This window comes from Procambarus clarkii, chromosome 66 (genome assembly GCF_040958095.1).
Source record: "Procambarus clarkii isolate CNS0578487 chromosome 66, FALCON_Pclarkii_2.0, whole genome shotgun sequence".
Classification (NCBI taxonomy): Eukaryota; Metazoa; Arthropoda; class Malacostraca; order Decapoda; family Cambaridae; genus Procambarus; species Procambarus clarkii.
The window spans coordinates 25,865,669-25,931,770 of record NC_091215.1 but is presented as its reverse complement, the minus strand read 5'-3'; the positions used below and the strand labels follow the sequence as shown (position 1 = coordinate 25,931,770).

Sequence of the window (66,102 nt, the reverse complement as noted above, 5' to 3'; positions counted from 1 at the left end):
GTAATTACAGTCTTGTAAAGCCACTAGTACGCGCAGCGTTTCGGGCAGGTCCTTAATCTAAGAAAATTTTAAGTATTTTAAGTTTATAATTGACATTCATAAGTTGGACACTGCCCCTACACAGCTCACTAATCATCCTGTAGAACCTCTATCTATTCCACTGTTAAATAGAGTGGAAGCTACTGTCTTCATATCACTATGCACAGCGTGTTATCGTTCCTACGAATGTGACCCTCACAGTTTGTTACATTCTAAACCTTGCATTCTCCATAACAATGGGAAAGCCATGTGAGCATCTGTTCCCAAACATTTTCTGAACATCCTCGACCTGAAATTAATTGCCCATCATCAGCAATACAATAGTCAAATGTAAGACCCTATTTTTGTTAAAACTTAGTTAAACTACAGTATGCCAATAGATCCAGATTTTATAGATTATGAATATGGTTAGCCCCAGGAGCTACATGCTTTTTCCAGCATACAATATTTGGATATTTTACTCTTAGGTTTTTAACTATATAATTATCTTTATATACTGTATACTACAGTACTGTATGTCTCATTCAGGGTAAACTTGTTACATGTTTTCAACAGATCTGTGGCTATATCTTCTCTATCCAATAATTGGAATTGTTCTCCTTTTCAGGACAACCCCTTTAATTCAGCAGGATGTTACTTTTCATTCCTTTAATTTCCTGATCATTCCCCGATCTTACACTTTTTAGACATTTTACCTGAACCACAAATACCTTCTGTTGATTTTGATTGTAGACATATTTTAAAGGGAGATACACCTTGTAGCACTAGCAGTCATCTCTTAGAACCTTTTATTATTTTATTATCTTTATTGGCCTTAATAAAAATGATTTCGCTTCATGCAGGTCGGCGTTCAATCCCCTGACCGTCCAAGTGGTTGAGCACCATTCCTTACCCCTGTCCCATGCCAAATAGTTATCCTGTCCCCTTACAAGTGCTAAATGCCCGAAACGCTGCGCGTGCTAGTGGCTTTACAAGACTGTAATTACCATATTTGTATCCTCACATTCCTTATGTACATTCTTGTATATGCATAAATAAATAAATAAATAGTCATAATGTCTTGGCACTTTCTCCTGATAGTTCTCTCCCTCCCATATCCCAGATGGCGTTTTAATAGAATTATTTTCAGCTTTGGTCATTATTGACTGTGATACACTAGTTTCCATTCTCAAGTCCTTATTGGTCTTAAAAATGAATGACCTTTTACTGCCATCTCCATACTTTGCTATGTCTCTCATAATTTGAAAAGTGTTGTATGGTTAAATACCAATTGTGCCATGCTATCTGCTGTAAGTGTCCATCTTAGAAGAAATACAAATGAAACAGTATAGAGTCATTTACAATATTCTGTTCAAGAAAACCAGTGTTATTTCTCGCATATTAATTCATTGTGCTACACGATGAATTAATATGTTGGAGGTTGTGTATATACACAGTTTTTATTAGTATTAATATTCTGCTCCTTGTGTATGAAAGTAACCATGCAGGTGAATTTTATTATGAAATAGCTTTTAATGCTCTGTACTCTTGAATCCATGATCATTGACCCATTATTGATTGCAGACAATATCGGTTTTTACTGTTCATCTCTAGTATTGTACTGTATTAGAACTGGTACTGTACTCATCTCCCAGAATACCGTGTTTTAAAGTCGCTACAGTATTTGAGTTCTGTCTTTTCAATTTGACTACACTGTCTGCTACTTGTATACTGTACTGTATAGCGATTCCATTCACCTTTCTGAACTCTGGTCTACTCTGCTCCTTTATCACTCCACATCAGGACGCCTGAATTGGATATACAGTACTATGAAATGATCCACTATCCACTGAAACTAAACATTACAGTATTTATTTCATATTAAAAGTCTTACATATGAACATTATATAGGTACTACCCATTCATCCTCTCCCCTTAAGAAACCTGGAACTGTTAAAGGTATTGTACTTCATCTGTGGATTTTAGACCCATTGCCTTCAATGGATGAGTCTGCAAACTATACAGTTTACAAGTTGGGTTTACAGGAACACCAGCATATTAGTAAAAATTAAAGAAATTTAAAACACTAATATTTGTCAGCTTTAGAGGGCCATTAGCAACCTGGTTTAAACGTGCTTTATAAGATATATCATTACAGCGATACGAAATTCGATGAAAATTAATTACATTTAGCAATAGCAATGAAAGACACGTCAGAGAAACATTAAAGTATGAAGCTGTCATATCCCGCCATTTAAACTGAGCGCGTAATTATGACGTCAATAGTGTTTCCATGACAACTATGCATGACCTCTCAATTTATGCTAACCCCTGGAATAACACACACACACACATATATACACACACAGTGTATAAATGTTTTATTTTATAGATAAACGATTATTTCAAATTAAAAAAATCGCCTAGTTTGTATTCATCCAAGGTAGCTATTATTAGCGTATTTGAGCACACTCATAAATTTATAAGTCTTCTAAAATATATTTATATATCCCCTAGAAAATGATGACAGCAATGGAAAATTATATCAACGAGCAGTAGAGAAATACAGCATGAAAACATGCCGGATATACAGGTATGAGAAGGCCTACACGAGCAAGAATATGTGAAGAAGTGACGTGAGAGGCCGAGCCCGGCGAGCGGCCCTACTAGTCCCCTAGCTGGGTTGAGCCGAGTCTAAGTTACCCTCCTCTCTGTGTTCTCCTGCTAAATTGTCGTGTTATTTGTGATTATACGCTCAGTTTGACGCCCTCTACGGGTTGTAAGTACTCCCGCCACTTCCTCGAGGGGCTCGGCAGGTGAGTGTAACCTGGTTTTGTATATCGTTTGCTGATATATAGGGAGTTGTGCCTCTGGTGTCTGAAAACAGCTGACATATATATACGCCCAGTCTCGACTATCATCTATTTTGTCTTATTCTCGTCTCCTATCTCTTCTTCCCTTCCTTTATCTCATTTTCTGACCTCTATACTTGCTTTCCCACTCTCCCTTACTACTACTATTCCTTCCCTCCCTTTCCCCTCCCTTTTTCCCTCTCGTAAAACTGAAAAGGCTGAACGATGTTCCTGAGATTAGTGTTGTGGGTGGTGTGTTGACCTGTGGTGGTGTGTTGACCTGTGGGTGGTGTGTTGACCTGTGGTGGTGTGTTGACCTGTGGGTGGTGTGTTGACCTGTGGTGGTGTGTTGACCTGTGGTGGTGTGTTGACCTGTGGTGGTGTGTTGACCTGTGGTGGTGTGTTGACCTGTGGGTGGTGTGTTGACCTGTGGTGGTGTGTTGACCTGTGGTGGTGTGTTGACCTGTGGATGGTGTGTTGACCTGTGGGTGGTGTGTTGACCTGTGGGTGGTGTGTTGACCTGTGGGTGGTGTGTTGACCTGTGGGTGGTGTGTTGACCTGTGGGTGGTGTGTTGACCTGTGGTGGTGTGTTGACCTGTGGTGGTGTGTTGACCTGTGGTGGTGTGTTGACCTGTGGGTGGTGTGTTGACCTGTGGGTGGTGTGTTGACCTGTGGTGGTGTGTTGACCTGTGGGTGGTGTGTTGACCTGTGGTGGTGTGTTGACCTGTGGTGGTGTGTTGACCTGTGGTGGTGTGTTGACCTGTGGGTGGTGTGTTGACCTGTGGGTGGTGTGTTGACCTGTGGGTGGTGTGTTGACCTGTGGGTGGTGTGTTGACCTGTGGTTGTGTGTTGACCTGTGGTTGTGTGTTGACCTGTGGTGGTGTGTTGACCTGTGGGTGGTGTGTTGACCTGTGGTGGTGTGTTGACCTGTGGTGGTGTGTTGACCTGTGGTGGTGTGTTGACCCGTGGGTGGTGTGTTGACCTGTGGTGGTGTGTTGACCTGTGGTGGTGTGTTGACCTGTGGTGGTGTGTTGACCTGTGGGTGGTGTGTTGACCTGTGGGTGGTGTGTTGACCTGTGGTGGTGTGTTGACCTGTGGGTGGTGTGTTGACCTGTGGTGGTGTGTTGACCTGTGGTGGTGTGTTGACCTGTGGGTGGTGTGTTGACCTGTGGTGGTGTGTTGACCTGTGGTGGTGTGTTGACCTGTGGGTGGTGTGTTGACCTGTGGTGGTGTGTTGACCTGTGGTGGTGTGTTGACCCGTGGGTGGTGTGTTGACCTGTGGTGGTGTGTTGACCTGTGGGTGGTGTGTTGACCTGTGGGTGGTGTGTTGACCTGTGGGTGGTGTGTTGACCTGTGGGTGGTGTGTTGACCTGTGGGTGGTGTGTTGACCTGTGGTTGTGTGTTGACCTGTGGTGGTGGTGTGTTGACCTGTGGTGGTGGTGTGTTGACCTGTGGTGGTGGTGTGTTGACCTGTGGTGGTGGTGTGTTGACCTGTGGTGGTGGTGTGTTGACCTGTGGTGGTGTGATGGTGGGTTGACCTGTGGTGGTGTGTTGACCTGTGGTGGTGGGTGGCGTGTTGACCTGTGGTGGTGGGTGGCGTGTAGACCTGTGGTGGCGTGTTGACCTGTGGTGGCGTGTTGACCTGTGGTAGTGTAATTACCTAAGTGTAATTACCTAAGTGTAGTTACAGGATGAGAGCTACGCTCGTGGTGTCCCGTCTTCCCAGCACTCTTTGTCATATAACGCTTTGAAACTACTGACGGTCTTGGCCTCCACCACCTTCTCACTTAACTTGTTCCAACCGTCTACCACTCTATTTGCGAAGGTGAATTTTCTTATATTTCTTCGGCATCTGTGTTTAGCTAGTTTAAATCTATGACCTCTTGTTCTTGAAGTTCCAGGTCTCAGGAAGTCTTCCCTGTCGATTTTGTCAATTCCTGTTACTATTTTGTATGTAGTGATCATATCACCTCTTTTTCTTCTGTCTTCTAGTTTTGGCATATTTAATGCTTCTAACCTCTCCTCGTAGCTCTTGCCCTTCAGTTCTGGGAGCCACTTAGTAGCATGTCTTTGCACCTTTTCCAGTTTGTTGATGTGCTTCTTAAGATATGGGCACCACACAACAGCTGCATATTCTAGCTTTGGCCTAACAAAAGTCATGAACAATTTCTTTAGTATATCGCCATCCATGTATTTAAATGCAATTCTGAAGTTAGAAAGCATAGCATAGGCTCCTTGCACAATATTCTTTATGTGGTCCTCAGGTGATAGTTTTCTATCTAGAACCACTCCTAGATCTCTTTCTTTATCAGAATTCTTTAAAGATTTCTCACATAATATATAGGTTGTGTGGGGTCTATGTTCTCCTATTCCACATTCCATAACATGACATTTATTAACATTAAATTCCATTTGCCAAGTGGTGCTCCATATACTTATTTTGTCCAGGTCTTTTTGAAGGGCATGACAGTCATCTAAATTTCTTATCCTTCCTATTATCTTAGCATCATCAGCAAACATGTTCATATAATTCTGTATACCAACTGGTAGATCATTTATGTACACAATAAACATCACTGGTGCAAGAACTGAACCCTGTGGTACTCCACTTGTGACATTTCTCCATTCTGATACATTGCCTCTGATTACTGCCCTCATTTTTCTATCAGTCAGAAAATTTTTCATCCATGATAGAAGCTTACCTGTCACCCCTCCAATATTTTCCAGTTTCCAGAACAACCTCTTATGTGGAACTCTGTCGAAAGCCTTTTTTAGGTCCAGATAGATGCAGTCAACCCAACCATCTCTTTCCTGTAATATCTCTGTGGCTCGATCATAGAAACTGAGTAAATTCGATACACAGGATCTTCCAGATCGAAAACCATACTGTCTGTCTGATATTATATCATTTCTCTCTAGGTGTTCTACCCATTTAGTTTTGATTAGTTTTTCCAATACTTTCACTATTACACTTGTTAATGATACAGGTCTATAATTGAGGGGGTCTTCCCTGCTGCCACTTTTGTAGATTGGAACTATGTTAGCCTGTTTCCACCCGTCTGCTACGATTCCTGTACACAGGGATGCCTGAAAGATCAGGTGAAGTGGAATGCTGAGCTCAGATGCACATTCTCTCAGAACCCATGGTGAAACGCCATCTGGGCCAGCTGCTTTGTTCTTACCGAGCTCCTTGAGCATTTTTTCCACTTCGTCTCTAGACACCTCTATGTGTTCTATGTTGTTCTCTGGAATTCTTATTGTATCTGGTTCCCTAAAGATTTCATTTTGTACAAACACACTTTGGAACTTTTCGTTTAGTGTTTCACACATTTCCTTTTCATCTTCCGTGAATCTATTTCCCATTTTCAACCTCTGAATATTATCCTTTACCTGCAATTTGTTGTTTATGAATTTATAGAATAGACCTGGTTCTGTTTTACATTTGTCCGCAATCCCTTTTTCAAAATTTCTTTCTGCCTCTCTCCTCACTGCCGTGTAGTTGTTTCTCGCATCTTTGTATCGCTGGTATGTTTGGGGGTTCGGCCTCTTCCTGTATTGATTCCATTTTTGTGTCTTTCGGTCTCTAGCCCTCTCGCAATTTCTATTGAACCAATCCTGTTTCCTAGTTCTGCATCTCTGTTTTGGTATAAATTTTTTTGTGCCTTTATCATATATTTCACAAAACTTGCCATACATCTCATTCACTTCCTTGCCTAGCATCAAGTCTGTCCAATTATACTCACTAAAAAAATTTCTAAGGTCACCATAATGTCCTCTCCTGAAGTCTGGTTTTTCAACTGCTTCAACCTCCTTATTTTCTTCCAGCTTATAACGCATTGCATACTTTATTCCCAAAAAGACATGGTCACTTTTACCCAAGGGAGGAAGGTACTGAATGTCAAATATCTCTTCCTCCTTCCTGGTAAATATCAAATCTAGCATGGAGGGAACGTCCCCTTCCCTCATCCTCGTAGCTTGTTTAACATGTTGATACAAGAATGTTTCCAGGATGAGGTCTACAAATTTACAGGTCCAAAAATCTTCTGTTTTAGCTTCATATGCTTCCCAGTCTATGGATTTCAAGTTGAAGTCACCGACTATCAACAGTCGTGATCTATCGTTATCCGCTCTCGCTATAATCTCTCTCATTATTGTTATAAGACCTTCACGTTTACTATCTAGCTCCTCCTTTGACCATGTGCTGCTTGGCGGTGGACTATATGCATTTATCATCATTAGTTTATCATCCTCATAGCAGATCTCTAGTGCTATTATGTCAACTTCTTGTGGATTGGCAGTCATTATTTCCTTCACCTTTAGGTGTTCTTTTACCAGCACAGCAACGCCACCGCCTTTCCTAATTTTTCTGTCCCGTCTCCAAATTGAGTAGCCCCTTGGGAATATGACCTCATTTAAAATTACATCTTCAAGTTTTGTCTCCGTGAGTGCAACAATGTCTGGTGTCTGCAGCTGTATTACATCACTTAACTCCAGTATCTTCGATCTCACTCCATCTATGTTGGTGTATGCAATCTTCAGGAACTTGTTCCCCCTCTCCTTATTCTTCACTCCCCCTCTCTCTATTGATTTTGTTTGTTTGCCTTTATGTACCACTTTACTGGTTTGCCTACCCCTATCACTTTGTAGAAAAAAGAATTTATTTCTTCTTCATTCCTGCTCTCATTTAAATGTTTTGCCTCGGCGAGGTTCAGTTTCAGCTTCTCTCTATCTTCTTTTGAAAGATCTCGTCTTAATGACCACGAGATCTTTCAAAAGAAGATAGAGAGAAGCTGAAACTGAACCTCGCCGAGGCAAAACATTTAAATGAGAGCAGGAATGAAGAAGAAATAAATTCTTTTTTCTACAAAGTGATAGGGGTAGGCAAACCAGTAAAGTGGTACATAAAGGCAAACAAACAAAATCAATAGAGAGAGGGGGAGTGAAGAATAAGTGAAAGAATAAGAATAGTGTGTTGACCTGTGGTGGCGTGTTGACTTGTGGTGGTGCCTGGTGTGTTGACCCGTGGGTGGTGTGTTGACCCGTGGGTGGTGTGTTGACCCGTGGGTGGTGTGTTGACCCGTGGGTGGTGTGTTGACCCGTGGGTGGTGGGTTGACCCGTGGGTGGTGGGTTGACCCGTGGGTGGTGGGTTGACCCGTGGGTGGTGGGTTGACCCGTGGGTGGTGTGTTGACCCGTGGTGGTGTGTTGACCCGTGGTGGTGTGTTGATCTGTGGTGGCGGCGTGTTGACCTGTGGTGGCATGTTGACCTGTGGTGGTGGGTGGTGTGTTGACCTGTGGTGGTGGGTGGTGTGTTGACCTGTGGTGGTGGCGGGTTGACCTGTGGAGGTGGCGTGTTGACCTGTGGAGGTGGCGTGTTGACCTGTGGTGGTGGTGGGTTGACCTGTGGTGGTGTGTTGACCCATGGTGGTGGGTGGTGTGTTGACCTGTGGTGGTGATGTGTTGACCTGTGGTGGTGTGTTGACCTCTGAAAGTGCGTTGACTGACTGGATTGGAGCCTCGGCTGATTATACAGTATAAATTGAATATCACCAAGGGACAAATGGGCAACAATCTCTGCAACTTGCCTCTGAAGTTGACCAGAGGCCCGGATGAAACTGAATGTGTGGGGAGTGTTGCACAACGATAATCTTCTGAGACAGCCCCATGAAGGAGAATGGGAACTGTGTTGAAAAAAAAGACAGAAGATGAAGTAGGGGCAGCACAGAAAGTGAACTACAGTATATGGAAGTAGTGAAGAAGCACAGTTTGAAATTTCTGACCAAAGAGTGGTATAGTATAAGAAGGGGTTCGTGAGAGAAGATGAAGTGGTGCTGATTTTGAGTCTATATGCCAAAACACAGCTGCATTTTAAGATCCAGTTATATTAAATTATTAGGACAAAGGGGGGGGGGATCTATGACAATCTTCTGGCATCCTGTCCTCGTTGAGACACTAGTGTCAGTGAGTGTCCCTCTGGTGAATTCAGGACTTGTGTAGGGTTGTAACAAGCCAGAGGTTAAGAGGTGCCTCCAGGTAGTAAACGTAATGCAAACTCTACTAACTAGACCAGTTGGTACTCTGGCTATTTAAATAAGAAGGTCCATATAATTATATTAAAGATCACCAGTCATAATTTACCACAATTTTTGCTTTATTTTAGGTACTGTACTATCTTTACAGTGTTTAACATATTCTATAGTACTTTAGGGGTATTTAATAGGAATACATCAATATATATGTAGGAAACCAATTAATATCTGATTATATTATATGATGTAAATACATGTTTTACACTGCCAAATTACACCAAAACTAAAGGAATTATAGGGATTAACTCGTTACCTCAAGCCCATCATCACCCAGGAAAAATCTGCTATCAGAACAATAATAAACTGTCTTCAGACAACACACACTTGCTCTGTTCAAATCCCAAAACATTTTAAACATACTGTACACTCACTCCACACATTCTCTTGTATCTCTATTTACATGTACAAAACCTTGTTCCTAAATGCTAATCCTGATCTGAAAATCTTACTTGATGGGTGTAATAGAACCCATGAACACCACACCAGAAATAAATATATCTTTGATATCCACAGAATCAAACTAAATCTGTGTAAACACTGATGCAAATAAAGAGACCCAGTCTATGGAACTCATTCTTTAACAAATTAAAAAAAGCTGTCCAACCTATGTCTTATTCAAAAGTGACACAAAAAAGTGTCCAATTTCATCCTCATAGTTTCATCCTTAAACTGTACCTTGTGCTTCAAACTCACAATATATCTTGGGCTGCACACTCCCCCAATATTATTTCCCAAGACATGCAACTTCACCAGTGTAATTATTTCCTTCAATTGATATCGTAGTTATTATGTTGAACTCAAATTTTGCTATAATATACCTATTAATAATTATATTAGATTAAGGACGTACCAGAAATGCTGTGTGTGTTAGTGGCTTTGTAAGAATGTAAAAATATCAATGAATTAACTACACAAGCTTCAATTTATAGAGGTGGTGATGCAGACATTGATAAGTCTAGATAATGGGAGAATCAATAAAATGTGGCTCCAGATAATGGAAGGGTGGGGGTATTCCTCTCTATTGTAATATCTCCACCTCCAGAGTAATAAGATCGAGGGAAAAGCACCAAACCTTGCAGAAAGATAAGACAAAGTAAACTGCTGCCAACATTGACAGAAGATAGATGGTGGGTAAACTTCTCGTCTGTGCTGTGAAGACTCGTATACAAAGCAGCATGGCACTTCTGAAATTGGTGGTACACATCATAATCCATCACCAACTTCTGACAAAGCACTACCAGAAATGCAATAGAATTGTACGCTAGACACTTGTTGAGGGTCATTGGAATTGATGTGGAAACCGATGACCAGATTGGTATCAAGTCACGACCTTTAAGTTTTCTTGTATGCCTGTGCTTGAGATGTGAACTCCATGTTGATGTAACATACAGTACTGAAATAATGTATTGGTTTCACGTACAGTATATTGTATTTTGAATGTCTTGAGATTCCTGAAGACTGTCCTTATGTTAGAGAATGTGGCTTATATTGTTGATGTTACCTGTTTATAGGGAATTCTGGTAATAGATTTAGTGTAATGTTTATCCTTGGATCCTTTTCTTTCTTTGGTTATGAAAGTTTATGAAACACCTAGCCTTCTTTTACCTTTTCCCATTTGTATTCTGCATTTATTGACATAGTATTCTAGATTAGAATACCCATTAGCCAAACCATTATTGTACTATACCCATATCCTTCATCTTTTTTGCAATCCTTTGTTTCAATTCTTCTTAAAAGAAAATTTCATCTGTAAAGACTGACATGAATTAATGACTCTCTTCAGGTTGGTCTTTCACATAAGAACAGTGCAGGTCCTAGCACTGACATCTGTGGCCAGATTCACGAAGCAGTTACGCAAGTACTTTCGAACGTGTACATCTTTCCTCAATCTTTGACGGTTTTGGTTACATTTATTAAACAGTTTACAAGCATGAAAACCTGCCAATCAACTGTTGTTATTGTTATAAACAGCCTCCTGGTGCTTTGGAGCTCATTAACTGTTTAATAATTGGAAACAAAGCTGCCAAAGATTGAGAAAAGATGTACAGGTTGGCGAGTGCTTGTATAACTGTGAATCTGGTCCCTGGGGAGATTCCAGTTTATTATTTCTCCCCCAGCCTAATTTTTTTTCCTTAGTATTAGACCTAAGCTTATTTTTGTCTCTTCAGTTGTAAAATGCTTTTTTTCTTCTTTAGAGTACCCTTCCAGACATTCCAACATACTTTACCATTTTGTAATTGCCTAAGTGTAATTATCCAAGTGTAGTTACAGGAAGAGAGCTACCCTTGTAGTGTCCCGTCTTCCCAGCACTCTTGTCATGTAATAATAATAATAATAATTTTTATTTAGGCAAAGGTACATACATAAAGAGATTTTACAAAGTTTGTTGGCTTTATAGATAGGAGCTAGTACATACAATGCCTAAAGCCACTATTACGCAAAGCGTTTCGGGCATGTAACGCTTTGCAACTACTGTACTGATGGTTTTTGGCTTCCACCACCCACACAACGTGTTCCAAACATCTACTACTCTGTGAAAGGGAATTTTCCTATATTTCTTCAGCAGCTTTGTTTAGTTAGCTTAAATATCTGTCTTCTTATTTTTGAAGTTCCAGGTCTGAAAAATTTTCCTTATGAATTTTGTTGATTCCCATTACTGTTTTGTATGTCGTCTTCTGTGAGACAGTGTATCAAAGACCTTTTGAAACTATCCATATACATGTACTTCTTGTGATATGCGCTATCACAAGAAGTGCATATACAAATGTTCATGTATTACATCATAATCCCCCTAAAATATAATGTAATACTGTTATTTCCTTGAAGCCATCCTACTTTAACACACAAATTGAATGTTTTTCTTTATTATGCACCCCATACCCATCCCGTGGGCGGTGGAAAGGGTTACAGAGTCATAATGGGTTCAGGAACTGATCCCCATTGTTCGTTTAGTTAAGCAAGTGACAATCTTTTGAAGCTAGTTACACAATTGTTTGTTACATACACCTGTACATATATATACATCCTTGTACACAATTATATACTGTATACATATCAATAATCGTTTTATATCACAAGTGATTCAACAAGAGGCTCAAAATAGTCACTATACAAGGCACTTTACATCTATGGTAAGGCACACAGCTGCTAATCTTGATCTACACCCACCCAACTGGGTGGCAGCTTTACAGTCATGTGCATGTATTACCTACAGTAAGCATTTTGGATACTTTGCTAAGGTTCCTGGCAGTACATCATTATGAATGAAGTACAGTACCAGTACTTACACATTTCTTGGACACCATTGATGTTGTTTATCACTGAATTCCTCGATTTTTTCACATTCCATTATATAATGACGCAATGGGAATAGTTCTGCTGACAGAGTTTACAGAGCCTCTCTAAAAGCTATGAAACATTAGAAATTAGACTTTCCAATTAGACATGATACCCAGAGTGCCAAACCTACCAATAGGAATGACCTACATCAGAAAATGCAAGATTCAGATTGGTTCATGGTAAGCCTGCATTAAGTGCTCATAGAATAAATTGAGCATCTGCTCAGCAGTTGAGAAAGAAGGTATTCTAATGATAGCACTTGGCAGAGGAGACTAGTGCTGTTACCCCAAGGCAAAAGATCATTGTCATACCATTCTCTTCATTTGTCAATTTACCGAATAGTGATACTTTAGAAGAAACCAGCAGTAAAAAAATTTATTTGCTACACAGTACTGTACTTTTACTATACTGCTACATTGCCTTTGCAGAGTAAGGGGGGGGGGGGGTCATATATGAATTGTTGAAATGGATTAGAGGATTCATTGAGGGCTGTATAAATAGGATTTTAAAAATATATCCTCGGGTTGGAACTTGAAAACAATAAATTTAAATGTTTTAAGTTTAAATTGGAAATGCCCAAAATGCTTTGCATAATACAGTACTTTCTTTATTAGTTTGTGTAACTCCTGTCCCCACATTTGTACATTACTTCTATGTTCCTTATGCACATATTCTTTTGAATCAATTTTGTTGTATATTATACAATACTGTATATATATATATATAATATATATATATATATATATATATATATATATATATATATATATATATATATAATATATATAATATATATAATATATATATATATATATATATATATATATATATATATATATATATATATATATATATATATATATATATATATATACACACAGTATAAAGAGTTTGAAGTGAGCAAACAGATTCTGAAATTGGGCTGTTAATCTGCAGAACAAAAATTTTACAAGCAAACTCGCTAGAATTTTTCCAGCATAAGTTGGCAGTACATTACCGAGAGTGGTTTAATATGGTGAAAATAGAAACTGCCTTGTATTGGCTGATAGACATTCTACATAACATATTTTTACTTTTTTATTCAGGCATATCCTTTGATGTTCGGTATAAATGAGCCCTCTACCCCACCCTCCTCATCTTCTTAGAAATACAGTACAGAGTGCTGCCTTTTTGTGAAGGAAAGGATTGGGAGCTCCACTGACCGGGAGGGCAGTGAGTAAAGCCCATTTCCTGGTCAAAGTAGAATAAGAATGTTCTATCCTCTCGTCTAGGGAATAGCCCTGTGATTCTGTTATGCCGTAGATTCGTTCTTCTCCAGTTTGACTTTTCATGACAGTTAAGCTGAGATTGTAAACCTAGCCCATAGGCTAGATAAATACTGTGCTGTACAGTATGTTATAAAGTACCAAGAGAATGATGCCAGAGAAATTATATATCAGTGATATAAACGATTAGATGCTACCTCAGGTTTTGGGTATTATTTATGAACCGTCAGGCAGGTCATTTAGTAAATGTATAGTAGCGAGTAGCCATGTCCAACAGCCTGGTTAATTAACCAGTCCAGTGACCAGGAGGCCTGGTCAGAGACCGGGGCTACTGGGACATTGATCCCCAAAATCATCGCAAGGTAACCACAAGGTATGATTGTACTGTATATCATAATTCCCAACAGCAATGACTTGGCTGTTGGGCATTATGTAGCTGTGGTGCAACTTATTACATTTACTTTAGGTTATGTGATAATGTTAGACCATGTTAAATTAAAGAAATATAAATCATCGTCTAAATCAAGAGTTAGACATTAAGATGCAAGTCTTGTCCTAACCACATATTCAGACCTTGATAAAGCACTCAGGAGAGTGCGAAAGATTCGGTGTAATTTCTTTACACAAATCTCACAAATACACAAGTGCAGGTTTTGTCCTATGTTATGTCTGAGTAGACATTACCATTACTTAATACAGTATTGGTTATGTTAGGTTTATTGCAAAAGCTACTAAATTGCAAAATTTATGGCATGAATAGAAAGAGGAAATGTTCCATAAATTATACTAGAATGGATGCTGTATATTACCCACTGAAATATGAAAAAAAAACTGATTCATAAGAGATTTGTCATGATGCCTTGTTTTTAGACACCCTAGTGCCAGTCTCCAGATAACATATCACCCATTTGTAAGGAAATGTTGCCATTATAACCATTTGCAGTACAGTGTACTGTATATTATAAATTACAGTATAATAGATTATAACTGCCTTCATTTCCAAACTATTAAACAACACCTAAAACAACAGACCAGGTTCCTGGATGTTCAGAGACTAGTACTGTACTTGGTGTCTGAAATAGGTGACAACTATCTCGATATTTGCCACCTTATTTCTCAGGAAACACTGAACATTAAGTTTGATATTATTGGACGTAGTTGTGATGTATGGTGGAACACTCTAGTGCTGTTTTCATATATTTTTTTATTATTTTGCTTTCCATGCCTCTGGAGACTGGCAAACTCAACATCCCTGTTTGGCAACTCATTTATTGGGCATCACAAGCCATTAAGGTCTCATGTTAATATACAAGGAAGTAAGGTGTATTTGGTATGCATTGGCTACAGTTTTCATTTGATTTTGAGATACTGTATTGTCTTCATTGTCTGGAGAATGGCAATGGGGATTGATCCCAAGACAGGTCTCCAGACCCCCTTTCATTACTCTTGATGTTCCATTCTTGTGTCTACCCCATTGTCATCCTGCTGCCTAAGGACACCCCAAGGTAAACAAAGCAATCATTACTGCTACCTACCTGCCCTACCTCTTGTTGGTTCTGTGGAGCAATGTCCTCTCGGCCTGGTCTCCTACCAGTCACCCTGGTTGGTGGTCTGGTCATCCAGGCTGTTGGCTGCAGCAGCTTGCAGCCTGACATATGAATCACAGCCTGGTTGATCAAGTATTCTTTGGAGGTGTTTTATCAAGTTGTTTCTTGAACACAGCGAGAGGTTAGCCAGTTATGCCACTTATGTGTAGAGAAAGTGTTGAAAGTCTTGGACCCTTACACATCCTGCCATGCCAGCTGATTTTGAGTGGAGTTATTTCCATGTACAGATTTGGAACCATTCCCCGAAGTATTTTCCAAGCGTAAATTATGTCTTGCTAACGCTCTAAAGAATACAGGTTTACAATGTTTAAACAGTCCCAATTATTTATGTGTTTTATTGAGGGGATTCAGACGGTAAAAGATCTTTGCACGTTCTCTAGATAACAAATTTCTTCAGCTTTGAATGGGGCTATTAGTGAGCAAAATATTCCACCCTAGAGAGCACTGATGTCTTAAAAAGTATCATCATGGGTATGCATTCTCTGGTCTAAAAGAATCTTGTTATCCAACCTGTCTTTTTCTTCAGTTGTAGCAGCTTCTTTAAAGGTAAGCTCTTCCATCATGATTGCTCTCAAATCTTGTATATGGCTCACAAGAGAGAAATTTGGACATGGTAATGATGTGTTGCATAAGTGAAGGTCGGGCTTATAGACAGGATAGTATCTTCGTAGGAAAGTGTCTACAGGGTACTGTCCTCACGAGGAACAGCTTATCAATATGGCAGTGTCTTGGTGTAATATAGGATCACAGGGAGTAGTTTATAGGGTGATGACCAGACCACACACTAGAAATTGAAGAGACGACGACGTTTCGGTCCGTCCTGGACCATTCTCAAGTCGATTGTGAGAATGGTCCAGGACGGACCGAAACGTCGTCGTCTCTTCAATTTCTAGTGTGTGGTCTGGTCATCATACTTCAGCCACGTTATTGTGACTCATCGCCTGCATAGTTTATAGGGTCTTCATAGGGAAGGATCCATAATAAGGGTGTTTAGTCAGGCGGTGGTCTCGTGGGTTCCCATAGTCAAGGTGTTGCCTTTCTGGGGCAAAGGGCAAGGTTTCCATTGTTGGGGACAGAAAGCCTGATTGACAGAGTGAAGTCCCCTTAGGCAAATGATTGACCTTTGCCTGGTTGCCACGCAGATTGTTGCCTTGCTCCCAGGCATCTATTTATTGCTAGATAAACAGAACATCAGCTCTAAGAAACTTAAATTACTTTTTTAGTTAGAGAATCGAACTCTAGTTCAATCAGTTGTAAGTCAAGGGCAGAGTCTTTGTGGGTATGGAACCATGATGAGGGCAGTCTTCGTAGGTAGAGAACCATCGTCACGACATTTCCTTTTGGGATAGTTTAAGGAGCCACAGTAAAGTGCTTCTTAGTGCACAATGAAATCGTGTTATCAATGAGAAAATTGGAAGTGCAACCTGGGATTCAGTTGAATCACAGGATGACCTGCTTTTGACCATGTCGTGTAGTCTCTAGGACGTTTGCTTGGGAGTACCAAGTGTCCGAGTTCGAATCCTCCTCATGGCACCTACTGATCTTCTCGTGGGTAAGGTGCCATATTGAGAAGTTGGTAACAGCTGGCGTCCACACTGGTTAAACTCACTCGTCAGTTTCACCTGGTGCCCGTGTGTCTGGAAATGTAAACAACAGACTGGTTATTCTTATACATAGTGAAGCAGAGAGAGAGAGAGAGAGAGAGGATATATTATCAGTGACAAAAGACTTTTGTATGTCTCAGTTACAGGTGTCGTCTAATGAATAACGAACGGGACCATCCATAGCTTATAAAACTTGAGTGGCAGCCATATCGTGCATCCTACTTTAATTACAAGAATTCTACCCATTACAAATATTATCTGCACCAGATATGCAGGGATACCACGAAATGTTGATAACATCTAAGAGGCACCAGGCGAGTTTTCCATCAACCAATTTACGAGCAATTCAGGTCTAAAACATAGGTGGACGGAACTATAAGGCCGCCATAATCACAGCTTCGGCAGTCACGCACCAGGTAGCAGCAGCAGCCAGCAGCAGCAGCACTACGGACTTGTCATGAACCACAGTGTTCCAAACATCACCATCAGCATCTTCGTACCATTCGAACATCAACCACTGTAAAGTGCATCAAATACAATGGGCAGAGTTTCACCCTATGCCCCTGTTACCTAGCAGTAAAATAGGTACCTGGGTGTTAGTCAGCTGTCACGGGCTGCTTCCTGGGGACGGAGGCCTGGTCGAGGACCGGGCCGCGGGGACACCAAAGTCCCGAAATCATCTCAAGATAGCCTCAAGATCTCAAGATATCCACCAATCTCCTCACTGTATGGGGTTAGTCAGCATACTATCAAGCTTTACACATGTAACGTGAATGGTCCAGGACGGACCGAAACGTCGTCGTCCCTTCACCTTCTAGTGTGTGGTCTGGTCAGCATACTTTAGCCATGTTATTGTGACTCATCGCCTGCTTGCACATGTAATATACGAGCTGACAGCTTCCAGGTCAATGAAGGTTCATCGTCCGTATTCACCTGAACCTGGATTCATCAAGCACTTACACTCGAGAACCAGGGGCCAGATTCACGAAAGCACTTACGAACGTGTACATCTTTCCTCAATCTTTGACGGCTTTGGTTACATTTATTAAACAGTTTACAAGTATGAAAACTTGCTAATCAACTGTTGTTATTGTTATAAACAGCCTCCTGGTGCTTCGGAGCTCATTAACTGTTTAACAATTGTAACCAAAGCCGCCAAAGATTGAGAAAAGATGTACAGGTTCGTAAGTGCTTGCGTAACTGCTTCGTGAATCTGACCCCAGGATTTAACAAGTATTTACGCGTCTACTTATGAACCTGTACATCAATTCTCAATATTTGGGGGGCTATGTTTTCATTTATTAAACAGTGTACGACGAGCTTAACACTTTCCAATTAAATGTTAGCTATAAATAGCTTCCTACTGTTTCACAGATCTTAAACTGTTTAATAAATGTAAACAAAAATACTAAAGACTGATAAATAATGTACAGGTTGGTAAAAAAAAATATCAAGGGAAGCGCGAAGCCATTACGACTATATAGCACTGGGATAAGGGCTATATAGTCGTAATAAGGGCTATAAGGGTCAGGATAAGGATTTGGGATGGGACGGCGGGAGAAGGATGGGCACTATTCGATCGACGAATACGTACGGTACGGAATTGGACGGTCAGGGATTGAACGCCGACCTGATGAAGCAGACCGTCGCTCTACCGTCCAAAGTGGCTGGACTACAGGTTGGTAAGTAGATGCTTAAGTGCTTGATGAATGCAGGTGTGGAGGCATCAGTGGGCAGAGGGTGTAGATTGATGATTGATGAAGATTAAGCCATCCAAGAGGTGGCACGGGCATGAATAGCCCGTAAGTGGTGGCCCTTTTGAGCCATTACCAGCATCAAAAGATGATACTGGAGATCTGTGGAGGCGCAACTGCACCCTGCGTGACGGGAGATGTCTCCCGGACCAAATGGTGACCAAATGGTGACCAAATGGTGAGAGGGTGTAGTGTAGTGTAGAGACGAGGGTCGGGACTGAGGCTGGTCTGATGGTGTAAGTCCAAGTACTGACGTGAACCGTATTCAGATAGGGATGTGGTAGCCATATGACGCAACACGTACGCGACGTCCTTATTTCAGCATGTATGTGTATGTGTGTGTGTGTGGACTTGAAAGCACTGCACGCTGAAAGATTTCTTACCATCGTGCATATAAATTTCTCATTAATTAAAAAAAAACATCACAAAACTTATTACAAAAAACAAGACTTTTGAGTCTTGCATGTAAAGTAAGTAAATGAACGTATTAAAGAAATGGTTTCTAGAAATGTGACGTGCACCACCCAAGACATTAAGGCTTAGGCTTCAGAAGAGATTACAAGAAGCCAACTATCCCGCCTTCAAAGCACCAATGAACTTACTGCTGTACATCCAATACACACAGAAATCACAATTGCATGATGCATCAAATGAACAAATCCACAAGGGTCGTGACGAGGAGATTCGAACTCCTTTTAACCATGTAGCTCAGTCGATTAAGGCAGCGTCTGGGATGCTCTCGGACGCAGATTCGAATCCTCGTCACGGCCCTTGTGGATTTGTACTGTACATCCAATTCTGAAGGTTGCAAACTTTAATGGAACATGAGATACGTTGGTCAATAAACACTATCACTTTACCGATGCTCATGCAGTTACAAAGAGGTCCATATAAAAGGTCTTGTTGTATAGTCCTCTGCGCAACCGGGGATCCCGGGTTCAATTCCTGGGTGTGATAGACTGTTGGGTATGTTTCCTTTCACCTGGTGCTACTGTTCACCGACAGTAAATAGGCGCCAGAGAGGTAATTGTTGTGGGTGGAATCCTAGGGAATAGCAGTAGTTAAAAAGGTGATATTAGTGTGTTACTAGTAGTTAAAGAGTTTTCCATAGCATGAAGACTGGCGGGTACACAAAGACTCTACTCACTATTTACAGCTTGGTATCCCTCGCTGTAAATAGTGAAGCTAGTGATGAACTTGTTCCAGCATGGGTGTCAGCAGTGAGGGGAGGTAAGGAGGTTTTATATCTTACAACACTTACAAGTTAGGCTTCGTTACTCCCGTAATAATGATTCCTGGCACTGTAGGCTCGCTTTATCAACGTGGTATAATGTGAATATCTCTCTCTCTCTCTCTCTCTCTCTCTCTCTCGTTCGTTCGTTCGTATATATAAAATATCTTGCTATGAAGTTTACAATATTAACACATTTTGAGACTCTTATACTTTGAGCTTCGTGAAGCGGAGCTCATACATGAAATCCAAGGAGCATTTCTACAATTTTCTAGTTGTGAACACAATTTGAGCCGTGCCTGGTGTGGCTGTCTGACTGGTGGTTGATGAATTACCAGGGCCGTGGCCTCAGGGCCTGGAGGCCAGCGATGCCTCTGGTGCTCCCACTGGTCATACCTCACTGCTGGTGTAGATCGTCAGGGCAAGACTGTTGGTTTGATTTCCACGTTCCTCATATCCTTCAACTCCAGTTTCTACTCTCTTGAATCATCATTTTCCTCACGCCCTCCCTCCCATCTTTCCCTACCAAGCGCAACATATCTGCAACATTTGTCGCCGGCACGTTCGTGTTCCCTCTTTGCAATATGTTACCCAACACCCACTTCCCCTCCCCGCACCCCCCTCTCCTCCTCCGCACCCCCTCCCCCCTCTCCTTGATGTTCCTTCCTTGCAATATTTTACCCAGCGCCTCCACCTCCCTCCCACCGCTGCCCCCTCTCGCTCATGTCCCCTCCTTCCTGTATGTTCTCCATCTTCCTTCTTTGCAAATGTTCTCTCTTCATTTGTATATTTAGTTTACATATATATATATATATATATATATATATATATATATATATATATATATATATATATATATATATATATATGTGTGTGTGTGTGTGTATATCACGAAAATAAACACGTGATTAAGAATGTGACAATGTCAGACCACGGAGGAAAAATGAAACAGGAAATTTCCTTAAGTACTTATGTATATTAAATACATCTTCAGAAGGTGAAGATGTATTTAATATACGAAAGTACTTAAGGAAATTTCCTGTTTCATTTTTCCTCCGTGGTCTGACATTGTCACATTCTTAATCACGTGTTTATTTTCGTGATATACACACACACATATATATATATATATATATAATATATATATATATATATATTATTATTATTATTATTATTAAATATGACCGAAAAAGTAAGATCAATAATTCTAACACGAATCTTCTCAATCTTTCGTACAATCTTTCGTACAATCTAACTATGCCTTCAAATGCCCTCTTGGGGACTGTAAGCTCCAAAAAACCCAGTATATAGGCAAGACAACAACATCTCTTTCTAGGCGTTTAACGATGCATAAGCAACAGGGCTCCATTAAGGAACATATCTCTTCCCACAACCAAACCATCGCCAGAGAAATCCTAGTAAACAACACAGAAATCATCGATAGATACAGCGATAGCAGACGGCTTGACGTTTGCGAGGCACTACACATTAAGAAGTCAACACCAGCAATCAACAGCCAATTAATGCACAACTATATTCTACCCACCTCAAGACTCCGCTCCAATATAGAAGCATCAAGAAATATGGACCAATAGGCTTTCTACAATCACTTCCATTCAATACCCATTGTTTCGTGTTCTGTCTTGTGTTGATGAATTTAATACCCTATTAATACCACCTCACCCCATCTACCTCACTCAAATGTAGATATAAACAAATCGGAGATGTGTAAGTTCTATTCAGTTGTGTATGTGTAAACTAAAGTCTTTGAAAATGTAATAAGTTTTACGAAACGCGCTCAAGTGTCGCGTCAGACTAGAAATAAAAATGAATTTTGGAGAATTGATTTTTGAATTACCACCAGCAGTGAAAAGAAATGTACGAAAGATTGAGAAAATTCGTGTTAGAATTATTAATCTTACTTTTCGGTCATATTTAATAATATATGTCTACAGGAAAGACTGCTACCAAAATATACTAATATATATATATATATATATATATATATATATATATATATAAATATATTATACCTCACCTTGAACACTTTGTTTACTTCGTCAGTTTAACCTTATAATGTTGTATATTGTTGTAATTTCCTTTTGTGTTCATTGTTATATTTGCTCAGCAGCAGCACCCGGTGTGGTGAGACCTCGTGCTATCAGTCTTAACTCGTAGCTCAGTCCTCGCACCTCATGAACGAGCTCTCTTTCATATATTTGGTTCTCTTCTATATATTTTTTGCATCGTTTTGTTTTGCGTTGGCGTAGAGAGTGCCGGAGCAGCATACTCGCAGTGGAGCTCGGGTAGGTTGTGTATAGCATTTGGGTTATATCTCTTTACACATTTTTCCTTTTCTGATTCTGAATCTGTTCCTTCCCCCTCCTTCACTCTGTCCTGCTTTTATGATTTCACTGTTGTTGCTATCCTCAAAACTTTACATTTATCTGGGGGGGGGGGGGGGGGGCAATAGGTTGGGTTTGGAAAAGTTGTTCAATGTCAACCAATAGTTTTTGACTATTACTATTATTATGACGTTCATTAGCTTTTGACATTTTTCGGACCACCTGGTGTGTGTGTGTGTGTGTGTGTGTGTGTGTGTGTGTGTGTGTGTGTGTGTGTGTGTGTGTGTAGTTCATTTTGATATTGTTATAGTCCTCAGGTTTTATTCTTCTCATTAGCAGCCTATTGCCTATGTTAGGTTATAGATATATATTATGAACAGGATGGTCCCTGGTACCGTCCTTGTAGTACTCCACTCTGATATTTCCCCTCTCACTGTGACCCTCTTAGTCTCCTTCATAAGAGGTATTTCCTTACCCAGCTTGGAACTCTTTCTTGATACACCAGCCATACTCTAGCTTGAGTAGTCTTGCGAGAGACAGTGTCAACAGGAAGATGTGTTTTGTCAAACCATTTTTTCTTCATTTCTTCTTATGTATCGTAGAAATCTAGTAAGTTTGTCTAGCGGAATTTCCTTTAGCTAAATCCGTGTTCATGTTTGGTAACGAAACTACACTCTTCTAAGTGCTCCGAGCTTCCTTCAGCTCAGTCACTCGTGCCTCAGAGATGCTTATTAATACTGGTCTGTTGTTGAGTCACTCCTTGATGTGGAGGCACCACGTTATCATTTTCCAAACTTGTGATAGTTCTCCTCTTTCTAGTGAGAAGTTGAATGCTATAGAAAGGGCTCTACTAAGTGCTGCAGCTGCCTCTTTTAGTATCCATGGTGAGATCTTGTCTGACCTTGTGATTCATCATGTTCAGCTTCTCTAATTCCCTTACTTTTGGTGTCGCTGCTTTTTTGATCAGCCTCTGGGAGTGCCTGTTATCGTTGACATCTTAAATCTACAAGCAGTCAAGGTTGTAGTTCGAAAACGCCCTGAAAATTTTATTTCACACATTTCCTTATCATTCTCTGCATATGTGCTCCCTGGCGTGTGTGTTGCCTGATCATTTTTGTACCGCTTTTCTGCTGCTTGCCTAGCTCCTATGTACTCGTTCTTTACTTATATGTAACTCCCTTCTGTACTTCATTTGTCTTTCATGATCTTGCCTCAGCTTGGCCTCCAAACACTTGTGAAATAAACTGTTTATCTCTTAAGCTCGAGTACTCGCCCAGGACTAAAGTCTCCCTCAGAGTTGATACCCTGGTTGATGGGGTTCTGGGAGTTCTTCTACTCCCCCAAGCCCGGCCCGAGGCCAGGCTCGACTTGTGAGAGTTTGATCCACCAGGTTCCCATGTCACCCATGGGAGCCTGGGTGGCGTGAGCCTGGGACGTAAGACACCCATGTCTTACGTCGAGTCATCGTTGAGAAACATCTTCACAACCTTACGTAGCCATACAAAACATGGCGGAAAACGTGCGGACGCTTAATGTCCTTTACAACAAGGCTGCCAGTGACGTCACTAGCCCAGTATTGGCTCACCCCATCCCCCCCCCCCCCGACACTAACCACAACCCATTAAAAGCAAGGAAATGTAGCTGTTTATCTCTCGGAATGTTTGGTAATATGGTTATTGTTTGTGATGTGTGTATATGTATGTATTAACACGATGTACTGAACGGGGTGAGAATAGCTTGAGCTACCTCATCCCTTTGTGTGTATTTTACCTCAATAAACTTATTTCAGTTTCATTAAAACCATACCCATACCATGCGGCTGCAACTGGCGCTCACGCACACACCAGTCCCGCACTCGTGTGCAATAAATTAAGAGTGGTAAGCCAGCAGAATGAACTGGGAACTGTAGAAGTGGAGGCCACTTCCATCTACAGCTTTAAGAGCAGATATGACAAGGCGAGGAAAAGTCTGCGGGAACTGTTACACCAGTTACCTGATAGCCAGGAGGCGAGGCCCATTACCTGCTCGTTATCACTATATTCCTCTACGTCTATACACACACACTCCCATTAGGATACCATTTATGATATCACTGAATGCTATCCCACCAGTGCATCTTGGCCAGACATGTGCAGGTCTATGGTGTTGCATGGGGTGATCAGTAATGAATTTCCTTCCCGTTGGTACACGATGTAACAGCTAGTGTCGCCCTGCTTTTTCATCCACCTGGACCACTGTTCAGCGCCACCATCCACCTGGACCACTGTTCAGCGCCACCATCCACCTGGACCACTGTTCAGCGCCCCCATCCACCTGGACCACTGTTCACCGCCACCATCCACCTGGATCACTGTTCACCGCCACCATCCACCTGGACCACTGTTCAGCGCCACCATCCACCTGGACCACTGTTCAGCGCCACCATCCACCTGGACCACTGTTCAGCGCCACCATCCACCTGGACCACTGTTCACCGCCACCATCCACCTGGATCACTGTTCACCGCCACCATCCACCTGGATCACTGTTCAGCGCCACCATCCACCTGGACCACTGTTCAGCGCCACCATCCACCTGGACCACTGTTCAGCGCCACCATCCACCTGGACCACTGTTCACCACCACCATCCACCTGGACCACTGTTCAGCGCCACCATCCACCTGGACCACTGTTCACCGCCACCATCCACCTGGATCACTGTTCACCGCCACCATCCACCTGGACCACTGTTCAGCGCCACCATCCACCTGGACCACTGTTCACCGCCACCATCCACCTGGACCACTGTTCACCGCCACCATCCACCTGGAATACTGTTCAGCACCACCATCCACCTGGACCACTGTTCAGCGCCACCATCCACCTGGACCACTGTTCACCACCACCATCCACCTGGATCACTGTTCAGCGCCACCATCCACCTGGACCACTGTTCAGCGCCACCATCCACCTGGACCACTGTTCACCACCACCATCCACCTGGATCACTGTTCAGCGCCACCATCCACCTGGACCACTGTTCAGCGCCACCATCCACCTGGATCACTGTTCACCGCCACCATCCACCTGGATCACTGTTCAGCGCCACCATCCACCTGGACCACTGTTCACCACCACCATCCACCTGGATCACTGTTCAGCGCCACCATCCACCTGGACCACTGTTCAGCGCCACCATCCACCTGGACCACTGTTCAGCGCCACCATCCACCTGGACCACTGTTCACCACCACCATCCACCTGGATCACTGTTCAGCGCCACCATCCACCTGGACCACTGTTCAGCGCCACCATCCACCTGGACCACTGTTCACCACCACCATCCACCTGGACCACTGTTCACCACCACCATCCACCTGGACCACTGTTCACCACCACCATCCACCTGGACCACTGTTCACCACCACCATCCACCTGGACCACTGTTCACCACCACCATCCACCTGGACCACTGTTCACCACCACCATCCACCTGGACCACTGTTCAGCGCCACCATCCACCTGGACCACTGTTCACCACCACCATCCACCTGGATCACTGTTCACCACCACCATCCACCTGGATCACTGTTCACCACCACCATCCACCTGGACCACTGTTCAGCGCCACCATCCACCTGGACCACTGTTCAGCGCCACCATCCACCTGGACCACTGTTCAGCGCCACCATCCACCTGGACCACTGTTCAGCGCCACCATCCACCTGGACCACTGTTCACCGCCACCATCCACCTGGACCACTGTTCACCGCCACCATCCACCTGGACCACTGTTCACCGCCACCATCCACCTGGACCACTGTTCACCGCCACCATCCACCTGGACCACTGTTCAGCGCCACCATCCACCTGGACCACTGTTCAGCGCCACCATCCACCTGGACCACTGTTCAGCGCCACCATCCACCTGGACCACTGTTCACCGCCACCATCCACCTGGACCACTGTTCAGCGCCACCATCCACCTGGACCACTGTTCACCGCCACCCATCCCGCGAGTATTCCAAATTTGAACACACGATTCTTACAGTGAAATACAAAGATAACGTCTCATTCCAAGATTCAGGACAAAATGTAATCAACAAAGCCAATATTTCATAATTATCTATTCCCTCAACTTTCACCTTTTTTTACACTACGAACCTTGACAAAACAAATAATGAAGAACCAGTATGTAGTCCGAAGAACCATCAGTATGTAGTCCCAAGAACCATCAGTATGTAGTCCCAAGAACCATCAGTATGTAGTCCCAAGAACCATCAGTATGTAGTCCCCAAAAGCACAGTTCCTACTGAAGCTACTGTGATAACGCTTTTCAACTTGCCACTAATTAAGCCGGGTAATATGAAGCTAATAGCAGAAATAGTCAAGTATATTAACTTCGAATTTAATCTGATCTTGTTGCGAGGATCAATGTCCCCGAGGACTGATCTTCGACCCAGCCTCCAGGTTGATGGGGGTAATCAACTGTTGGACGCCGACGCGCGCAGTTATAACCCTGGGAATCAACGCGGTTGATCAGGTGTACTTTCGAGGATATTACAAAAGATAATAAAGATAATAAAGGTGGTGGTACTATCTTTTGGATGTGGAGAGGCCGGCTGGTTGTCAGTAGCAGCAGTAGCAGTAGCAGCCGTCACTCCGACCGTTGTCCTCATACCCGTTGTCACACTCCTTACTTTTACAGTGTTGCTGCTGTCTGCTGCTGTGTTACTGTTGCTGCTGTCTGCCGCCGCTGCTGTGTTACTGTTGCTGCTGTCTGCTGCTGTGTTACTGTTGCTGCTGTCTGCTGCTGTGTTACTGTTGCTGCTGTCTGCTGCTGTGTTACTGTTGCTGCTGTCTGCTGCTGTGTTACTGTTGTTGCCGTCTGCCGCTGCTGCTGTGTTACTGTTGCTGCTGTCTGCCGCTGCTGCTGTGTTACTGTTGCTGCCGTCTGCTGTCGTGTTACTGTTGCTGCCGTGTTACTGTTGTTGCCGTCTGCCGCTGCTGCTGTGTTACTGTTGCTGCTGTCTGCCGCTGCTGCTGTGTTACTGTTGCTGCCGTCTGCAGTCGTGTTACTGTTGTTGCCGTCTGCCGCTGCTGCTGTGTTACTGTTGCTGCTGTCTGCCGCTGCTGCTGTGTTATTGTTGCTGCTGTCTGCCGCTGCTGCTGTGTTACTGTTGCTGCTGTCTGCCGCTGCTGCTGTGTTACTGTTGTTGCCGTCTGCCGCTGCTGCTGTGTTACTGTTGTTGCTGTCTGCCGCTGCTGCTGTGTTACTGTTGCTGCTGTCTGCCGCTGCTGCTGTGTTACTGTTGCTGCTGTCTGCCGCTGCTGCTGTGTTACTGTTGTTGCCGTCTGCCGCTGCTGTCGTGTTACTGTTGCTGCTGTCTGCCGCTGCTGCTGTGTTACTGTTGTTGCCGTCTGCCGCTGCTGTCGTGTTACTGTTGCTGCTGTCTGCCGCTGCTGCTGTGTTACTGTTGTTGCCGTCTGCCGCTGCTGTCGTGTTACTGTTGCTGCTGTCTGCCGCTGCTGCTGTGTTACTGTTGCTGCTGTCTGCCGCTGCTGCTGTGTTATTGTTGCTGCTGTCTGCCGCTGCTGCTGTGTTATTGTTGTTGCCGTCTGCCGCTGCTGCTGTGTTACTGTTGCTGCCGTCTGCCGCTGCTGCTGTGTTACTGTTGCTGCCGTCTGCCGCTGCTGCTGTGTTACTGTTGTTGCCGTCTGCCGCTGCTGCTGTGTTACTGTTGCTGCCGTCTGCCGCTGCTGCTGTGTTACTGTTGCTGCTGTCTGCCGCTGCTGCTGTGTTACTGTTGCTGCCGTCTGCTGTCGTGTTACTGTTGCTGCCGTGTTACTGTTGTTGCCGTCTGCCGCTGCTGCTGTGTTACTGTTGTTGCCGTCTGCCGCTGCGTTACTGTTGCTGCCGTCTGCCGCTGCTGCTGTGTTACTGTTGCTGCTGTCTGCCGCTGCTGCTGTGTTACTGTTGCTGCCGTCTGCCGCTGCTGCTGTGTTATTGTTGATGCTGTCTGCCGCCGCTGCTGTGTTACTGTTGCTGCCGTCTGCTGTCGTGTTACTGTTGCTGCCGTGTTACTGTTGTTGCCGTCTGCCGCTGCTGCTGTGTTACTGTTGCTGCCGTCTGCCGCCGCTGCTGTGTTACTGTTGCTGCCGCCGCTGCTGTCTGCTGTCTGCTGCAGCTTCAGCTACTGGGGTACCAACAATGAGACAAGTGCCATTGTGCTTCGACAACTTTTAATTATGAATGCAATAGTTAATTATGAAATGTCAAATATCAATGGAGAAATGTATAAAGAATTAAAAAAACGAGAAGTCGGCTGCTGTTGTTTCCATCTAAAAAAGAGGGCGAATTTACAATGAATAATTCGTTTTTTTAATTGCGTGTGGTGTAGAATTCATGTGGTTATGCTTTTATTTTTTTGTACCCCCTTTATTGGTGATGGAAAGGGCAGTAGGTGTGTGTGTTTTACTGTAGGTGACGTAACTGATGCTATTGTGTGTGGACTGATGCGTCCTCGGGTAATGACACCATTGGAATTGTCAACACCAGTGGTCCCAGTGGTGCTGGTCCCGACCACCAGCCGCACCAGTGGTCCCGACCACTACCACTAGCCGCACCAGTGGTGCTGGTCCCGACCACCAGCAGAATACAATTCCTGGCGACATACAATCGTTCCAAGGTATGGTTGCTGGTACAGCAATTGCCTATTGGTTGGCGCAGTGGTTGTCGTTACGCGGGTCTGTTATGTTGAAGGTAATGCTGGAGGGGTGACCGCGCGGACAGCCTTGTTCTTGGGGATAGTAACGAGCTTTCTGTTCCCCCTCTTGTCCCCAGATATGGTGTGCCATCCGTCTCCTGAGTCAGGGAGGTGGAGGGCACAGGTGAGGGAGGGGGAGAGGATTGGAGGTATATCGTAGATAATCTGGCGCTATAAGCGAATCACATTTGGACAAGGAGCAACTTTTTAGCTTGAGTCTTTTGTAGTTTTGTGAGAGGGGAGCCGTCCCCTCTTCTCCAGCCTCGTCCGGCTCTTGGAGTTAAAAGCCCGGCCAGCCCGCCCTCTTACCTCCAACCACTCCACCTTAATATTTGTGCACGCGCCTCTCGCTACAATTTCTTAAATAAAATTTAATTTATATAAAGACGGCATACTGTGTTCATAGCAACCGAGGCCTGGCAAGTTTACCTTTTTTCAATTTCGAGAGTTGTTTTTCTTTGCAGCCTGACTGTCTTTGCCAATCCCCTGAAGGGCTTCACTATGCCGTGGTGAGGGGGGCTCACATATGATGCCCTGGGGCCGGTAGGGGTCACGGGAGACATCTCCCGTCACGCAGGGTGCAGTCGCACCTCCACAGATCTCCAGTATCATCTATTGATACTGGTGATGGCTCAAAAAAGCCACCACTTACGGGCTATTCATGCCCGTACCACCTTTTGGGTGGCTTAAACTTCACCGGTAAGGGTTGCCTCACCCCCTCCCTTTCCGTTCCCGGCGCTGTACATGCCAAGAGACAACGTAAGGTACCTGTTGGGGTCATTGAACCAGGCGCCAGCGGGGTAATCGGGCGAGCGGCCGCGCTCTGCGGTAGGTTTGGGTGTCCGGCAGGAGTACGGGGCAGAGCGACCTTTGCACTGGTGTTAGGGAGTGTTCCATGGACCGCTCTGTTGAAGAGGGAGCACTGTTTCACACGCCGCATTCTTTCATGAACTTGCCCGGCGGCATTCGCAAGTTGGGGTTCTCAGCCAGGCTGTAGGCATAGAGCCTGGCTAAGCATGCATACAGGCTGTACGTTGTGATGTATTGGCATTCCGAGTGGTATTTGGCGCCTTTTTTCGCCTTTCCTCCGCAACACAGATTGATCTACATAGTCTGCCCAGATTGGCACCTTTTGCCAATCAGTTCTTTTATGTTGTTCCTGATCGGCAGCAGCCGGCAGACCTAGGTAGCCATTACAATCTGGCTGATCAGGTACATCCTGTAGTAATTGGTCTAGATTTCTCTCATGACCTCAACCATTGTTTCAGCGATATTTCTCACATTTACTCGTAGAAGGTTGAACTGTGTTGTTGGTGTGTGACGCTGACAGTTACACTCCTCACTGGGATTATCCTGAGCTCCCTACCGTCTCTCTCACTCTCCAAGACTCCAAGAAGTTATTTTGTTTTACACACGAGGGAGAGGCATCTTAGAGGCGTCCATTCTCTCTCTCTCTCTCTCTCTCTCTCTCTCTCTCTCTCTCTCTCTCTCTCTCTCTCTCTCTCTCTCTCTCTCTCTAATGGTTATTAACATTTCATGGGGTATTGACCGTCACAGATGTGGTGATCAGCTTGTCACTATAATCCTCTCACCACCACTACTGCCACAGTACTCCAGTACGCCAGACTGGATCACTCGGACCAGCAAGTACAATGTGAGGACCATGCATAGACGCGAAGGTTGGTGTGGAGTTGAGAGGTTGCGGGCCACTTATCTCTTCCGCAGGGAGTGCGTAGCGTATTTCTAACGGGGATGACCTCGTATCACACCTTTTCCGGAGGGAGTGCGTAGACAGCATATCTGTGTGTGGTTGTTGAGCACAGGAAACACATGTGTGGAGGGAGGAGGGGTGCAGGTAGCCAGCCCATCCTCCTGACCATAGTATATATATATATATATATATATATATATATATATATATATATATATATATATATATATATATATATATATATATAATATTATATTATATATATACCGACGTGGAACGAAATTAGAAAGTCGAAATCTGAAGTGTTGAGGTGGGCAAACCGGGAAACAATTTTTTACTTGTGTTGCTTTGACAAACTAAATCTAACCTAACCTTCCTAGTTTCGCTCCCATCACAGTCGACGTGATAATAGTCCAGGATGGGCCGAAACATCGTCGTCTCCTCATTTTCTGGTGTGTGGTTTAGTCTTCCTAGGTCTAATACTGCCCGAAACGCTGCGCGTACTAGTGGCTTTACAAGAATGTAATTACTATGCTATGTATCCTCACAATCCCAATGTACCTTCTTATATATATATATATATATATATATATATATATATATATATATATATATATATATATCATGGTTACAATTAATGTTTTAATGTATGGATATGTGAAAACAACTTGCGAGTTGTTTGTGATGTGTGTATATGTATGTATTAACACGCTGTACTGAACGGGGTGAGAATAGCTTGAGCTACCTCATCCCTTTGTGTGTATTTTACCTCAATAAACTTATTTCAATTTCAACTTGCTAGCGACGTGTAAGGGCGGCGAGGAAGAGAGCCGGGAGTGTGTGTCGTCCGTCGCCTCTTGCTTCATGCTTAATGGTTTATTTGAAAGACCATTTGCGGGATGATACAACTTCATGCACTTTGCTTTAGAGTGTGTTGTACCTAGTTTTACTTACGGAGGAAGTCAAACTCTGTTGGGTTCTGTCCTATCATACCACTGGTGAGTTATTCGAGGAGCTGTGAACCCTAAGTGGTATATCGTACCTTCAGGCAAAGCACCATGAGAATGGCACCCAATCTGGCACTTGGCGCAACGGAAAGGGCTCCAGTAATGAGAAATTTTAACGCTTATTGAGACATAGTAGCAGGAGACATGACGTTGGTGACAGGAAGGCAGAAAGATAGCGAGTCAAGGATAGAGAAGTAAGGAGGGAGAGGGGGGGGTACTAGTCTTAATCAGTCCCTGAAACGCTATATTTATAGAAAGCGTTGTACGTTGTGATGCCAGTTAAGACTGCGGCGTGTTGTGTATTTATGTTAGGTGTGTGGCGGAGGGAGAGCCGACGGCCACGCGCTCACGCACCAGTTTTCCCGCCAACAGTCGGCAAGTGCGTGTCTCCCTGTGCTCGCGTAATGCTTGCCGGGTCACCCTCTAGGTGATGAACGGGAGACATCTCCCGTCACGCAGGGTGCAGTTGCACCTCCACAGATCTCCAGTATCAGCTCTTGATACTGGCAATGGGTCCAAAGGGCCACCACTTACGGGCTATTCATGCCCGTGCCACCTTTTGGGTGGCTTAATCTTCATCAAATCAATCTAGTGGATGAGTACCACTTGTTTCTTGTGTCCCCTTTGTATATTGTTTATTGTGATAGCTTATTCTCTGTAACAAGGCCATTGCCTCCAAAGGATACCTGATCAACCAGGCTGTGACTCATACGTCAGGCTGCGAGCAGCCGCGTCTAACAGCCTGGTTGATCAGTCCAGCAACCAGGAGGCCTGGTCGACGACCGGGCCGCGGGGACACTAAGCCCCGGAAGCACCTCAAGGTAGCCTCAAGGTAGGTTGCCTCAGGACCCTAAACAATATTCTCACCACTCTATGACTCGTCTATTCTTCTAGCCGGTATCTATCCATGTCTCCTTCAAGTTCAAGTAAGTTTATCGAGACAAAAAAAAAATACATCTCAAAGGGATAGAGTAGCTTAGTCTATTTCTACCCCCCCCCCATGTCTCCTAATATTCATGAAACCGATCACGCCTTGTATATTGACTTCTATTCCCCGCGCCTGACAGCTGGGTGGACAGCGCTTCGGATTCATTGTCGAGAGGTTCCGGGTTCGATGCCAGGTGGAGGCGGAGACAAATGGGCAAAATGTTTTTTTTTTACCCTGATTCCCCTGTTACCTAGCAGTAAATAGGTACCTGGGAGTTAGACAGCTGCTACGGGCTGCTTCCTGGGGGGTGGAGTCCTGGTCGAGGACCGGGCCGCGGGGACACTAAGCTCCGAAATCATCTCAAGATAACCCCCTTGAACATTTTTTTTATATCGCTGTCACACGTCGACCAGGAGGCCTGGTCGACGACCGGGCCGCGGGGACACTAAGCCCCGGTAGCACCTCAAGGTAGGTAGCCACATCTCTACTCTGGCATTCCTCAAGAGTGGCGAGGTCCAGCTCCTTCAGCGACACTTCCTGATGGAAGTCCCGTGACTAACCTGCTCTTCTACTTTGTCTTTAGTTTTCTTGAGTCTGGAGGTTGACCTGTATGATCCAGGGTCAAAGATCATGTGAAAAATACGCTTAAAAGTTTTTTTTATTTTTGTTGTCTCCCTCGGGTATGTGAAAGTTATTATACCTTTGTCAGTTTTGGGTTGCCACTGATGCTGTCTCCGGTGCTAGGCTGGGGTAGTATGTACAGCCAGGCCTTCGGCTTCCTGTCTTCAGAGGGGCATCTTCCTGTCGACTGGACATTCGACAGTGTCGATTCCTACTGCTTGAGGGAAAGGCAGAACTAAAGTGTGACAGTGGGAGGAAGAACTAGGGTGAGACAGCCACAGTGGGAGGGAGAGAGACAGCCACAGTGGGAGGGAGAGAGAGACAGCCACAGTGGGAGGGAGAGAGAGACAGCCACAGTGGGAGGGAGAGAGAGACAGCCACAGTGGGAGGGAGAGAGAGACAGCCACAGTGGGAGGGAGAGAGAGACAGCCACAGTGGGAGGGGGAAGAGCCAGGGTGAGAGAGACAAGTGAGGAGAGTGACGGAGTTGATGACACTAGAGTATAGTGAGGACTCTGGAACAATAGCCAGTCTCCGTCTGGCCTGGCGATGACCAGGTACTGGAGGTGGTATAGGATAGCACGCGTAAGTGGAACAGGAGTGGGGGACGTATAAGTGGAACAGGAGTGGGGGACGTATAAGTGGAACAGGAGTGGGGGACGTATAAGTGGAACAGGAGTGGGGGACGTATAAGTGGAACAGGAGTGGGGGACGTATAAGTGGAACAGGAGTGGGGGACGTATAAGTGGAACAGGAGTGGGGGACGTATAAGTGGAACAGGAGTGGGGGACGTATAAGTGGAACAGGAGTGGGGGACGTATAAGTGGAACAGGAGTGGGGGACGTATAAGTGGAACAGGAGTGGGGGACGTATAAGTGGAACAGGAGTGGGGGACGTATAAGTGGAACAGGAGGGCCAGAAATAGAAATAGGAGGACGGCAAAGAACAGGACGGGATGGCGAAGATTAACATGGAATCTTGGGGTGGAATCTTTTCCATTAACATGGAAAGGTAGAGAGAGGAAGTGAAATAGGTCAGCGCGTCGATATTGAACACTTGCATCATGTAGAAGGCGCGCGCGTGCACGCGTACTTGCCTGTCTGCCCGAGCCAGACGCTCTCTCCTCAGTCCCTCCTCTTCCTCCTCTTCCTCCCACTTAAAACGTTACATTTGTTTACGGACTCGACCCATTCCGCTAAAATTGCGACGTATTAGTAACCATTAAAACACCGAAGTTTTGACGATTTTTATAAATCGGCCTCGATAGGTTAGGCGGGTTGTTTGGGTTGGTGCGTGTTGACAAAGCTCTAGGGAGGGGGGAGGGGGGGGGGGCTCGAAGTGCTAGGTGCTCTGGTCCTAGCAGAAGACAAAGTTTCTAGGGGGCCGTATTTCTTGGCATTTTTGTGTTGTCTGTACTCGCCTCGGCTTTGCATTAATTCTGTTTGCAGAGTCGTGCAGAGTCCGTTTGACTCTGCATCACCCAGCAGTAATTAGGAACTTGGTTGTTAGTCGACTGTTGTTGGTCGCTTTCTGAGGAATGGTCAAATTCACTCACTGTGATGGTCAAATGGTCAAGACAGTCCGTTTGACTCTGCATGCAGAGTCAAACTTCAACTCTTCGCTTTTGTGGATAGAGTTTGCCTCTGTTGCCTCTCTGGTATATTCCATTTTCCACTACAACTGCGTTGAGGGATTATTTGATCTTATCTCCATGGGTTTACACGGCCCCCCCCCCCCCGGAGTTCCGCACATGTCCTCGTGTTTGTAAATTATTAATTGTAAACATTTCCCTCGATTACACCGTGTTTATGAAATGATTTGTGGTTCTCTCTCTCTCTCTCTCTCTCTCTCTCTCTCTCTCTCTCTCTCTCTGTCTCTCTCTCTCTCTCTGTCTCTCTCTCTCTCTCTGTCTCTCTCTCTCTCTCTCTCTCTCTGTCTCTCTCTCTCTCTCTGTCTCTCTCTCTCTCTCTGTCTCTCTCTCTCTCTCTGTCTCTCTCTCTCTCTCTCTCTCTCTGTCTCTCTCTCTCTCTCTGTCTCTCTCTCTCTCTCTGTCTCTCTCTCTCTCTCTGTCTCTCTCTCTCTCTCTCTCTCTCTCTCTCTCTCTCTCTCTCTCTCTCTCTCTCTCTCTCTCTCTCTCTCTCTCTCTCTCTCTCTCTCTCTCTCTCATTCTGCCTCTCTCGCGCGGGTATACGTGTGTGTGTAAGTCTCCCCCCTCCCCCCATTTCCCCCTGCCATACAGGTAGGGTAATGGGTTGTATGGGGTGACTCTTTAGCGACCTGACTGGGCCCTCTCACCATCCGCCAACTCGCTCGCCAGACTGACTGACTGACTTGACTGACTGACTTGACTGACTGACTTGACTGACTGACTTGACTGACTGGAGCTCGATATTGGCGCGGTCTTGCCGCCTCGAGTCGGTTTCATTGACTAGATCTTGTGCACTTGACGCTCCACTTGAATGACTGGTTCTACTGTTCCACTGCAAGTTGAAACTCTAGCCGCTGCTCCCGTCTCTTTCACCCACCCGTCCCACCTCCCATCCCACCCCCCACCCGTCCCACCTTATACCCCCGCATGCCAGGTTCATAAGTTGAATTGATCATACTATTGGAGTCTTTGTTTTTTTGCTAAATGACTTCTATTGTTACCCTGAGGTGACGACCTGCTTCTCTCTTACACTTGGCTGCTTCTTCCTCTCACCTAAGTGTGTGTGTGTGTGTGTGTGTGTGTGTGTGTGTGTGTGTGTGTGTGTGTGTGTGTGTGTGTTGAGCGAGGCCTGGCAACTTGAAGAGCCTGTACGTGTTGTTTATAATTGTCTGTTATACTGATATGCATTATTTATTAAATTAACTTCATTGAATTCATTTGAATAACTAAAACGGAATTAATTTACGCGCCTCTCAGGGACAATCATCAACCCGTCTCCAGCGGACAGGTCGTCTCACCCGGGCTTGGTGATCCAGTCATTGCCTGGCCGACGAGGCTACCTGGCCGACGAGGCTGCCTCGCCGACGAGGCTACCTGGCCGACGAGGCTACCTGGCCGACGAGGCTACCTGGCCGACGAGGCTACCTGGCCGACGAGGCTACCTGGCCGACGAGGCTACCTGGCCGACGAGGCTACCTGGCCGACGAGGCTACCTGGCCGGCGAGGCTACCTGGCCGGCGAGGCTACCTGGCCGGCGAGGCTACCTGGCCGGCGAGGCTACCTGGCCGACGAGGCTACCTGGCCGACGAGGCTACCTGGCCGACGAGGCTACCTGGCCGACGAGGCTACCTGGCCGGCGAGGCTACCTGGCCGGCGAGGCTACCTGGCCGACGAGGCTACCTGGCCGACGAGGCTACCTGGCCGACGAGGCTACCTGGCCGACGAGGCTACCTGGCCGACGAGGCTACCTGGCCGACGAGGCTATCTAGCCGGCAAGGCTGCCTAGCCGGCGAGGGTAGGTGTAACAGAGAATGGAGTCTGTGACGACAGACAATTCGTAATGCGGGGGGACATCAGAAGCATACAGAAACAGGCGCACCTGAGCGCATAAACCAGCCTGGCAACCATTTAAATCTGCGCATGTGAGCAGATCCTCTTTTATAATGTGGGTGCGCTGACGTCACTCAAGAGGGTCAAACGACGCTGCTTACAAATTATACCGTCGTCGTCGTGACCCAAATGATGATACGCGCCGGTGACGCCAGGAGTAGAGAATGGCCGGGGATGCTGTGTGGACTTGGACCTGACGTGGTTGGTACCTGACGGAGGTCACTTGGAAATTATGAAGACAGCCATGCTCAGGTGACGTCGCTAGTCATGATGTATGTACAGTCATGAGTCATGAGATGTACAGTCATGAGTCATGAGATGTACAGTCATGAGTCATGAGAGATACAGTCATGAGTCATGAGATGTACAGTCATGAGATATACAGTCACGCTGTTGGTGTATGGAGGGCCGTGAGCCCAACCCGTTCTGTTGAATAATACATCTTAAGCTTTTTAACGTATAATTTCCATAATGGCAGAAACTGATGTTACTAAACACAGTGGCGGCTCGTGATACTGACATGATGTTCTGTTTTCTATTGGTGGATCCTCGGGGAGGTTAGGCACGGGCTGTTTAGTACAAGAGTTTAGTGGGGGTTGGGAAGTCTCTGGAGAACAACGGGGCGATGAGACAGGCACAGTGTAGCTAGGGACCAGGATGTCATCCCCCCCCCCCCACCCGTGGCTGGTCGTTACCCAGACTACTGGCAGCTTTGTGGTTATGTTTAAGTGTTGCTGGTCACTAGTTATCACTTTAAACTTTTATCAACATTTTGCACTTTATATATATATATATATAATTGTGTGTGTGTGTGTGTGTGTGTGTGTGTGTGAGAGACAGTGTCAGACCACGGAGGAAGAACTGAAACAGGAATTTCCTTAAGTACTTTCGTGTTTAATAATACATCTTCAGAAGGGTGATGTATTACCCCTTCTGAAGATGTCTTATTAAATACGAAAGTACTCGGGGAAATTCCTGTTTCAATTCTTCCTCCGTGGTCTGACAGTCACATTTTTCATCACGTGTTAACTTTCGTGATATATATATATTAGTATATTTTGGTAGCAGTCTTTCCTGTAGACATATATTATTAAATATGACCGAAAAAGTAAGATTAATAATTCTAACACGAATTTTCTCGATCTTTCTTACATTTCTTTTCACTGTTGGTGGTAATTCAAAGATCAATTCTCCAAAATTCATTTTTATTTCTAGTCTGACGCGACACTTGAGCGCGTTTCGTAAAACTTATTACATTTTCAAAGACTTTAGTTTACAAACACACAACTGAAACTGAATAGAGCTTACACATTTTCGAGTTTATATCTACATTTGGGTGAGGTGGATGAGGTGAAAACAAACTTTCAACAATGGGTATTAAATTCAAACACAAGACAGAACACGAAACAATGGGTATTGAATGGAAGTAATTGTAGAAAGCCTATTGGTCCATATTTCTTGATGCTTCTATATTGGAGCGGAGTCTTGAAGTGGGTAGAATATAGTTGTGCATTAATTGGCTGTTGATTGCTGGTGTTGACTTCTTGATGTGTAGTGCCTCGCAGACGTCAAGCCGTCTGCTATCGCTGTATCTATCGATGATTTCTGTGTTGTTTGCTAAGATTTCTCTGGTGATGGTTTGTTTGTGGGAAGAGATTATATGTTCCTTAATGGAGCCCTGTTGCTTGTGCATCGTTAAACGCCCGGAAAGAGATGTTGTTGTCTTGCCTATATATTGGGTTTTTTGAGGCTTACAGTCCCCAAGAGGGCATTTGAAGGCATAGACGACGTTAGTCTCTTTTAAAGCGTTCTGCTTTGTGTCTGGAGAGTTTCTCATGAGTAGGCTGGCCGTTTTTCTGGTTTTATAGTATATATATATATATATATATTATATATATAATTATTAGTCAATAACATCATTAAAAGAAGCCTTGCCTCTGCTCAGTGTCCAGTGGAGAGAGAGCCCCGCAACCTACTGAACCGTGACTTAGCTTTGCCGGCCGACCAGACGGAATCACACTGCGTCCGTGGAAGGGTGGCAGACAGTTGGCATGGGACTATACTTGCGTATCCACCCTGGCAACCACATACATCAACCTCTCTGCCGGCACAGCAGGAGCCGCGGCGACACACACAGAAAGAGACAAGTCAGCCAAGTACAAGGAATTAGATCATTGGTACAACTTCGTTCCAATAGGGTCTGAGACCCTAGGCCCATGGGGAGAAAGTGCAAGAAGGTTTCTTAAGGATCTTGGTTCCAAGCTCATTGACACCACAAGAGACCCTAGAGCAGCAAGTTTTCTCTTTCAGCGCCTCGGTGTCGCGATCCAGAGGGGGAATGCCCGCTGCATCCTCGGTTCCTGCCCGGCGTCGGAGGAGTTCGAGGAAATCTACAGCCTCTAGGAAGCGAACTTTTTCTTGTGTCCTCTTAATGTTTATTTTTTGTATAAAATCAGATATATAACTTTATAACCTTGCATAATAAAGTGTACACCATAAAAGGGGGGGGGGGGGGTAGGAGAAGCGAACACTCTTACGTATTCAGAGTTAAATGGCAAGTTTTTCCCTGAATGCTCTGTGTTCCCTTCTCTGAGGCTATGGGTCCCTATAATTGCACCAGTGGTGGTATCCCCTTTATATATATATATATATATATATATATATATATATATATATATATATATATATATATATATATATATATATATAATTAATCAATATCTCTTGGTCAAATTAATAGGTGTAGGTTGTATTGGTTAATGTTGAGTATTTTTATGGTTCATTATGCTGAAGTGTGTTGAGGTATTATATGTTGATGTGACTGGTGAAGGGAGGAGCCAGAAGCCGTATGATACCCCCTTGCATGTGTGTGTGTGTGTGTGTGTGTGTGTGTGTGAGGAAATAACCTGAATATTGACTATAATTATCAACCAGCACGAGCAACTAGGCGTTTAAACATGGCGTAAGACTTGCCACACCCATACCTTCATAACGCCAGAGATCAGGTCTGTGTGGCCCGACCTCCATCCATACTTTCTCCTTCCTCATAGCCCCTCCCTCCATCTCCCTCCCTCCATCTCCCTCCCTCCTTCCCCTCCCTCCTACTCCTGGATGTCTTCTGCAAAGGGCTGTTATATATATATATATATATATATATATATATATATATATATATATATATATATATAAATGTGACAAAGGGCGAGATGAATGATTCTAGCGCGAATCTTTATTTTTCTTGCGTTTTTCTTCACTTGAGAAGGATGTTGAAAAATGAACTCTCCGAACATCTGGTTTACGGTTTCATTTGGCCTGACGCTAAGAGTTGCGTCTCGTTAACTCTTGTTAACATTATCAAAGGGCAGAGTTGGAATGGTTGTAAAGATTAATTGATGAAGATTTTACGGGCTATTCGTGCCCGTGCCACCTTTTGGGTGGCTTAAGCTTTATTAATCAATCGATGAAGACTATGCCACTCAAGAAATGGCACGGGCATGAATAGCCCGCAAGGTTACAAAGTTGTAGTTGTTGTTTCAGATTTAGCTACTCGGAACAAGTTCCAAGTAGCACGGGTTATGGTGAGCCCGTAACTTACCTGGCACAGGAGTGGGGCTAGTAGCACGGGCTATGGTGAGCCCGTGGTGGACTTACCTGGCACAGGAGCGGTGCTGAAACGTTACAAAATTTTCTGCTGCCGGTTATATAGCTGGGGATGAGGTGAAGGTCAAGGACCACACTAATGGGCCAATAGGTCCATTGCATTATACCAATCTCTTTGGTAAAATCATGTTCCCATGATGACTGTGACGATGATGGCATACTATCATGACCAAATAAATTGAGAAAAATCAATGATAAAAAATAAGGTTTCTCTCGTTATTGACAATAATTTGTCAAATTTTTTTACCTGTAGAATTCCTCATTATTATATACCTTCAAGTTGTGTATGACTATAGTCAATAAATCCAATCATATATATTAGTACTTAATCTGTTTAGATCAGATTTATTTGTGCGCGTTTTCTCTTTTTTCTTTTTTTAATGATTTAATTAAGATTGAATATCAATTTACGGGAAAGGTGAGTTCTTCTAAATAGCTGCCTCGCGAGACACAAGGTCTGAGACCGCACAACAGCATCTGACTACAGCACTTGAAAACAAATCCTGTCAGTTTGTTTCATAGAAAAATTCACATAGTATATATAAATGTATTAGTATTTAATATAAATGTAATTCACATAAATATATATAAATTGGTTCACGAGCTCAATAGACTCGTGAACCTGTACTCCGGTTGAGAGGCAGGACCAAAGAACCGAAGCTCAACCCACCCATCAGCACAACTAGGTGAACACAAGCTGGCAGGAAGGTATATTGACGTTGTAGCCGAGAAGGTGGCAGACCCGTGGACAGTCAAGATTGGATATAAATACAAGACCAGAGACGTCTTGGCTAATGTCTACACGTGAATAAGAATAAGGAAAGGATGGAGGATGATCTGCGATGGGCTTTAAGACTGTGTAGAGGCAGCCCGCATGACCTTCCTCTCTCCCACACCAGGCACTCCCAGCTTTGGCCCAATACGAGCACACCAGCCACAAAATAAATGCCTATTTAAATCCCACTTTGGCCTGGACACTGGCGTCTACATTCCTTCGAGGACGTGGGAACCTGCCTGGTTGCTGCCACCACCACCAGGGGGGGGTATAATAAGTGCTTAATATTTCCGGTAAAGATACCCCCTGTGCATTGGTAAAGATATCCCCTGTGCATTGGTAAAGATATCCCCTGTGCATTGGTAAAGATACCCCCCTGTGCATTGGTAAAGATACCCCCTGTGCATTGGTAAAGATATCCCCTGTGCATTGGTAAAGATACCTCCCGTGCATTGGTAAAGATACCTCCCGTGCATTGGTAAAGATACCCCTGTGCATTGGTAAAGATACCCCTGTGCATTGGTAAAGATACCCCTGTGCATTGGTAAAGATACCCCCTGTGCATTGGTAAAGATACCTCCCGTGCATTGGTAAAGATACCCCCTGTGCATTGGTAAAGATACCCCCTGTATATTGGTAAAGATACCCCCCCCTGTGCATTGGTAAAGATACCCCCCCTGTGCATTGGTAAAGATACCCCCCCCCTGTGCATTGGTAAAGATACCCCCCCCTGTGCATTGGTAAAGATACCCCCCCCCCTGTGCATTGGTAAAGATACCCCCTGTGCATTGGTAAAGATACCCCCCTGTGCATTGGTAAAGATACCCCCCTGTGCATTGGTAAAGATACCCCCTGTGCATTGGTAAAGATACCCCATGTGCATTGGTAAAGATACCCCCTGTGCATTGGTAAAGATACCCCCCCGTGTACATTGGTAAAGATACCCCCCGTGTACATTGGTAAAGATACCCCCCGTGTACATTGGTAAAGATACCCCCCGTGTACATTGGTAAAGATACCCCCCGTGTACATTGGTAAAGATACCCCCAGTGTACATTGGTAAAGATACCCCCCGTGTACATTGGTAAAGATACCCCCCCCCCTGTGCATTGGTAAAGATACCCCCCCCTGTGCATTGGTAAAGATACCCCCCTGTGCATTGGTAAAGATACCCCCCCCTGTGCATTGGTAAAGATACCCCCCCCTGTGCATTGGTAAAGATACCCCCCCCTGTGCATTGGTAAAGATACCCCCCCCTGTGCATTGGTAAAGATACCCCCCCCCTGTGCATTGGTAAAGATACCCCCCCCTGTGCATTGGTAAAGATACCCCCCCCTGTGCATTGGTAAAGATACCCTCTGTGCATGTTCCATCTGTATTGAAAATTTTGTCCAAATAGGTTTTCCGACAAAGTATTTCGAGAACGTCTTATCGTATAGCATCTTTAGCTTCTTAAAATTGAGCAAAAGAGTACGTGGGTGCTGCCATAATTTAGCAGAATGGTTTATTTGCTTGGGAAATGTTGTCGTTTAATTTATGATAGTTTGTGCAAGATATATTGAGTTTCATTGTACCGGGCTGTGGTGGGTGCGTGGCCCTGCGGGCCGCTCCAAGCAACAGCCTGGTGGACCAAACTCTCACAAGTCGAGCCTGGCCTCGGGCCGGGCTTGGGGAGTAGAAGAACTCCCAGAACCCCATCAACCAGGTATCAACCAGGTACCGAGTTGAAAGCAGCAAGACTTGTGCGTGTGTGACTTTAAAACTAAGGTTTTTCTCCTTGGGGGAAGCGGCCTGTAGTGACAATTTATGTCAAATTCTGTATCTGTAGAATACTTCTCATTACAGTCACACACAACCTGTAACGTTTGTAAGAGTTATGGTGACTTAAGCTGACTTAAGTTATTGGGTATTGTAAGATAATGCTATCTCTTGTTTTGGTCTAGTTGTATTGTACATGCTGCTGTGGCGGTGTGTCCACTCGAAGGATGAGTGGCGCTGCCCAGTAAACTAGCCGCTCGGGGAAAAAAAAACTTAAAATACCTTAACCTAAGCAAGGAAAGCGTGTGTAGGGAAGCGTCGCCCTCCACCATGTTGGTGCTGTGGTATTCCTGGTGTTCACCGGGTTTCTCCTCACACTTCTGGTCACGAGCGTATTTCCACACTGGCTGAAGCACGCAATGAGCCTCATTGACAGTCCTTCCTGTGCCATAGCAGGTATTATCTTGCAATTGGGATGCCATTATATGAAGAGAATGTTCTTATTTGTAGGATTGTAGACCTTTTGCCTGTGGCCGACCTACCCTTTTGAGGGTGTAACTGCCCGACTGAGGTGGTGGTGGTTTCTTACCCCAGTCGTGGTACACCCGGGTGCCGAGTTACTCGTAGCAATGAAGGAACGGTTTTGAGTCGTCTCATCTGGCACAGGTGTCTTCGTTTGTGAGTTGAGCAGGTGAGGGTGCTAACCACTGCGTCACAAGCTCTCTTGCAATATGGCGATGACCCTCTTACTAATGGTGGTACTGCCACTGGTGCTGCCTGGGGCCAAAACCCTCTCTCAAACATAACGGAATCAGTACGCCTATTGGCCCATGCCAGGCAGTGGCTATTCGCCCAACCGCTCCCATTCATGCACAAGACTACACGAGGAAAGAACTGGAGAAGACAAGATGGCGACATACAAAATATTCTGAGACAAGCAAGTGGACAAGAACCGGTTAAGTATAGGCGTGAGAAGAACCAAGAGGACCCAAGCAGCACAGACTAGTCTGCGCACCAGTGGCGGAGTCAAAGGATTGGAAATGATTTCTAGCCTACACAAATAAGGTTGTTGTTTTTAGATTTAGCTAGTGGGAACACAGGTTGCAAGCAGCACGGGCTATGGTGAGCCCGTCGTACTCACCTGGCACAGGAGATGTGCCACCACAAATAGGGAGTTGACAACCATACTCGCATGCGCCAACCTGTCAGACTGGGCATGGTATTCCTTCAGTGAGTCAGACATGAGACCTCACTGTAGTCTCTCTCTCTCTCTCTCTCTCTCTCTCTCTCTCTCTCTCTCTCTCTCTCTCTCTCTCTCTCTCTCTCTCTCTCTCTCTCTCTCTCTCTCTCTCAAGTAGGGTAAGGCTGAAAGGGAAGGGAAGGGAAAGAAGCTTGAATAAGAGTATCCTGAGGGTGGGATGGATTTTGAAGTACAGAAACAAATTGTATCTTAATGCATGAGGAAATTATTATTGTGGACAAGAAGATCACATTAACTTCATGCATCAACGACAAACTCGGTAAGAGCCATGAGGAGGACTCGAACCTGCCAAGCACACCTCTTAGACCATCGCTACACCACGACCTGGTTAAAAACAACGCAGCCTGGGATTCCACTGAATCCTCTAGGGGTCCTGAGGCTTCACCTGAAGCCAAGTGGTGTAGTGGTCTACAGCGTATGACTCGGAGTACTCGAAGCACAGGTTCGAATCATCATGCCTCCTTCCGATTTTCTCATAAATTGCTGTGTTATGGGTTTGCCGATAGGCAAACTTATGTGTATATTACCAAGTATTCAGCTTGGAAGTTTAGCCTGTGATAACGGCACAACCTGAACGTAACAGTGTAGCTCCACAAGCTCATGTCGTACCGTAGCTTAAATATATTTGGCTATAGTCGCTGTTTGAAGATGTCAACATACACACACAACATCAATCTCTAAATATCTGTTATTAGAGCTCCCTTATACGTGATGATCGAGAGAGAGAGAGAGAGAGAGAGAGAGAGAGAGAGAGAGAGAGAGAGAGAGAGAGAGAGAGAGAGAGAGAGAGAGAGAGAGAGAGAGAGAGAGAGAGAGAAACAAGAGGCGGAATGAGTGTCCAGGCGTGTGATCAAGGGATCGACCCAAGCTTGTGTGCGGAAGGATCTTCTTGGAGACAAGCCACCAGACGAAGCGGGCCCAGTGTGGAGCCAAGGAAGACTGGAGAATTGTCTAGAGCTGTTTGTCCTGACAATTCTTTAGGAGACAGAGTGCTCGACCCCTCCCCACCCCCATCCTCCCCACACCAAACACGGGTCAGAAGATGAAATAAAACGCCACACGACGTGATCTGGAGACGAGACGTAGTAGAAGTTGACAAAAATCGAAGAGAAAAACACTGGACCCAGATGTAAAAGAGGAAGAGTAATGTGGTGGCGAAGAATGGCGTCTTGGCATCAGGGCCTGGATGAGAGCCACTAGGCTGCTACTCCCGTCCCAGCGACATGAGCCTCGTGGCGACTTAGAGCTGCCTTAGCCTGAGGAAGGAAGGACTAGCGAAAGAGAGCTGGGGTAATGTCCTAACCAGAATATATGACAAATTGTTATGCTTTAACCCACCACGAAGTCATACACGCATTTTGCTTCCCGTTCTGATTGATGGGGTGCTCTGGGCGGGAGGGCGGTTGCCAGAGTTGTGGGTGAGGGGGGAATGTTGCCCGAATGATGGGTAGGCTCGTTAAGAGTCCTATGAGTGATGGGAAAGGTTACTAGTGCTGTGAGTGATGGGAAGGGTTGCCTGAGGGATGGGAAGGGTTGCCCGAGTGCCAAGAGTGATGGGAAGGGTTACTACAATGCTATCACTGATGGGCAAAGGTTGTTAAGAGTTGTGGGTAATGGTAGTAATAATAATAGTGGGGGCCAGAGCATTGTGTTGTGGCAAGTAGACTAGCCAGTACCATAACCTAGAAACATGTAGAGTAGCTTCCTCGAGCTGGTAACCGGGAGCTAAAGCTCCGTCTTGAGGTAAATACTTACCTAAACTGTACTAGGTAAGAGCACGCACGCACGCACATATTTTTCCTAGCCGTTGAGGCTGCCCGCCGAGAAGGCAACCTCGGCGAGAGTAATTTTGCAACACTTGTGCAACGACGATCGATACCGACGGTGTGCCCCGAGACCTCGTTCCCGAGGCGTCGCCTCCGCCGCTCCCGCTCCTCCAGGCTCGTGTTCTCGCCCCCAACCCTTTGGGTGCTTCTGGGGTCTTCAACCCAAGCCTTTGGGGGCTTCGGGGGTCTTCAACCCAAGCCTTTGGGGTCTTCGGGGGTCTTCAGCCCTAGCCTTTGGGTGCTTCGGGGGTCTTCAACCCAAGCCTTTGGGTGCTTCGGGGGTCTTCAACCCAAGCCTTTGGGTGCTTCTCGGGTCTTCAACTCAAGCCTTTGGGTGCTTCGTGGGTCTTCAGCCCAACCCTTTGGGTGCTTCGGGGGTCTTCAGCCCAACCCTTTGGGTGCTTCTGGGGTATCCACCCCAAGCCTTTGAGTGCTTCGGGGGTCTTCAACCCAAGCCTTTGGGTGCTTCTGGCGTCTTCAACCCAACTCTTTGGGTGCTTCGGGGGTCTTCAACCCAACCCTTTGGGTGCTTCGGTCTTCAACCCAACCTCTCTCTCTCTCTCTCTCTCTCTCTCTCTCTCTCTCTCTCTCTCTCTCTCTCTCTCTCTCTCTCTCTCTCTCTCTCTCTCTCTCTCTCTCTCTCTCTGTGTGTTTTTATCCTTATATTTCCCATGTTCCATCTAGTTCTGCTCCTCCCACAGTGGCGTCCACCTAGCCCATCAGATCTCTAACCCTGCTCACGGAGGACAGAAGATGTATATGTGCTGGTTAGCATTGTAAATGTGTGGCCACATTTGTGGTAGAAAGGGCATTATCAGGAGAAAACGCCAAGCCTTTACGATTATATAGCGCTGGGAAGGGATCAGGATAAGGATTTGGGATGCGACGGGTGGGGATGGGGGGAATGGTGGCCAACCACTTGGACGGTCGGGGATTGAACGCGGACCTGCATGAAGCGAGACCGTCGCTCTACCGTCCAGCCCAAGTGGTGGTAGAAAATAATCTACAAAAATATTCCTAAGCCTAGCTTCGTCCATCTACCTCTCTCCACCTAGTCTTTCTCCATCAAGCTCAACTTAGTCCTCATCCTCTGCCTCTAAAGTGGCGCGGCAGACTCTGGCATTGACTTTGGCACAAATCGATACCTTTTGAGATCGTTCGCCTTTCGACTTTGCTTGCGCCTGTTCTAGAAACTGTTTATAGAGTTTATTTGTGCAACTTCCTCGCTATGTGTATATGGGACGAGGCTTCTTGCAAATTTCTTACCCTTTTCAATTTACATTTTCATATTTTAGTTGGGGGTTAGGGGCTGCTTAGTCCAAGACTGGTCTCACGTAGGTGGTATACAGTGAAAGTCTCCATATTGAGGTTTCTGAAGGCTGTTATGTTGATGACTAGTTTATAGTATGCTGCGGAGGTTATCTTATTTTTGTTTCTCTGAGAACAATTTGGGGTTATACTTTGTTCTAAGTCTTATTATTATTATTATTATTATTATTATTATTATTATTATTATTATTATTATTATACAGGAAGATGGTTCCGCTTTATTGTGTATCGTTTTGATACATTCTTGTCCCTGTTTTCTTCATTTTATCTTTGGCGTGGATACGGTTTAGTGTGTGTGTGTGTGTGTGTGTGTGTGCGCGTGCAAGGGTTGGGAAAGTGTGGAGGGGGTGTGTGTGGTGGTGCAGCAGCCAAGTCTTCAGCCTCAGGAGAGGAACAGTGTGTAACGGGCAGGTGGAGCGCGACCTCGTGGGCTCGAGGACTGCCATCACTGTCACTCGTCACCTGTCAGTTGCCTCGTCACCTACCATCACTTGTCTGGGTGACAGGGGGGGAGGAGCTGCACTGTCACCTGGGGTAAAGGGGGCGAACCATTTACTGTCACTACAGCAGTTGATTTTGAACCATAAATGGGGTTATCCAAGTTTGGGCCTAATTTCGCCCTAAGTTAGGGGCGAAGTTATTTTAAGGTGGTGTATTTTCGTGGGTTCCTTAACCTCTTGGAATGTCATTAACTCTACTGCTGTGCATATCTTTTTGGAATTTAGGAAATTCAATCAGGCGTGATTTAAATCAAATATATTAGTAAGCAATGTGTGTTTAGGTGAAATCAGATTATATATGATTAATTTATGAATAAAGGAAAGCTGCAGAAGATCTGTTGACCTGATGACGAAGTTCCTATTTAAATATTATTGTTTGGATGACAACGTTAATTATAAAAAGTTGCTTTACAATCAGAAGACTGACCAGTTCTATCTACGTTGACCAGACCACACACTAGAAAGTGATATTTCAGCCAAGAAAGTGATATTTCAGCCACCATATTCCACCCACTATATTTCAGCCACGTTACTTTAGCCACCATATTTCAGCCACGTTATTGTGACCCATTGTGTGCAGTTTTATTTACATTTGTCAAAGTATTGTCTTGTGTAGCAGAGGGAAACATCTTGAATATAGAACACCGCCTCAACCAGGCTACCAATTTCCCTCTAACGTTGTAAATAAGTTTCTCCGGAACGACGCAATTTTGTCAAAATTAGTAATTCTCTTTAAATGTTAGGTTTCTATGTTATCTTTAGAGAATGTCTACACGTATCGGCTTGAAACTTTCCTCCCTTATGTACCAAATATATATATATATATATATATATATATATATATATATATATATATATATATATATATATATATATATATATAATATATAATCAATAGGCTTCCTTCCACCTTTTTCCTCTCTACATCTCTTACCCAGCCACTTGGGCTGGACGGTAGAGCGACGGTCTGGCGTCATGCAGGTCGGCGTTCTACCGACGGTCTGGCGTCATGCAGGTCGGCGTTCAATTCCCCGACCGTCCAAGTGGTTGGGTGCCATTCCTTCCCTCCCCATCCCATCCCTAATCCTTATTCTGACTCCTTCCCAGTACTATTTAGTCCTAATGGTTTGACGCTTTCTATTGGTAGTTCCCTTCCCTTCTATATTTCTTAAGTGTGGCAGTGAGGAATAGAAAGTTGTATTTACAAATTCGTAAATTAATTCAACTTAATTAATTTTTTTATTAAATTAATTCAAGTAAATTAATTCGTAATTAAATTAATCAAATCCAGATTACGTTTATCAGATGTAGATAATCGTAACCTCATTAAATGCGTTTAAATCTATAATTTGGACCGTATGTCTTGTATGTGGTCTTCTGTTCTATGTGGCAGTGAATATGAGCAGTATCTTCACTGTCCTGTGTGGCAGTGAATATGAGCAGTATCTTCACTGTCCTGTGTGGCAGTGAATATGAGCAGTATCTTCACTGTCCTGTGTGGCAGTGAATATGAGCAGCGTCTTCACTGTCCTGTGTGGCAGTGAATATGAGTAGTATCTTCACTGTCCTGTGTGGCAGTGAATATGAGCAGTATCTTCACTGTCGTGTGTGGCAGTGAATATGAGCAGTATCTTCACTGTCGTGTGTGGCAGTGAATATGAGCAGTATCTTCACTGTCGTGTGTGGCAGTGAATATGAGCAGTATCTTCACTGTCCTGTGTGGCAGTGAATATGAGCAGTATCTTCACTGTCCTGTGTGGCAGTGAATATGAGCAGCGTCTTCACTGTCCTGTGTGGCAGTGAATATGAGCAGTATCTTCACTGTCCTGTGTGGCAGTGAATATGAGCAGTATCTTCACTGTCGTGTGTGACAGTGAATTGATGAGGTTGATGTTGTTGTTGTTGTTTAAGATTCAGCTACTGGGAACAAAAAGTTCCAAGTAGCACGGGCTATGGTGAGCCCGTAGTGGACTTAACTGGCACAGGAGCGGGGCTGTAACTTGAACTGATGAGGGTTAAGCCATCCTAGAGGTGGCACGGGCATGAATATCCCGTAGCCTATACCAGAGTGCATGGGGAGGGGGTATATATCAAACTTTTGGACCGACTTCAGAGTCGGGAGACATCTCCCGTCACGCAGGGTGCAGTCGCACCTCCACAGATCTCCAGCATCATCTATTGATACTGGTAACGGCTCAAAAGGGCCACCACTTATGGGATATTCATGCCCATGCCACCTTTTGGGTGGCTTAATCTTCTCTCTCTCTCTCTCTCTCTCTCTCGACTTCAGAAGCAGCCTTCCATTGACTTCCCGTGGATTCAATGGCATCCGATTGATTGATTGATGAAGATTAAGCCACCCAAAAGGTGACACGGGCATGAATAGCCCGTAAGTGGTGGACCTTTTGAGCCATTACCAGTATCAAGAGCTGATACTGGAGATCTGTGGAGGTGCGACTGCACCCTGCGTGACGGGAGATGTCTCCCGGACCAAATGGTGACCAAATGGTGATGCATCCGAGGTTGTGTAACTTTTACCATGTGGTGGTACAGGGGGGTGAGGAGTACCCTGATCGCTGGGGGGTTCCAGTCACTTAGTTACTCGTAATTATTTTCTCGGTTTTCGTAATTAACAACATTGTTGCGACGGGTTGCCAGCAGATACCTTATTGGTGTTGTTGTTGTTGTTAAACATTTAGCTACTCAGGACGAAGTGTCCATGTAGCACGGGCTATGGTGAGCACCTTATTGGTGCTCTAGGTTGGTTTAAAATCTCCGTTGGGTGCCAGTTAGGTGCGTATGTCTTCCTTATTGTGCGCGTCTATGGCCTAGTTGGGAGAAAAAAACAAAAGTAATTTAAAAAAAATGCATTTATGCATTTCTTTAGCAACATTTTAAACTTTATAAGAAATGTTTTCTCTTACACAAACTTTTAATTGGAGAACATTTAGCGTTTAGTCTTATTTTAATTAGTTTTGCTGTTAATTTAACAAAATAATTTATATTCATTGAATAAAAGCAATTGGAATGTATATAGTAAGGCGTTTGTTTCAGGAGTAATATTGGTGATTACCACACCAACATTTTGGCTAGACAATTACAAGTTCAGAAGCCCTGTTTTTTGTTTAACAAAATCTTGGTTGAGGGCGATAGTGAGGGTGATAGTGTACCTGTTGATGGTCAGGGTGGTAGTGTACCTGTTGATGGTGAGGGTGGTAGTGTACCTGTTGATGGTGAGGGTGGTAGTGTACCTGTTGATGGTGAGGGTGGTAGTGTACCTGTAGATGGTGAGGGTGGTAGTGTACCTGTTGATGGTGAGGGTGGTAGTGTACCTGTTGATGGTGAGAGTGATAGTGTACCTGTTGATGGTGAGGGTGGTAGTGTACCTGTTGATGGTGAGGGTGGTAGTGTACCTGTAGATGGTGAGGGTGGTAGTGTACCTGTAGATGGTGAGGGTGGTAGGGTGTCTGTTGATGGTGAGGGTGGTAGTGTACCTGTTGATGGTGAGGGTGGTAGTGTACCTGTAGATGGTGAGGGTGGTAGTGTACCTGTTGATGGTGAGGGTGGTAGTGTACCTGTTGATGGTGAGGGTGGTAGTGTACCTGTAGATGGTGAGGGTGGTAGTGTACCTGTTGATGGTGAGGGTGGTAGTGTACCTGTTGATGGTGAGGGTGGTAGTGTACCTGTTGATGGTGCGGGTGGTAGTGTACCTGTAGATGGTGAGGGTGGTAGGGTGTCTGTTGATGGTGAGGGTGATAGTGTCCCTGTAGATGGTGAGGGTGGTAGGGTGTCTGTTGATGGTGAGGGTGATCGTGTCCCTGTAGATGGTGAGGGTGGTAGGGTGTCTGTTGATGGTGAGGGTGATAGTGTCCCTGTAGATGGCACCCGAAAAATATATTTTCTTGCCAGAGAGCAAATCTGGGAGGTGGTGGAGTTAGTGTGGGAGAGATTGTCTACGTCCAGTGATCAGTATCTGTGACACTCATTTACGTCTTGCGTCGGGAATTAGCTGCGTCTAATAGCCTGGTCGATCACGCCAGGAGGATTGACGTCCCCTCGACCTGGTATCTGGGTCGAGGGGAGGCGCTGAGCCTATGGACCACCTCGAGGTGATCTCAAGGGATCTCATAAGTTGACCGTCAAGGTATGATTGAATAAGATCATTTTAGTATACGAGAGAACATAATGAGACGTTTTGAAAGGTCACAAACCAGGGCCGGGGTCAAAGGGTATTCTGTAAACAGGTTTACACAAGAGAAAAGTAGTTTGATATGTTCATGTTAGAGGTATTGGTGACATGTTCAACACATGAACTGAATTGGTGCACGGCTGCTTCTCTCACACTACAATCCTCCCTCCTAAAACGATGCTTTTTGCAACTATTCGGTCGAATGTACAATAGTGTTGGAGCCAACAATGTTCACGTTTTGTACTATTCATTTTGTAAAGGCATCGCCAAAAAGACAAACCAAAGTTAACATTACTATACCTAGGAGTCACACGAACAAATCCACAAGGGCCGTGACGAGGATTCGAACCTGCGTCCGGGAGCATCCCAGACACTGCCTTAATCGACTGAGCTACGACAGGGTAAAAGGGTTGAAACCGAAGTTCTACTGAACTTACCTTATACCTATCTACTTATCTTATACCTAGAAGTGCTTGGACAAGTGAGGTTACCAGCTTTTCTTACCTTTCCATTTGTTCTATTGTCATTTGAGAATATTAAATAATACAAACCGCGAACCTTTTTTTTTGTCCTACAGTTTGTTTTAGCATTTTTGACCAATTGTTATAAATATGATTATTATTGAAGGGTGGGTAATGATGAGGGGCCACGAGACCCTTCTGCCTCAGGTACTCAAGAATGTATCTTAAGTGCACATAAATAGTGACTCGAAATTAAGACGCTCAGTTTCTTTAACGTGAAAGATATATATATATATATATATATATATATATATATATATATATATATATATATATATATAATGTTTATATATTTGGAGGCAGAAATGAAGATAGCGTTGAAGGTATCGACCTTGATGGTAGTGGAAGGTGATACTGGGGAAACAGGTGGTGCAAGTTTGGTTAAAAAGTGGATCCTGAGTGTGTTGTGACCTTCGTCCCTTCACCTCCCAGTCTCTCTCTCTCTCTCCCTCTCCCTCTCGTCCGTGAGAGGTGTTCTTCGATATGTTTACCCTTGTGGTTGAGTACTTGGCAGCACTTGGTGTGTTAGGGCAGCAGTGTTGAGTGTGGGTGTTGCGTTGTGACAACCCGTATGAGGCCCACCTTGTGTGCGCGCGCAGGTGCAAGGCCTGGGGTGTCGTCCTGGTTGCTGCCCCCTACCCCCTTCCCCCCCCCCCCCCTCCAACACAATCTTCCTCTGGTGAAGGGGGGGACGGGGGGGGGAGTGCCTACATCCATGACCACAACATACCACACCATTCAAGTGTGTTTCATCCTCTTGGGATGGAGGGCCTGTGGTGCCATAGAGTACTATCTCCTCCGGTTTGACTCTCCTTGCTGGGGAGTGGAGCCGAGAGTGGTGAATCTAGGTCCAAGGTTTTTGTGCATTAACACAATGTCCATCTAAAGAACGTGATCTCGTAGTTATTAGACCAGACATCTTATTCACCAATCACGATTTGCTACGTTATTGTGTGTGTGAGAGAGAGACAGGGAGGGAGGGAGGGAAGTGGGGTGGGAAAGATACTGGTGTGTGTGTGTGTGTGTGGGGGGGGGGGAGGGGGTGCACAAGAATAAATGTAAGGTGTTGGCATGTTACTTTCGCTGCCAAGAGCACAGTTGATGGTGCTCTCTAGCCAGCAAGTTATGACAATAAGGACTAGTGTGAGCAGGAACGCCTACTGGAGTTACTTATGTAGTGTTCACTTATAAAGCTACGGTTACCTAGGGGTGTTAAGTAGGTAGAAGTAACACGTGTCTAGGTGTTACTTTTACCTCGTTACTTCGTCTGTGTTTGCCGTCTTGTAAGGAGGGAAGATGGGAGCATGTGAGGTGACAAGGGGCCCGCTTAGTGACAGGATGAACAACCCAGCGGGTTTTCTTCCTATTGGGGAGTGTTGTACATGCTGCTATGGCGATGTGTCCACTCACAAGATGAGTGACGCTGCCCAATAAACTCGCCCCTCGGGGCAAAATTTAAAAAAAAAAGTTAAGGGGCCCGAGGTATTGGTGACGACCCTGACTCCGTGTCTGGTGTGTGTGTCGCCGCCTCCACCACAGGAAGTAGTATGAGAAAGATGAGTTGCCAAAGTATGAGGAAGATGAGTTGCCAAAGTATGAGAAAGATGAGTTGCCAAAGTATGAGGAAGATGAGTTGCCGTGGATGTCGCCCTCAAGTGCCGCCCAGAAGGCCAGACGCCTGGGGCCAGATTCACGAAAGCACTTACGCAAGCACTTACGAACGTGTACATCTTTACTCAATCTTTGGCGGCTTTGTTTACAATTATTAAACAGTTAATGAGCTCCGAAGCACCAGGAGGCTGTTTATAACAATAACAACAGTTGAATAAGAAGTTTTCATGTTTGTAAACTGTTTAATAAATGTAACCAAAGCCGTCAAAGATCGAGGAAAGATGTACACGTTCGTAAGTGCTTGCGTAAGTGCTTTCGTGAATCTGGCCCCTGGTGACCTGGCCTCACTACGACTTCGCTCCAGAGCTGTAGAGGACGACTCTTGTTACTATATCCACCTACCCATCTGGAGACTTTGAATCACCCGCTAGTAACTACCACCATTAGATAACCCGCTCACCCGCTAGTAACTACCACCATTAGATAACCCGCTCACCCGCTAGTAACTACCACCATTAGATAACCCGCTCACCCGCTAGTAACTACCACCATTAGATAACCCGCTCACCCGCTAGTAACTACCACCATTAGATAACCCGCTCACCCCGCTAGTAACTACCACCATTAGATAACCCGCTCACCCGCTAGTAACTACCACCATTAGATAACCCGCTCACCCGCTAGTAACTACCTCTTGGTATTGGGGAGCTGTCTTCGGTAAGGGCACAGTTATTTCAAGGGGAACAAAGAGTTACTATAAATTGGAGTTGGATTCGAAACAGTTTTAAGTGGAATACTTACTAGGACCTAGGACATCTCTTGTTTAATATATAATATATATATATATATATATATATATATATATATATATATATATATATATATATATATATATATATATATAATATACTGGCAGTTGAGCACCAATATTTACAAATTTACGAATGATACAAAAATAGAGCTGAGAATATATTAAGAATACTCCAAATTGCTTCAAGACGGTCTAGATGGCCTTTAATAATGGTGGAAAGATTAAACAGGAGAAGGTGGCTAATGCAGAACATGTGGAGCTCCGAGGCCAGGTAATGGTATATTTACCACCTGGGTAGTGTAAAGGGTTAAGCCCAAGAATACGAAACCCCTTCATATGAAGTGATTAAAAAAGGTGAATTTCCATACCTTAGAAAGGCGAAGATTTAAGAATGACACGACTGACGTGTACAGATGATAACAGGGTATAAGGAGATGTTATTGAGGTGTTAAATATATCAACACAGAATAGAACATGAAACAATGGATGTTCATTTAGTAAGTTTAGATTCGGAAAAGACCTTGGGTAAATACTGGCTTAGAATAGGAGATGTTAAAACATAATATATATGGGCTCATTGGATGGTTTAAGCTTAGGTTAGGAATATATGAATGAGTTTGGGTGGATATAAAGAGGAGCTGCCTCGTATGGTCCAGTAGGCCTTCTCCTTCATAACATGTAACACGTCAGCCCCCAAAGTTAGCCACACGAGGCTACTGCTCACGTGGCCCTCTATGACTAACCTTCCTGTGTGATGGGTTTTTTTAACATCACGTAGGACCTCTCCGAGCAACAACCTGGTGGACCAAGCTCTCACAAGTCAAGCCTGGCCTCGGGCCGGGCTTGGGGAGTACAGGAACTCCCAGAACCCCATCAACCAGGTATTTACCTCTTGACACACGATGTAATTCTTCACGAGGTCGTCAGCTACCGGTGTCTTAACTCGAAATTCAAGACGCTGCAAGTTCTTTCAATTTCTGGAAAACTTCGAGCATCATTATCAAGCATTGGGAGCCGGCGTGGATGATAGATGACCAGCGGTGATCATTAGTGACCAGATCACCAGTGACCTTCCATGTCAGCGGTGACCAGCAGTGTTCCCTTCCTTTCCTTTAGTGACTGGATCACCAGTGAACATGACTGACCTCCTAAGATGACTCGACAATGTGTAAGCAAGGGTGACGGCGGTACCACACTTGTTAACGCGGAAGATATTGCCTTGAGAGAAGTTATAATGATCACTGACGGACAGTGATGGACGGGTGGTGGACCCAAGACAGTGATGGACGGGTGGTGGACCCAAGACAGTGATGGACGGGTGGTGGACCCAAGACAAGTGATGGACGGGTGGTGGACCCAAGACAGTGATGGACGGGTGATGGACCCAAGACAGTGATGGACGGGTGGAGGACCCAAGACAGTGATGGACGGGTGATGGACCCAAGACAGTGATGGACGGGTGGTGGACCCAAGACAGTGGATGGACGGGTGGAGGACCCAAGACAGTGATGGACGGGTGGTGGACCCAAGACAGTGATGGACGGGTGGTGGACCCAAGACAGTGATGGACGGGTGGTGGACCCAAGACAGTGATGGACGGGTGGAGGACCCAAGACAGTGATGGACGGGTGGTGGACCCAAGACAGTGATGGACGGGTGGAGGACCCAAGACAGTGATGGACGGGTGGTGGACCCAAGACAGTGATGGACGGGTGGTGGACCCAAGACAGTGATGGACGGGTGGAGGACCCAAGACAGTGACGGACGGGTGGAGGACCCAAGACAGTGATGGACGGGTGGAGGACCCAAGACAGCGATGGACGGGTGGTGGACCCAAGACAGTGATGGACGGGTGGTGGACCCAAGACAGTGATGGACGGGTGGTGGACCCAAGACAGTGATGGACGGGTGGTGGACCCAAGACAGTGATGGACGGGTGGAGGACCAAGACAGTGATGGACGGGTGGTGGACCCAAGACAGTGATGGACGGGTGGAGGACCCAAGACAGTGATGGACGGGTGGAGGACCCAAGACAGTGATGGACGGGTGGTGGACCCAAGACTGTGATGGACGGGTGGAGGACCCAAGACAGTGATGGACGGGTGGTGGACCCAAGACAGTGATGGACGGGTGGTGGACCCAAGACAGTGATGGACGGGTGGAGGACCCAAGACAGTGATGGACGGGTGGTGGACCAAGACAGTGATGGACGGGTGGAGGACCCAAGACAGTGATGGACGGGTGGAGGACCCAAGACAGTGATGGACGGGTGATGGACCCAAGACAGTGATGGACGGATGAAGCACCCAAGACAGTGATAGACGGATGATGGTCCCCAAGAAGATGCGAGTGATGGCGTGTCTCCAAGAAGAGACGGGTGGTGATGCGCTCTTGAGATGATTTCGGGGCTTAGCGTCCCCGCGGCCCGGTCCTCGACCAAGCCTCCTTTTGTTACCCCCCCCCCCCCGGAAGCAGCCCATAGCAGCTGTCTAACTCCCAGGTAACAGAGGCATCAGGGTGAAAGAAACTACCTATTTGTTCTCGCCTCCACCGGGGATCGAACCCGGAAACTCAGGACTACGAATCCGAAGCGCTACCCGGAAATGGCGAGTCTATCCTATAACAACATTACCAACTAATTTAACCTCCGCCACTAAAAAACTGGCCCCCTTGGTCTCGCTGGGAGTAGAACTCTGGAAACTGGAGACAGGTAAAGTGCTGGTGAAGGGAGATAAGTGAGGGGGGGGGGGGTAAACGCGTTCTATTAAAGAAATTGTAGGCACCGCCCGCACAGATAATCTTGGCGTGCATTTAGCGAAAGGTTAACAACTGTGACTTCGTTTATTGCAGCGGCGTTGTTACTCTCTGAGCCACGTGACCTTCCGCATGATACATGTATCCTCCAATCTTGGGGATACATGTGTGTCGGGTACTATCATGTTGCAGAATGTTGGGATACATAAGACTATGCGTTCATTTACAATGTTCGCCAGGAGGTGCTGTACATATAAAAAGACTTGATTATAGTCCTGGTAGATTGTAAGCATTCTCCTTATGTAGGCGTGTGTTCGTGGGAGCCAGGGCCAGATTCACGAAAGCACTTATGCAAGCACTTACGAACCTGTACATCTTTTCTCAATCTTTGGCGGCTTTGTATCCAATTATCAAACAGTTAATGAGCTCCGAAGCACCAGGAGGCTGTTTATAACAATAACAACAGTTGAATGGGAAGTTTCATGCTTGTAAACTGTTTAATAAATGTAACCAAAGCCGTCAAAGATTGAGGAAAGATGTACACGTTCCTAAGTACTTGCGTAAGTGCTTTCGTGAATCTGGCCCCTGGAGTGTTGTGTGTGTTAACCGTAGACCAGTCTGGACTCAGGAGCAAAACGGGTTCCAGATATGCAGCTAAGATTAAGACAAGAGTGTGTGTGAGTGGACACAATAAAAAGCAATATGTTTGTAGAACTATTTTCCAGCGGCGTGTGGGGGGGGGGGGGGCAATAGGACTAATGGTTTTGCTACCACATTACTTCTAGTGACAGGATGAACAACCCAGCGGGTTTTCTTCCTTTTGGGGAGTGTTTCTACATGCTGCTATGGCGGTATATCCACTCACAGGATGAGTGGCGCTGCCCAATACTGTCACTATGGCGGTGTATCCACTCACAGGATGAGTGGCGCTGCCCAATACTGTCACTATGGCGGTGTGTCCACTCACAGGATGAGTGGCGCTGCCCAATACTGTCACTATGGCGGTATATTCCACTCACAGGATGAGTGGCGCTGCCCAATACTGTCACTATGGCGGTATATCCACTCACAGGATGAGTGGCGCTGCCCAATAAACTCGCCCCTCGGGGCCAAAATTTAAATTAAAAAAAAAAATTACTTCTAGTGAGGCTCACATGCACGTTGTTGTGCAATTTTGTCTTCTATGTCATACACATTCCTTCTGGGTTCCCCCCTCCTCCTCTTCATCTTTTTCCCCATCTTCATTACCTTACACTTGTTGGGGGTCGAACTCTATCAACCACGTTTTATAACTGCAGTATTATACAGCTTGCCTGGGTTTTCCTTTCCTGATTAGATTTTGTGTAGATTTGGCGCCTGGCTTTCCAGTGTCCTTCCATGTGTTATGAGAGATGAGGATCTACCCTCACTGAGCACATACTGGTGTGAACAAATCCACAAGGGGCCGTGACGAGGATTCGAACCTACGTCCCGAGAACATCCAGACGCTGCCTTAATCGACTGAGCTACGACATGGTATAAGAATTGAAACCAGAAATTCTACTGAATTTACTTGGATCCTGCAGCCTCTCCGAGACACAAACCAGGGTTTTACCACAATTCCTCCCCCTGCACTCGAACCTAGGGAGTCGGTCGGGCCGAGCGGACAGCACGCTGGACTTGTGATCTTGTCGTCCCGGGTTCAATCCCGGGCGCCGGCGAGAAACAATGGGCAGAGTTTCTTTTACCCTATGCCCCTGTTACCTAGCAGTAAATAGGTACCTGGGTGTTAGTCAGCTGTCACGGGCTGCTTCCTGGGAGTGGAGGCCTGATCGAGGACCGGGCCGCGGGGACACTAAAGCCCCGAAATCATCTCAAGATAACCTCAAGATGTCAATAGGCCGTTCTACCTCTTCGCCCTTACTTCATTACACACAGAAAACTGGTGTTATCTTACAAAGGGTGTGTGCGTGCGCGCATGCGTGTTGTCTTGGGAGGGTGGCGGCGCGCGAGGGCGGCTACAGGAAGTGAGCTTTCCGGCAATTACAGTTCGCTGGGTGGAGAGAGATGTGGGTGTTTCTGGGCGGCGGCGGCGGCGGCCGATACTTCTCCTCATACAACTTTTTGAGTTTCTTCGTAATTCATTGTTTTTTTCCTCATTCTTGTTATTCTTGTGGTGCCTTTACCGGACTGCAAGTTTTAAGCACCAACAGTATGGCTGATCAGGTGGTAAATCAGATGGTCTGGTCTGAAATAGGTTCGTGGGGAATGAAATGAATGGTCAAAGACCGGGCCGCGCGGGGACACTAAAGCCTCGAAATCATCTCAAGATAACCTCAAGATAACCACCATGAGGTAGTTTCTCCTCATTTACCTGTTCACCCCTGATCTACCGTTTCATCTTCTCCCGTCGTTGCCCTTCTCTCTTTCCCTGCTCTTCTGCTATAATTAGTGCCTCATTACCACACTTATGTCAGTTAACTATTCCGTCCGCGCCACCTCCAGTGTGCCTTAGAGCCGCTCCCCCGCCTGGTCTCGTGGCCGGCCACAACACTGAACCATTTGGGAATAACACAGAGCATGGGCTCTGTGCTTCAGAGTATGGGCTCTGTGCTTCAGAGTATGGGCTCTGTGCTTCAGAGCATGGGCTCTGTGCTTCAGAGTATGGGCTCTGTGCTTCAGAGCATGGGCTCTGTGCTTCAGAGTATGGGCTCTGTGCTTCAGAGCATGGGCTCTGTGCTTCAGAGCATGGGCTCTGTGCTTCAGAGCATGGGCTCTGTGCTTCAGAGCATGGGCTCTGTGCTTCAGAGCATGGGCTCTGTGCTTCAGAGCATGGGCTCTGTGCTTCAGAGCATGGGCTCTGTGCTTCAGAGCATGGGCTCTGTGCTTCAGAGCATGGGCTCTGTGCTTCAGAGCATGGGCTCTGTGCTTCAGAGCATGGGCTCTGTGCTTCAGAGCATGGGCTCTGTGCTTCAGAGCATGGGCTCTGTGCTTCAGAGCATGGGCTCTGTGCTTCAGAGCATGGGCTCTGTGCTTCAGAGCATGGGCTCTGTGCTTCAGAGCATGGGCTCTGTGCTTCAGAGCATGGGCTCTGTGCTTCAGAGCATGGGCTCTGTGCTTCAGAGCATGGGCTCTGTGCTTCACCATCGTAATATAACTATAAAGGGATGACCCAGAGGAGTCTGGAGGGCAGTGTTAGACTGCCAGAGGCAATTTGATACCTAATGAACAAATCCACAAGGGCCGTGACGAGGATTCGAACCTGCGTCCGGGAGCATCCCAGACACTGCCTTAATCGACTGCATCACGTTATTGTGATCTCTGTGTGTGAATTTGATACCTACTTCCCACTGGGACTTGTGGTGAGAAAGCGGAGTCAAAAGATAATCCATTGTTTAACGGAGCCGTTTAATGCTGTCATAAGACTGGGTCATGGTTAGGAATGGTCTTATTGACGAGTATCTTGGGGGAGTGTGGCAGTGTAGTGAAACGTGGCTATCACAGTACACTATTTTAATTTGTTTTTAATTTTGCCCCGAGGGGCGAGTTTATTGGGCAGCGCCACTCATCTTGTGAGTGGACACACCGCCATAGTGACAGTATTGGGCAGCGCCACTCATCCTGTGAGTGGACACACCGCCATAGTGACAGTATTGGGCAGCGCCACTCATCCTGTGAGTGGACACATCGCCATAGTGACAGTATTGGGCAGCGCCACTCATCTTGTGAGTGGACACACCGCCATAGTGACAGTATTGGGCAGCGCCACTCATCTTGTGAGTGGACACATCGCCATAGTGACAGTATTGGGCAGCGCCACTCATCTTGTGAGTGGACACACCACCATAGTGACAGTATTGGGCAGCGCCACTCATCCTGTGAGTGGACACACCGCCTTAGTGACAGTATTGGGCAGGGCCACTCATCCTGTGAGTGGACACACCGCCATAGTGACGGTATTGGGCAGCGCCACTCATCCTGTGAGTGGACACATCGCCATAGTGACAGTATTGGGCAGCGCCACTCATCTTGTGAGTGGACACATCGCCATAGCAGCATGTACAACACTCCCCAATAGGAAGAAAACCCGCTGGGTTGTTCATCCTGTCACTTGTACCCAGACACAGCTGGGACTTGCTTATTGTCACGGAGCGGAAGACAACACGCTGCAGACCGCGGAAGATCTTCACGTTATTAGTAAAATTAAAAGAAAAACAAGTCATGGTAAAATCCAAATTATAAATCACCATTTCCCCTTTTCTAAGGGGAAATGGATCAGTCACTCTTGACAGTAGGGATAAAGGTATATACAACATGCCTAGGTACTCATTCATAGGCCTAGACTTTTTCCTCTATGTTTAAAAACAAATATGACGCCTAAAATATTTAATGTAGTCTGAGCCTGGCCACCTGTGGACCCCGCTAAAACACCCATGCTTCACAAAGAGTAGATGCAAAAAAAAATCTATCGACCGAAACAGCATGAACGAGACCGTGTGATCAAATTGTTTCTCCAAACCCAAATATTGTCCCCACATTGTCCCTACATTGTCTCTACATTGTCCCCACATTGTCCCCACATTGTCCCTACATTGTCCCCACATTGTCCCCACATTGTCCCTACATTGTCCCCACATTGCACTGGAATATTTGTGCATCTTCAAAGTTCACACAGTGCTTCCTTATCTTCAAGTGCACTCAACTCGAACACAGTTACAACGTGTCTGAAGCTAGACAAAGATAAACAGAGTAGCTATTAATGATGCTATCAGAGTGCTTTTCTTATAGATGCAATCGCATGTTAGCCTGGGAATGAATGATAGAACCGATGAGTTAGCCCAAGAATATACTGTCAGTGAAGGAGTCGACTATAACCTTGGATTGCCTATAAGCAGCCCGAAAACAATAATAAACAACTCCAACCAAACTTCATAGATGTACACTAGCTAGTCACGTGTCGTCACACATCCGTGTGATACATAGGGATCTGTACGATACATCGGTCATCAAATATAATCACTACTTGCTAGGTAGGTAGAGCACACCCACAGTTTGCTAGGCAGTATTGACATGTATACAGGTGGTTGCAGCGTGCACTAAGATTGATTGATTGATGAAGATTAAGCCACCTAAAAGGTGGCACGGGCATGAATAGCCCGTAAGTGGTGGCCCTTTTGAGCCATTACCAGTATTAATAGATGATACTGGAGATCAGTGGAGGTGCGACTGCACCCTGCGTGACGGGAGAGGTCTCCCGTGGTACACTAAGCTGGTACTCTCAATTCATACTCGTCTGCAACCCTACCTTGGTTACCTTGAGGTGCTTCCGGGGCTTAGCGTCCCCGCGGCCCGGTCGTCGACCAGGCCTCCTGGTCCCTACAATACACCTTTCACAGCTGACCATACCCCCCCCCCCCAAGGATAAAGCTTCCACCACTTACCCCATCAAAGCTAAAAAACTTACCCTATCACCCCCTCCCCTACCCTCCTGCTCCACCCCTACAGTGGCTCGCCCATCACAACAAACACGGCCAAGTGGCCAGGCTGGAACTTGGCACTAGGGCCGTCAATACGTAACTGCTACCTAGCCGCCCTCTCAAGCTGTTGTTGTTACTGCCGCGCATTACCTCCACTCAATATGTAAACAAAAACATTGCACATCAAGTGGTATCATCACGGTGAGTGTTGCCGACACTTAGTCGCTCATTCACCAGTCTGATTCACTAGACTTCAATTGTTTAGCGAATTGATATATGGCTGTTGTATAATTTTACTGGCATGTTCACCATTTTCTCTTGACTGAAATTTTGAACTGTGGCCTCATTCTATGTCCACCCATAGAATAACCTAAACTTCTCAAGATAGCATAACCTACTCAAGATAACCTAACCCACATTGAACACAGACTTTGTAAACAACAAAAGTCCTGGATCGTGTACGTTAGGATCAAGCTTCTTGGAGTTTCTTTCCTCGTTTAGTCTCAGTGTTTGTGTGTGTGTGTGTGTGTGTGTGTGTGTGTGTGTGGGTGTGTGTGGGTGTGTGTGGGTGTGTGGGGTGTGTGTGTGTGTGTGTGTGTGTGTGTGTGTGTGTGTGTGTGTGTGTGTGTGTGTGTGTCGTCTACTGCACTAACTCCTGCCCTGCATGTCTCCTGTCGTGTGTACTTGACCATTTGGGTTATCTTGAGATGATTTCGGGGCTTTTTAGTGTCCCCGCGGCCCGGTCCTCGACCAGGCCTCCACCCCCAGGAAGCAGCCCGTGACAGCTGACTAACTCCCAGGTACCTATTTTACTGCTAGGTAACAGGGGCATAGGGTGAAAGAAACTCTGCCCAGTGTTTCTCGCCGGCGCCTGGGATCGAACCCAGGACCACAGGATCACAAGTCGAGTGGCTTCCTTAGGGTTGGGGTTCTCTACTGTACCATTGTTTACAATAAGGGAATATTTTCTCACGTGTATATGGTACATATATATCTTCCACCCATGGTCTCATTCCCTGTTATTATTATTATTATTATTATTATTATTATTATTATTATTATTGTTTGTAAACGTTTCTTCATTTTTCACCTTTTCTATTGCCTTTGTATTTTCTCTTTCGCGTCTCCTCTCTGTTCTTTTTTCTGGGGGCGAACTTTGTTTCATAGCTTTATACCTTTTCTATACCCGTCTGTTGAGATGGGGATCTGGACATTGGGGCTGCATAGTATTGAACTGGTCTCATGTAGGTGGTAGTGAGTTATGATGGCCTTCTTATTCTGCCAGCTGGTCTCCTCACCCCGGGTCCCCCATTCTTATCACCTTACACTTACTGGAATTGATTTCTCATTAGCCAGTTCTTGGACGCTTCAGGCTGCTTACCGTACCCTTTTCATTAATTTTGTATAACGTGCTAACATTGGCATTTATGACCCGACCCACGTAGTTAGGTAATGGGTATAAAGGAGGTACATGTAGCATGAGTCGAAGAAGAGATGGTGAGTAAGTTCCGCTTGTAACCACACACCAGGCCAACTTTTCGCTGACCATGTTAGCTTCTCCCTCATTCAAGTGCTCGCCTCTACTTCTCAAGGTTGTGTAAAAGTCTGTTATGTAGAAACTGTAAAAGTCTGTTATGTAGAAACTGTTATGTCTGTTATGTTTAAAAGCGTTTTTGTAATCTGTAAAATACAGACTGTCAAATCCGTCTTTGTCGTGTCGTGTTGTTGGCTTTTTGCATAGAACTCGCGGCGAAGCGGTAACACACTAGCCTCGCAAACAATTTGGTTTGGGTTCGAGTCCAAGCCAGGGAGGAAGTCCTTAACTGTTCGCCCAGCCCCCCCTGTTCACCCAGCAGTAATTGAATACCTGTTTGTTAACTGGTGGATGGTGCTTCAAGGCAAACTAGTAGGCCAAGACTTTCCCTGAGCTGTGGGAAGGGTCGGCTCTAAGCCTACCAGTCTACCGTGACCCCGTAATTATATATATATATATATATAATATATATATATATTATATATATATATATATATATATATATATATTGTGTGTGTGTGTGTGTGTATATGACAGTGTCAGACCACGGAGGAAAATTGAAACAGGAATTTCCTTAAGTACTTTCGTATATTAATACATCTTCAGGAGTGATTATTTTCGTGACACACACACACACACACACACACACACACATATATATATATATAATATATAATATAATATTTATATATTTATTTTTCCGTAGCTAAAATAATTATGTATTAGCGAAAAAACTTACCAGTAATGTATAATGATTAACTGTAAATACATAGCTATTGAAGTGAAACAATCTCTCTTACAAGCTGACGGTATAATTACAAGGGATGTAAGATGTAATTGTTAATGTAATAATCTCTGTTGAGTTCTGATAAAGACTTTTTGTGCTCTTTGTAATCCTATTTTTGCGCCACCGCTCACAGGATGGGTATGAGGTGCACAATAAACTACCACTCACAGGATGAGTATGGGGTGCACAATAAACTACCACTCACAGGATGAGTATAGGGTGCACAATAAACTAGTCGCCTCCAGCGGCCACAATATATCAAAATCATAAGCCTACTAACAGGAGTCAGAAGGCGCCTGCTCCTGTACCCATTACAAACTCCAGTAGGTTCGTCAGGTACGTTAGATATTCTAATGTTAAATAATCTAATGTTTTCTATCTCAAACTTTGTAGTTCGTCGGTGACACTGGACTGTTAATTTTGGGCCGATTTCTGGCTGTCCTCTTGTGTATATATTGGTTGAAAAACACCTAGAAGCAGGAGGAGGCAAGATGGAGAGCCGGGTAGTAGGCCAGCCAGGAGACAGGAGCGTCAGGAGCCGGGTAGTAGGCAGACAGGAGACAGGAGCGTCAGGAGCCGGGTAGTAGGCCAGCCAGGAGACAGGAGCGTCAGGAGCCGGGTAGTAGGCCAGCCAGGAGACAGGGAGCGTCAGGAGCCGGGTAGTAGGCCAGCCAG

At 45.3% G+C, this 66,102-nt stretch overlaps 3 protein-coding genes across 3 annotated transcripts; 2 read left to right on the top strand and 1 right to left on the bottom strand.

The window, feature by feature from the left end:
• Nucleotides 1-19,639: 19,639 nt before the first annotated feature.
• LOC123769362 (uncharacterized) lies at nt 19,640-26,205 on the top strand. Its single transcript, XM_069310160.1, has 3 exons — nt 19,640-19,757; nt 24,303-25,470; nt 25,593-26,205. The coding sequence occupies exons 1-3, from the start codon at nt 19,640-19,642 to the stop codon at nt 26,203-26,205; spliced, it is 1,899 nt and encodes a 632-aa protein (XP_069166261.1).
• An 843-nt stretch (nt 26,206-27,048) lies between these two features.
• On the bottom strand, nt 27,049-44,033 carry LOC138355288 (uncharacterized). Its single transcript, XM_069310159.1, has 8 exons — nt 43,989-44,033; nt 43,437-43,624; nt 40,306-40,474; nt 35,412-35,596; nt 33,057-33,102; nt 27,942-28,277; nt 27,361-27,903; nt 27,049-27,219 (listed from the first exon to the last, which is right to left on the bottom strand). Exons 1-8 carry the CDS (start codon nt 44,031-44,033, stop codon nt 27,049-27,051), a joined length of 1,683 nt encoding a protein of 560 aa, XP_069166260.1.
• A 16,176-nt stretch (nt 44,034-60,209) lies between these two features.
• LOC138355287 (SUMO-interacting motif-containing protein 1-like) lies at nt 60,210-60,800 on the top strand. Its single transcript, XM_069310158.1, has one exon. The coding sequence runs from the start codon at nt 60,210-60,212 to the stop codon at nt 60,798-60,800; it is 591 nt and encodes a 196-aa protein (XP_069166259.1).
• Nucleotides 60,801-66,102: the final 5,302 nt, after the last annotated feature.

Coding starts and splice junctions, on each gene's coding strand:
- LOC123769362 (XM_069310160.1), top strand. CDS start 19,640: ATGAAGACTGGCGGGTACACAAAGACTCTACTCACTATTTACAGCTTG. Junction 19,758..24,302: donor GGTGTCAGCAGTGAGGGGAG/GTAAGGAGGTTT, acceptor ACGATGTAACAG/CTAGTGTCGCCCTGCTTTTT. Junction 25,471..25,592: donor CACCATCCACCTGGACCACT/GTTCACCACCAC, acceptor ACCACTGTTCAG/CGCCACCATCCACCTGGACC.
- LOC138355288 (XM_069310159.1), bottom strand. CDS start 44,033: ATGGTTGTCAACTCCCTATTTGTGGTGGCACATCTCCTGTGCCAG. Junction 27,904..27,941: donor CACAGCAGCAGCGGCAGACG/GCAACAACAGTA, acceptor GTAACACGACAG/CAGACGGCAGCAACAGTAAC. Junction 27,220..27,360: donor AGCGGCAGACAGCAGCAACA/GTAACACAGCAG, acceptor ACAATAACACAG/CAGCAGCGGCAGACAGCAGC.
- LOC138355287 (XM_069310158.1), top strand. CDS start 60,210: ATGGGCTCTGTGCTTCAGAGTATGGGCTCTGTGCTTCAGAGTATGGGC.